Here is a 70,273-nt window from a genome sequence, read left to right as displayed (position 1 = left end):
TCACTCACTCAGCCACTCACTCACTCACTCATACACTCACTCACACACGCACTCACTCACACACTCACATACTCACTCATACACTCACTCACTCATACACTCACTCACACACTCACACACACACTCACTCATACACTCACTCACTCATACATACACACACTCACACACACACTCACTCATACACTCACTCACTCATACACACACACTCACTCATACACTCACTCACTCATACACTCACTCAGACACTCACACACACACTCACTCATACAGTCACTCACTCATACACACACACTCACTCATACACACACTCACACACACACTCACTCATACACACACACTCACTCATACACTCACTCACTCATACACTCACTCACACACTCACACACACACTCACTCATACACACACACTCACTCATACACTCACTCACTCATACACTCACTCATACACTCACTCACACACTCACTCATACACTCACTCATACACTCACTCACCAGATCACCTGCCTGGAACTCTGATGATGATGGCCCTGATGATGATGATGATAATGATGATGGTGCTGATGATGATGGCCCTGATGATGATGATGATGGTGCTGATGATGATGATGGTGCTGATGATGATGATGGCCCTGATGATGATGATGATGATGGTGCTGATGATGATGATGGTGCTGATGCTGTCCTTGCTAGGTGAGCGTGGTCTATGATGTCCATGGGTGCTGCATTACCTACAAGTGCAACGATGGTAAATTCACACTCACACCGCACTGACTCACCCTCACCGCGTGTCTGCGTGTGGGTGTGTGTGTGTGTCTGTGTGTGTGTGTCTGTGTGTGTCTGTGTGTGTGTTTGTGTCTGTGTGTGTGTCTGTGTGTGTGTGTCTGCGTGTGTGTGTGTGTGTCTGTGTGTGTGTGTCTGCGTGTGTGTCTGCGTGTGTGTCTGTGTGTGTGTGTGTGTCTGTGTGTGTGTGTCTGCGTGTGTGTCTGCGTGTGTGTCTGTGTGTGTGTGTGTCTGCGTGTGTGTGTCTGTGTGTGTGTGTCTGCGTGTGTGTCTGCGTGTGTGTCTGCGTGTGTGTCTGTGTGTGTGTCTGTGTGTGTGTGTCTGTGTGTGTGTCTGCGTGTGTGTCTATCTGTGTGTTTGTGTCTGTGTGTGTGTGTCTGTGTGTGTTTGTGTGTGTGTGTGTCTGTGTGTGTGTCTGCGTGTGTGTCTGCGTGTGTGTCTGTGTGTCTGTGTGTGTGTCTGTGTGTGCGCGTGTGTCTGTGTGTGTGTGCGTGTGTGTGCGTGTGTGTGTGTGTGTGTGCGTGTGTGTGTGTGTGCGTGTGTGTCTGTGTGTGTGTGCGTGTGTGTCTGTGTGTGTCTGCGTGTGTGTCTGTGTGTGTGTCTATGTGTGTCTGTGTGTGTGTATGGGGAGCGGTGGTGTAGTGGTTAGCGCTACGCTGCGCTACGAACTCAGCGACCCGAGTTCGATTCCCGCTCACGGCCAACACCAGTGGTGATGATTTTCTGAACCGGTCCTGGGCCTCCCCTAGGTCGACTCGGCCTCAAATGAGTACCTGTTGCAGTGTGTAGTGAACATCGCCACTGGGGGAGACAAAGGCGGCCGGGCGTGGTGCTTGCCACCCACCCCCTCGTGTGCCACAGTGCCGGTAGCCTTCATAGGCGCTGCTACTCGCTACTAACAGCACTTGCCCCTACATCCCTGTTAGAGGCTACCTGGGATTACTTTATCTCTGTCTACCCCCCCACCCCCACTACACCCCACCCCCAGCAGCCCCCCAGGAAAGCTGCCAGCCCCAGAGCGTGTGGACGGTGGTCAGCGTGGGCGGCTGCAGCAGCGACGGGCCGGTGGAGGTCACCAAGTGTGTGGGGGCCTGCAGCTCTAGCAGCCTGTGAGCGCAACGGAGACGTCACACCGTCACCATGGTTACACCGTCACCGTGGTTACACCGTCACCGTGGTTACACCGTCACCATGATTACACCATCGTTACACCATCGTGTCATCATCATCATCATTGTGTCATCACCATTATGAACACCAACCACCCCCACATCCACTCACTACCGGCAGCACTTGCCCCCGACAGCCCTGCCGCTAGAGGCTACCTGGGGGCCGACCTTTACCTTCTGACCTCCGTTGCAGGCCGGAGGCGTGGTCCTCCTCCTCCTCCTTGGTCTCCACGGCGACCGCCGCTCCGCCTCAGCTGTGGCGCAGCAGCTGCTCGTGTTGCCGGGAGACGAGCGGCTCCGGCTACGTCACCGGCACCGTCACTGCCACCACCGCCACCGGCACCGCCACCGCCACCTTCGTGTCGGTGCCGCTGCTGTGCCCCAACGGCACGGCGCTGAGCGCCAGCGTGGCCGTCGCTCAGCGCTGCCGCTGCGTCGTTGCCGACTGCCCCGCCCCGTGACCCCGCGACCCCACGACGACGTGACCCCGCGACATGACCCCGCCCCCGCCCACCGTGATCTAAGCACGACCACGCCCCCCTCGTGACCTCTGAGCGACACACACTCACACCAGCCCCGTGACCTCTGAGCGACCCACAAACACACTAGCCACGTGACCTCTGAGTGACCCACACACACTCACACTAGCCACGTGACCTCTGAGTGACCCACACACACTCACACCAGCGCCGTCACCTCTGAGTGACCCACACTCACACCAGCACCGTGACCTCTGAGTGACCCCCACACACACCAGCCACGTGACCTCTAAGTGACCCCCACACACTCACACCAGCCACGTGACCTCTGAGTGACCCACACACACACACACTCTCCCCGTGACCCACACCACCACCACCACCGATCTGACATGTGTGCGTCTCTGTGTGTGCGTCTGTGTGTGCGTGGGTGTGCCGACGAGGTGATCTTGGCGATTACGATGAGTGCGCGTGCGTGTGTGCGTCTGTGTGTGTGCGTCTGTGTGTGTGCGTCTGTGTGTGTGTGTCTGTGTATGTGCGTCTGTGTGTGTGCGTCTGTGTGTGCGTCTGTGTGTGCGTCTGTGTGTGCGTCTGTGTGTGTGTCTGTGCGTGTGTGCGACGACGAGGTGATCTTGGCGATCACGATGAGCGTGTGTGTTCCAGACTGTGGCTCTTTTCATTCAGTCACTTGTCCACTTATTCGTCCATTCAGTCACTCGTCCACTCACTCGTCCATTCAGTCACTCGTCCACTCGTTCATTCATTTACTTGTCCACTCACTCGTTCATTCAGTCACTTGTCCACTCACTCGTTCATTCAGTCACTTGTCCACTCACTCGTTCATTCAGTCACTTGTCCACTCACTCGTACATTCAGTCACTTGTCCACTCACTCGTACATTCAGTCACTTGTCCACTCACTCGTCCATTCAGTCACTTGTCCACTCACTCGTACATTCAGTCACTTGTCCACTCACTCGTTCATTCAGTCACTTGTCCACTCACTCGTCCATTCAGTCACTTGTCCACTCACTTGTTCATTCAGTCACTTGTCCACTCATTCGTTCATTCAGTCACTCGTCCACTCACTCGTCCATTCAGTCACTCGTCCACTCGTTCATTCATTTACTTGTCCACTCACTCGTTCATTCAGTCACTTGTCCACTCACTCGTTCATTCAGTCACTTGTCCACTCACTCGTTCATTCAGTCACTTGTCCACTCACTCGTCCATTCAGTCACTTGTCCACTCACTCGTTCATTCAGTCACTTGTCCACTCACTCGTTCATTCAGTCACTTGTTCACTCACTCGTTCATTCAGTCACTTGTCCACTCACTCGTACATTCAGTCACTTGTCCACTCACTCGTACATTCAGTCACTTGTCCACTCACTCGTCCATTCAGTCACTTGTCCACTCACTCGTTCATTCAGTCACTTGTCCACTCACTCGTCCATTCAGTCACTTGTTCACTCACTCGTTCATTCAGTCACTTGTCCACTCATTCGTTCATTCAGTCACTCGTCCACTCACTCGTCCATTCAGTCACTCGTCCACTCGTTCATTCATTTACTTGTCCACTCACTCGTTCATTCAGTCACTTGTCCACTCACTCGTTCATTCAGTCACTTGTCCACTCACTCGTTCATTCAGTCACTTGTCCACTCACTCGTCCATTCATTTACTTGTCCACTCACTCGTTCATTCAGTCACTTGTCCACTCACTCGTTCATTCAGTCACTTGTCCACTCACTCGTTCATTCAGTCACTTGTCCACTCACTCGTACATTCAGTCACTTGTCCACTCACTCGTACATTCAGTCACTTGTCCACTCACTCGTCCATTCAGTCACTTGTCCACTCAGTCACTTGTCCACTCACTCGTCCATTCAGTCACTTGTCCACTCACTCGTACATTCAGTCACTTGTCCACTCACTCGTTCATTCAGTCACTTGTCCACTCACTCGTCCATTCAGTCACTTGTCCACTCACTCGTTCATTCAGTCACTTGTCCACTCATTCGTTCATTCAGTCACTCGTCCACTCACTCGTCCATTCAGTCACTCGTCCACTCGTTCATTCATTTACTTGTCCACTCACTTGTTCATTCAGTCACTTGTCCACTCACTCGTTCATTCAGTCACTTGTCCACTCACTCGTTCATTCAGTCACTTGTCCACTTACTCGTACATTCAGTCACTTGTCCACTCACTCGTCCATTCAGTCACTTGTCCACTCACTCGTTCATTCAGTCACTTGTCCACTCATTCGTTCATTCAGTCACTCGTCCACTCACTCGTCCATTCAGTCACTCGTCCACTCGTTCATTCATTTACTTGTCCACTCACTCGTTCATTCAGTCACTTGTCCACTCACTCGTTCATTCAGTCACTTGTCCACTCACTCGTTCATTCAGTCACTTGTCCACTCACTCGTACATTCAGTCACTTGTCCACTCACTCATACATTCAGTCACTTGTCCACTCACTCGTCCATTCAGTCACTTGTCCACTCACTCGTCCATTCAGTCACTTGTCCACTCACTCGTCCATTCAGTCACTTGTCCACTCACTCGTTCATTCAGTCACTTGTCCACTCACTCGTCCATTCAGTCACTTGTCCACTCACTCGTTCATTCAGTCACTTGTCCACTCATTCGTTCATTCAGTCACTCGTCCACTCACTCGTCCATTCAGTCACTCGTCCACTCGTTCATTCATTTACTTGTCCACTCACTCGTTCATTCAGTCACTTGTCCACTCACTCGTTCATTCAGTCACTTGTCCACTCACTCGTTCATTCAGTCACTTGTCCACTCACTCGTACATTCAGTCACTTGTCCACTCACTCGTCCATTCAGTCACTTGTCCACTCACTCGTCCATTCAGTCACTTGTCCACTCACTCGTTCATTCAGTCACTTGTCCACTCACTCGTCCATTCAGTCACTTGTCCACTCACTCGTTCATTCAGTCACTTGTCCACTCACTCGTTCATTCAGTCACTTCTCCACTCGTTCATTCAGTCACTTGTCCACTCACTCGTACATTCAGTCACTTGTCCACTCACTCGTACATTCAGTCACTTGTCCACTCACTCGTCCATTCAGTCACTTGTCCACTCACTCGTCCATTCAGTCACTCGTCCACTCACTCGTACATTCAGTCACTCGTCCACTCACTCGTCCATTCAGTCACTTGTCCACTCACTCGTCCATTCAGTCACTTGTCCACTCACTCGTTCATTCAGTCACTTGTCCACTCACTCGTCCATTCAGTCACTTGTCCACTCACTCGTTCATTCAGTCACTTGTCCACTCATTCGTTCATTCAGTCACTTGTCCACTCATTCGTTCATTCAGTCACTTATCCACTCACTCGTTCATTCAGTCACTTGTCCACTCACTCGTTCATTCAGTCACTTGTCCGCTCACTCGTTCATTCAGTCACTTGTCCGCTCACTCGTTCATTCAGTCACTTGTCCACTCACTCGTCCATTCAGTCACTTGTCCACTCACTCGTTCATTCAGTCACTTGTCCACTCACTCGTTCATTCAATCACTTGTCCACTCACTCGTTCATTCAGTCACTTGTCCACTCACTCGTTCATTCAGTCACTTGTCCACTCACTCGTTCATTCAGTCACTTGTCCACTCACTCGTCCATTCAGTCACTTGTCCACTCACTCGTTCATTCAGTCACCCATGAACCCGCGATGCCCCGCCGTGAAGCCACGTGTTGGAGAGTTACACTCACCACAACCACAACCACCACCACCACCACCGCACCACAACCACCACCACCGCACCACAACCACCACCACCGTACCACAACCCCAACCACCACCGCAGCACAACCACCATCACCACCGCAGCACAACCACCACCACCGCACCACAACCACCACCACCGCACCACAACCCCAACCACCACCGCAGCACAACCACCACCACCATCGCAGCACAACCACCATCACTGCACAACCACCGCACCACAAACACCACCGCACCACAACCACCACCACCGCTGCCACCAACATCAATGCCACCTCCACCACCAAGCCGCTTTCATCACTTTCGCAGTGCCAATACCGACACCACCACCGCCACCCCCGTGTGTGTCTCTGTGTGTCTCTCCGAGTGTCTCTGTGTGTCACTGTGTGTCACTGTGTCTCTGTGTGTCTCTCCGAGTGTCTCTGTGTGTCTCTGTGTGTCACTGTGTGTCTTTGTGTGTCTCAGAGTCACAATAAACGTCGCTTCCATTGCATCTCACCGACTCGGCTGTGAATTCATTACCACATGCACCGTGCGTCTCGCGATGCCTGTGTCTCTGTGTGTCCCTGTGTGTCTCTGTGTGTCCCTGTGTGTCTCTGTGTGTGTCTCTGTGTGTCTCTGTGTGTCTATGTGTGTCTGTGTGTGTGTCTCTGTGTGTCTCTGTGTGTCTCTGTGCTTGTGTAGTGGGTTCGGATTAGGTGCACACACACACAGCTTGGAGGCAACACTATATTTATTAGAACGGTAATTAATATAACACTGCACATGAGGTGGTGTCCACCTTCCTCAACTCACTAACACTCGGGAACCTACAGTGTGACCCAGGCAGGCAACGGGCTGCCTGGTCACGGACGACGACCCGGGACTTGAGGCCTGATGGTGTCGTCTTCACTTCGGGCCAGAGGTCGTAGCCGGGTACCCGAGACCCGTACCCTACCCGTACCCAGCCGGGTACGGGTAGGGTACGGGTATCGGGTACCTGATTGCGACCTCTGGGATGAAGCCATGTTGCAGGCGCGGGTGGGTTGATTCTAGAAACTTGAATTGTGAGAAGAGACAAGACGTTGGGAAATGAGTGACAGTTACTCACCAGTGACTCACGGTTTACCCGTACCCGGCCGGGTGCGGCCGGGTACGGGTAGCCGGGTATCGGGTAGGGTACGGGTACGGCCGGGTACGGGTACCCATTTGCGATCCTGGTGCGGCCGGGTACGGGTACGGGTAAGGAATCAAAACCCATTTGCGACCTCTGCTTCGGGCTTGAACAGCCCCGCTCTGCATCCACAACCCGCTTATATCCCCTTCCCAGGCCACGCCTCCCTCCCCCCACCTCTGGGCAGGTCCGGGTCCTCCACCACGTGACCCCCCAGGCTGCCCTCCCTTGGGGCTCCCAGCGCTCGTACGCGCCGACACAGTAGTGACGTCTTATGTCACTACATCACCCCCCCCCCCCCGTATAAACACACAGCCGTCCCGGCTGCAACATCAATAAATAACCGGCGACCGATAATCAATACATGACCTAATATACACAGAATCGACGAGGATAAAAGAAGGGGAAACGCATGGAAAAAGGGGAATGAACAACAACAAATATCCATGAAAACTGGCTAACCTGCTTACTCCCCAGCCACAGCCGCCCCGTGTGAGAATCACGCATGCACCGACATGTGAGTGTGGCCGTTGGAACAATGGCGTAGGCAACGAGCAAGGCGTGTGGGAGCCACGTAGAGCAGCCAGTCTTCCACGAGTCCACGTGGCCGGGCCCCCCAGGGGAGGTGCACACACCCCCCCTGGAGGCCCTGGGGAGCCAGAAGCGGCCCAAAGGGCACGGCCCCTCCCCAGGAGTCAAGAACAGGAGGAGCAGGAGTAGCTGACGTACGCTCCACTCCCTCCCCCCCCAGTCCACAGCCGGTCGGCACAACCGGCGACTGCAAGGTGCCAGGTAGATACTGCCTCCCGTGACGAGAAACACAAACCCTCCTGAGGCATCACTCCATGAACACTCGACTCGGCTCGTCGGACACGACAGTCGCCCGGCCCCTGAGTAGTGGGGAAGATGAGGGGATTCCGGCCGGCGCGAGAGAAGAAAGAAAAATAACAACAAACAAATTCAGACGCGTTGGATGCACAACCAGCACGGCGATGAAACCAAATACAGTGGTACCTCTGTATACGTCGTTAATTTGTTCCAGAAGGTAGGACTTATACCGAAAATGACGTAGACACCAAACGAATTTTTCCCGTAAGAAATAAATGGAAAGGAAATAAATCCGTTCCAGAGGAAAATAAATGAAATTTTATACGGCGTATTATACATTAATGGGGTTGTATAAAAAAAATGTAGACACTAATTATTACTAAAATGCATACAGAAGCCACGTGACCGCGCTGCTGCCAGCTGCGCTGGTCACGTGGAGTGCCTCAACCTCGCACGTCACGCGCGCCTCGACCCGGGGCTCCACCCTCCATGGGGGCAGCCCCCCACGCCCCCCGCCCCTCTCCCCCCCGCCCCCCTCCCCCCGCCCCTCTCCCCCACGTCCCCCGTGTGCAGTTATGTATAAATTATGATAATCACGGAGATAATCGTAGTAATTTATGCGGATGCTTGCGATTATGTTAATGTGTGCAGTTGTGATAATTAAGCTTAGTTTCGTTTATCCAGAGTTGTATCAATCAGGGTAACACGATTATCATTGATTAGACATTACTGATTATCCTAGTGTGTGTTATGATATTTTAGGTCTCCAGTTTCATATCTCATCACAGGCTACAGTTCTCAAGAATAAGACAGTTTTGCATGGACTTGGAAGGAACACTCGATATGCCTCTGTGATAACAATTTTATTCTAACAAGCATGTGACATTTTATCATGCAGGTCAAACATGCGTCAATAATTCATGAGCAAGATTATGCAATGAACTAATATGAATGACAAAAACTTATGCATTTGCGAGATTGTGCAATTACGAAATTGAATGACTAAAAACACTTCTAACCTCTATCTTTCACCAGGCATCTCATTAGTTCCCCCATGTATCGATCACAATCGGCGACTGGCCGAGTTTGAAAACCAGCATGACACACTTCATTTTGCGGTAATAAAAGCACTTATTGTACCCCGAAAGCGAAGCATATTTCAATCGATTCGTTGGAAAGATTAAATCTGGTAACGGAATGTTTGAGTCAATGGTGGGTGAGGGCGTGTGTGGTGGTGTGAGAGCGAATCTGGCTCTGTTTTAATTAATTCTTCGGCGAGACTCTGACAAAGAAACCGGTTTGACAAGATATTCTCTGTGCTTCCTTGAGCCTGTGGGTGTGGAAACGATACAACCCTGTTAGGAGATTTCCTCAGCCCGTGTGGATTGCAGACGCGACTTTCTCCGCTGCGAGGTGAGCGGCGGCGCTTGGCGGTCCTCGGTAGCTGACGGCGCGGTGGCACGCTCTCTCTGCAGCTCTGACGGCGACGCTCGTTCGGAAGACTTTGACTCTCTTTCTCCACTGCGGGATGATGAGTCGGTTTTGGTTGATGCTGGTTGGTCGGTGTGTGCCTCAAACACACGGCGCATGCAATGGCGCTGTCCTCTTCCTCACAGCCGTTCAATCAGGCTTTCTCCACTGCTTCGCGCTCTCTGCTTTGCTCGCTTGGCGATCTCCGCCTTTCCTGCGGGTTGATCGCTGGTCGTCACTCTGACGAGGAGCGATGTTTCGTTCGTGGCAACGTGGACGTTGGTGTCTTTGTTGGCTCGGGAGTGGTAGTTGGAGTCTCCGTCAGCTTCACTCGCAGCTCGGCGACTCAGGGTAGCGATTCTTCTCAGTTGGTGCAGACCTCGGCTTGTTGCTGCATGTTGCTACCCCGCGAACCTCGTCATTCTGGATGACGAAAAACTTCTTCGTTGGCGGTGACGAGAGGAGGTGGAACAGACGCCCTGTGACGATCTGTTTTGAATGGATTTTTCCTCGGCTTATATCGGGAAATTCCACTCAGTTTCCCGAGTTGTTCAAAGGCTGTCATAAAACCTTCCTGTGGGGGTGAAGTTGTGCGTCCGTGTGTGTCGTGTCCGTCCGTGTGTGTTTGTCCGTGTGTGTTAGTCCGTATGTTTATTAGCTTTGAAGACACAGCTGTGTAATTATTCTGGAAGGAGGGGTGGGGGCCTCGCGACGGCGCCACCTAAGTTATCCATTAACCAGACCGACGATTGCGTTCGCATCGAGTTATATAAAAAAAATATATTCTAATCCATGTTTTTGTTTCTGAATAATATTTGTCGCGAAAACCTACGCGTTAAGCGAGCTTAATTATTCCCTCCCTTGCTCGGGGATCATATCTTTTGTCTCACACAGCTTAAGTTGTTTTGGTTTGGAATTTGACATGCCCTTAGTTCCATTATGCCCAAGTTATGCCGAAACCGTGTTCACGATGTTTCATCGTGACCGGATCTCCCATGGATATGTTATTTGCTCGCGTGTGCAATTTTTGCTGTCCGTGTTGCAGGGAGACAAAGACGGTTGTTTCCACGGTGGAAGCACCTGGCGCATGCGCTTATTTATTTATCTTCGGAGGCATGTGTTCCAACCTTTATTGGGGCAATCTCCTGGCCCCTGGTGTGTGGGTGTGGAGATCCTCTTCGGGAAAACAAAGACGGCCGTGTTGCGTTCGGTTAATTATGAGAGACTTCTCCGCCCTTAGCTCCTCTAGGAGATCCACTTTAATTCCGTACTTATTATTTGACTTCTTGTGATTATTTAATCTGATATCCCGGCTAGGAATTTTTGTTTTGGAGCGACCCAAGCCATAATTATTCCTTGATGCTTCGGCCCGGCCGCGTAGAAATTATTTAAGGTAAATAATGTCCGTATTTAATTAACAATTGATGAATCGCGACTCTGGTGCAGACTGTAGTCTGGTTCCCAATTGGAGTGAGGATAGATAATGTTTGCTTAATCTTCATGGCTAAGTTGGTAACTTGTTTATCTAACATGGTTCAAAACCCGTCTGTGCTTTTTGTCGTCAATGTTGTTTCCTTTGTTAAGAATATAATTATATATTTCGTCCGTGGTGCCTGGTTTTGTAAGGCTTTTTAACGAAAGGATGTCATTCTAACCCCCCGCCTGCAATTCTCCCCTCCCTTGTTCCTCTTGTGTGAAATTCGGGGAGTTTTTATTACCTTTATTGCCCTCTTTCATGCCCTCTAGCCCTTTGAGGTGAGGTATGCGCGCATCTGTGGGAGTGTGTGAGTGTGTTTGTTCCCCCATGTTGCCCCGTGTCTATTAAAAAAAAATATTATATATGTTGGCAGATAATCCTTAAAAAAAATATTTAAAAAAAATAAAAAGGGGGTATATACACAACAGTGGGTACTGTACGCGGTGACTCATCCCGACCCATACAAGTTCTAGCAAGTGCATTGTATCCCAAGACATTTTTTCTCTCGAAAAAACACGACGTGTACCAAATTCGACGTTTTCCAAAGCGGTCGTATACCGAGGTTCCACTGTATGTCCCCCTTCACCCACACAACACGGATGGCAGGTTCCCCGACCCACAGCTGCCGTTCCATCCACTAGGAGGTGATAGAGCGAGGACAGACGAACTGCCGAGCGCTCACGCACTCACACACCCAAATGCGGACGTCTTCCCGACACCCCCGGTCGAGACGTCATGCGTCAGAGCCATCCCACGTCCTGGGGCGAAGAAGTCGCGCTTCAGGGACGCCCCCCAGGATCTGCATTTTAGTTAAAGAAAATAGTTCGGCGTGATAATTGGTCTCAATGGCGGCCGCACGCGCGATCTGCATCCCAGCGGCCTCACGCGCTCGCACAAAATGGCGGCCGCACGCGTGAACCGCATCTCCGCGGCCTCACGCGTTAGTAGAAAATGGCGGCCGCAGGCGCGAATCGCATCCCCGCGCTTGCATAAAATGGCGGCCGCATGCGCAAACCGCATCTCCGCGGTTTCCCGCACTTGCATAGAATGGCGGCCGCAGGCGCGAACCACATCCCCGCGGTTTCCCGCGCTCGCATAAAATGGCGGCCGCAGGCGCGAACCGCGTCTCCGCGGTTTCCCGCGCTCGCATAAAATGGCGGCCGCAGGCGCGAACCGCATCTCCGCGGTTTCCCGTGCTCGCACAAAATGGCGGCCGCATGCACAACTTGGCAGCCCTCCCTGGACGGCCAACCCGGACATCTCATGCCACTCGGTATCACCCCTCGCCTTTCCGATGCGCACACGTCGGCCGTATCGGGGGAATTTTAACCGAGTCTCTCTCCAAGACTCGCAGCACACAGCTGTACCGACCGAGCTGAGAAGACCCATCGCTCACTCACTGCACAACTTGCACCCTAACAACTGAGGGATACAGCCCCAACGTAACGGGACAACTTCACCTGAACGCTACGAATCTCCAGCCCACTGTTTCAACGCGCCTCGTGTTAGACTCTTATGTTAGACACGCAACACTCACTGGGCCATCCTGGTCAGGATCTGCGCCCCAAAGATATTCGACAGCCAGCACCACAATTCCAAATCCCTGGCAGCATGTCACCATCTCAATTTAAAAGCTCCATACCAATGATGGCAGAGCCACAAACCAAGGCAGTCATGCCCCACACAATCGCAATTTCACAGCATCACAACACACACAATTTGAAACACATTCCTGCGAGGGAGCTGGTAGTAACCTTGGGTTGCTCGGTCTAATGGCCAGAGTCAACGGCGGCGTGGTGTATTCCGCAAATATGCCCGACTGTGAGGGCGGGCACAAGCCGGCGTGAGTAGGTTAAACGTTGAGTTCTATAAGGGCACCACGGGGTGACCAGCCCCTCCCCACCCAGCCCCACCCCTCCCACCCCCCACCCTCCCCACCCAGCCCCTCTCCACCCTCCCCACCCAGCCCCTCCCACCCCCCACCCAGCCCCACCCTCCTGACCCAGCCCCTCCCCACCCTCCCCACCCAGCCCCACCCTCCCTTCTCCACCCAGCCCCACCCCTCCAATTTTTGGATGCACGACGGAAGGACACAATAATCCCCTGTGGGCTGGTGTAACCAGGTTACTACCAGTATTAGGATCCCAACTCAATTGATCCAATGCCGAACAGGTGCGCACAATTTGTGACGATCCCGAACACCCAAAGGTCACAACAATACACCTCACATCCCGTATCCGTACACATCATTTCCGAGACTCGCATTGCAGCATGCAGCTGTACCAACCGAGTTGAGACGAGCAACGCAATTAAGAGAAACGCACCCCCCATCCATGTAGAACACGAGGGGCTTGCGTTGTGGCCGGAACGTCGTGAGAATTATCTTATGTTTATTTTTATTATTGTATTATTTCCATTCTACGTGACTTCACCGAAATAACCAAGAATATGAATTCCTGCAGCCACGAAAGCTTTAAGTCAATAAAGAATAAAACAGCCGTGTTAAGACGTTCAAACACCAAATATAAATCTTTTGCAAGGAATGATGTCGGCGTTGACCACGCGTACTTGTGGTGAACATGCAAACAAAAGCGTGCTGATAATTAATAAATGCATCGTCTGTTGAAACTGATTGGTCTACGCCAAGAGACGACATTCTTTATGGGCGAGTCTCACCAACTATCAGGGCATTGCGAGCTCGGGGGTGAGCAGCTTCAGTCACGCGGAGAGACCTCCAGAGGCCAAGCTTCACACCGCTGGTACACCAGTCATCGGCAAGTCCACTCTCAGCTCCACGTCCTCCTGTTACCACATCAGCTCCATCTCTTCTCCAGCCCGTGTCGTGCCCGTTTAGCCCCCTCCATCCGGCCAAACAGACGCTGCTGGGCATGCGCGGCTGCTACGTGACCCAGCCAACGCAAACTCCTTGCCCACCAGCAGAGGTCGCAACCGGGTACCCGATACCCGTACCCTACCCGATACACAACCACCATGCCCTACACACAACACCACCACGCCCTACACACAACACCACCACGCCCTACACACAACCACCACCACGCCCTATACACAACCACCACCACGCCCTACACACAACCACCACCACGCCCTACACACAACCACCATGCCTTCTCCACTGCTGGATGTAAGCAAGAGGTATCGAAGTCGCGGACAAAAACCAGCGGCAATGTTTATTTTGTATCACTTCACCGGTGACGAGCACACAACGGACCCACGCCCTCCGTGTGTGCTTGAGTGTGAATGTGTGCATGTCGCCATGTGTGTAGCCATGTGTACCGTGCCAGCCTTCATAGGCGCTCACCAACAGCACTTGCCCCAACAGTCTGTGTCAAGGCTATGGGGGGAGGGGGGTCTTTATCTTTCTAGCCAAGTGTGTGTGTACACGTGTGTGTGAAGCTATGTGTGTGTGTGTGTACCCACATGTGTGTGTAGCTACGTGTGTGTGTGTACACACGTGTGTGTGTACACACGTGTGTGTGTGTACCTGTGTGCGTGTGTAGCTACGTGTGTGTGTAGCTACGTGTGTGTGTACCTGTGTGTGTGTACCTGTGTGTGTGTGTAGCTATGTGTGTGTGTGTACCTGTGTGTGTGTAGCTACGTGTGTGTGTGTGTACCTGTGTGTGTGTGTAGCTATGTGTGTGTGTGTACCTGTGTGTGTGTATACCTGTGTGTGTGTGTACCCACCTGTGTGTGTACCCACGTGTGTGTACCCACGTGTGTGTGTGTGTACCCACGTGTGTGTGTGTAGCTATGTGTGTGTGTGTGCCCACGCACCCACCCACGCACACACCCACTAGTCACGTCTGAGTGTGTGCGTCTCCTCCCGCACGCCTTCGCGAGTCACCACGCACACGCGCAGCGCGTCCCCCGTGTGGATGTCGCGCTCCGCCGCCGACACGAAGACGTCGCGCACCAGCTGCACGGCGCGCTCCAGCGGCATGGCCAGTCGCTCCTCGCCAGTGCCCAGCTGGTTCTTGCCGCCAATCTGGGGGGCGGGGCGGTGGTGGTGGTGGTGGCAAGCAGACGTGGTAGTTGTAGTGGCGGTAGTTGTAGTGGCGGTAGTCGTAGTGGTGGTAGCAGGAGCAAAGGTAGTAGCAGAGGTGGTAGTTGTAGTGGTGGTAGTAGTAGCAGAGGTAGTAGTAGCAAAGGTAGTAGTAGCAGAGGTAGTAGTAGCAAAGGTAGTAGTAGCAGAGGTAGTAGTAGCAGAGGTGGTAGTTGTAGTGGTGGTAGCAGGAGCAAAGGTAGTAGCAGAGGTGGTAGTAGTAGTAGCAGAGGTGGTAGTTGTAGTGGCGGTAGTCGCATGAATGGTAGTAGCAGCAGAGGTAGTAGTAGTAGCAGAGGTAGCAGTAGCAGAGGTAGTAGTAGCAGAGGTGGTAGTTGTAGTGGTGGTAGTAGCAGAGTTAGTAGTAGCAGAGGTGGCAGTAGCAGAGGTAGTAGCAGAGGTAGTAGTAGCAGTAGCAGAGGTGGTAGCAGTAGTAGCAGAGGTAGTAGTAGCAGAGGTAGTAGTAGCAGAGGTAGTAGTAGCAGTAGCAGAGGTGGTAGTAGCAGAGGTGGTAGTTGTAGTGGCGGTAGTAGCAGAGGTGGTAGTAGCAGAAGTGGTAGTAGTAGCAGAGTTAGTAGTAGCAGCGGAGGTAGTAGTAACAGCAGAGGTGGTAGCAGGAGCAGAGGTGGTAGTAGTAACAGGTAGTAGTAGTAGCAGAGGTAGCAGCAGCAGCAGTAGTAGTAGCAGAAGCAGAGGGAGACAGTTGCTATGGTTACTGAAAGGCAGTATGTTTGTTGTTTCAAAAGTTGCTTAATAAACACTTACATTGTTTAATACAGTCGTGTGTGTGTGAATCTGTGTGTACCTATGCGTATATGCGTGTATCTATGCGTGTGTGTACCCTTGTGTGTGTGTACCCGTGTGTGTGTACCCCTGACCCTCTGCTCACGATCATTAAGGACCTTCATGATGGTGAGCGGGCCCGGAAAAAACTACGTGGCCGTGAGTCGAAGCCATTCCCTGTACACCTTGGGGTGCGACAGGGATGTCCTCTGGCTCCCACATTATTTAACATCTATTTTGACCACGTAGTTCGTGAAGCCTTCAATAGCTGTACCGGAGGAATTTCCATCTGGTACAGATATAAATGGATCGATGCCCGGGTGCGGTCAAGGGATGGCTCCCTATTGCCCAACCATGTTAGGTATGTCAATGATCTGGTAATTGCTGCTCATTCAGAGGAGTTGGAGGCGATGCTGCTGAACCTGGAGCTTGCCACTAAGAGGTGGGGCCTTACCATCAGCCCCACCAAAACTAAGCACCTGCCTGGGCATTTTGTACCATCGGACACTCCACCCCCACAACTCCCAATTGGTGATAGGGCAGTTGTGGAGAGAGTGGAGAGTTTCCCATACCTGGGCAGTGTGCTCATGACTGGCTCCGGTTTAACAGCAGAGGTCTCACTCCGAATCAGTCGAGCGGCATCATCTTTTCATAGGTTGCGGAACGCTGTGTGGAAACTACCTGGTCTGTCGCTCCGCACGAAGCTTCAGGTCTTCTCGGCCACGGTCATTCCCTCCCTTCTCTACGCTTGCGAAACGTGGACCCCCCCCTAATGGAACACCTTTGCCGGTTAGAAACATTTAGGCTGGCCTGCCGACGATCCATCCTGGGTTTAACCAGGCTGGATTGTGTGAGGAGCTCACAAATCCTTGAAAGATCTGGGCAAAGTCCCATCGGTGAGCTCCTCCGGCAGGCAAGGCTGCGTTGGCTGGGTCATGTAGCACGCATGCCCAGCCACCGCATGCCTAAACAGCTTTTGTTCGGCCGGATCGAGGGGGCTAAACGGGCGCGGCACGGGCTAGAGAAGAGATGGAGTGATGTGGTACAGGAGGACGTGGAGCTGAGTGGACTTGCCGATGACTGGTACCAGCGGTGTCAAGATCGGCCTCTGTGGAGGAGGCTCGTGAAGGACGCTACTGGGCAGTTGGAGACAGTCGCCCTCCAACAACAACGGAGGGCGGAGGAGCGACGCTCACAACAACGAGCGGAGCGCCGGGTGGCTAAAGCACAGCAAGTTGGTACAGTAGGGGGCACAGGTGGTGCATCAGCCAGTCATCTCGGTCATCTCGGTCAGTCGACCCGTGGCACCTGGGTCTGCCCCATGACCTCCTGCCAGCGGACGTTCGACACTTCACGTGGCCTCAAGGTGCACTTGGCCTGGCACAAGCGTCGTGGTGACGTCACCGCCACTTAGTGGCGAATGGCGGTTGTTGTTGTGTGTACCTGTGTGTGTGTGTACCTGTCTGTGTGTGTGTACCTGTGTGTGTACCTGTGTGTGTGTACCTGTGTGTGTGTACCTGTGTGTGTGTGTGTACCCTGTGTGTGTACCTGTGTGTGTGTGTACCTGTGTGTGTACCTGTATGTGTGTGTACCTGTGTGTGTGTGCACCTGTGTGTGTGTGTACCTGTGTGTGTGTGTGTACCTGTGTGTGTGTGTGTACCTGTGTGTGTGTGTGTACCTGTGTGTGTGTGTACCGGCAAAACAACCTCCTACCTCCTCGCGGTGCCGGACGGGCAACACTGTCGTGGGCAGTGCTGTGGGGGGAGGGCCAATGCCCATTGGCCTCTCCCCTCATGGCGTCTGTGACCACCACAGTGGCTAAACGGGGGCTCTGGACGGGTGCGAGGGGCTGGTAACCCCTCTACCTTCAATTAACCACCACTAAACTACGAATTAAACATAAACCTGTAACTAATAAGCTTGTGCCGGAGGCCCCGGGTGGTCAGGCTTTTATGACGTCTCCTGGCCAAACCCCATTTGGCGGAGCCAGGAGATTGAATTTTCACCCTCGGGGCTCCTCCAGAAACAACGAAAAACCATTGCGGATGGCCACGTGGAATGTTCGAATGCTCACTGCGGAGGAGAGGCTGCCACTCCTCTGTCGGGAGCTGGACCGGTACCGCCTGGATCTCTGTGGCATTCAGGAGGTCCGGTGGACCGGTTCTGGCTCCTGCCACCATGAGGGGTGGACAGTCCTCTACTCGGGGCAGGAGACTGCCAAACAACAGGGTGTGGCTCTTCTTCTGAACAAAAGAATGAAGGGGGCGTGGGAGCGTGGCGGTGAGGTGTGGGAAGCTGTAAGCCCCAGGATACTTTGGGCTCGCCTTCCCATCAACCAGAGGCGAGGAGTGGTGGTCGTGGTTACTTATGCCCCCACCGAAGACGAACATCCGTGGAGGGATGCAGGCAAAGCCGATGAGTCAGACGCTTTCTATGACCTCCTGTCACAGGTGCTGGCTAAAGTGGCCACTCGGGACAGAGTCATCTTGTTGGGTGACTTCAATGCCCGAGTTGGTCATGATGCTGGCACCTGGTCTGGAGTGATTGTAAGGCATGGGCCAGATCAGCTCAATAATAACGGTAGGAGGCTGCTAGATTTTTGTGCAGCCCATGGGCTTGTAATTACCAACACGCTCTTCCGGCATCGGCGCATCCACACAACATCATGGATACATGCCGGGTCCAAGCAAGAACATCTGCTGGACTACATAGTGACGGACCAGCGGATGCGAGCCCATGTCCTTGACACCAGGACCTACCGTGGAGCTGATCTGACCTCTGACCATCGACTAGTCATCTGTAAGATGCGCCTGCCATTCTTCCACTCCGGTGGTGGGTGTACACCCAGGATCCCATTCCAACCAAAAGTGGCCTGGTCTCAGTTAGCTGATGAAAGTTGCAAGCGAGAATTTCATCATTGCTTGCAGCTGGGGTTGGCAGCGTCCCCCACTCCACCTGATGTCGAGGGTAAATGGGCGAGGTTTAAGACTGTGACTCATGCAGCTGCTTTGGGTACGCGGTCCAGACCTCCCCAGAAACCCTGGCTGACGGAGGAGGTGTTCAGGTTAATTGAGAAAAAGCGACAGGCCCACTCTCATCGCCTACAGCATCCCACGTCAGAGAATGAGGAGGTTTACCGCAGCCTTCGCTCGGAGGTTCGGAGAGCCGTAAGGCGCTGTATGGATGGGTGGTGGTCGCGGGTTGCTGAGGAGATGGAGTCTGCCTCAGTGGCCCGCGATCACAAATCACTATTTAACTCCATCAAAAAAGTAACCTGCAGCGCCACACCTATTACCATCATTAGAGGAAAAAACGGTGATCCAATCTCCGACCCCCAGGAACAGGTTTGCAGATTTGCTGAGCATTTCTGTGAGGTCCTGGGGGAGGGAAAATCTCTCAGCCAGGAAAACATTATGGCACAAAGTGGAGAAAACCCTGCTGAGGCTGCGGTGCCTCAAATATTGGAAGAGGTCACCCCCTGTGAGTGGCTGGCTGAGGTGCCAGCTGTTGAGGAAGTTCTGAGGGCGATCCGGAGTCTGAGACCAGGGAAGGCACCGGGCAGAGATGATCTCCCAAGCGAAATGCTGAGGGAGGGTGGCGTTTGTGCACAGACTGCCCTACATGACATCATAACAACAGTCTGGACCACTGGACGGGTTCCGCAGGACTGGAAGGATGCCCTGGTGGTCCCCCTCTTTAAGAAGGGGGACCGTACCGACTGTAACAACTACAGGGGCATCTCACTCCTCAGTGTGCCGGGTAAGGTCCTGGCAAGGATTATTCAACATCGCCTTGCTAGGCACGCTGAGGAGAGGCTTGCGGAGCCCCAATGCGGTTTCAGGAAAGGGCGGTCCTGCACAGATGCCATATTTTCTGTCCGTCTGCTACAGCAGAGGTGTAGGGAATTCCAAAAAGACCTACATCTCTGCTTTATTGACCTGGTCAAGGCCTATGATACCATCAGTAGGACTGGGCTCTGGGTTGTTCTTCGTGTTTTCGGAGTCCCTGACCCTCTGCTCACGATCATTAAGGACCTTCATGATGGTGAGCGGGCCCGGGTAAAACTACGTGGCCGGGAGTCGGAGCCTTTCCCTGTACACCTTGGGGTGCGACAGGGATGTCCTCTGGCTCCCACATTATTTAACATCTATTTCGACTGCGTAGTTCGTGAAGCCTTCAATAGCTGTACCGGGGGAATTTCCATTTGGTACAGATATAATGGGAGGCTGATCGACGCCCGGGTGCGATCAAGGGATGGCTCCCTATTGGTCAACCACGTTATGTATGCCGATGATTTGGTAATAGCTGCTCATTCAGAAGAGGAGTTGGAGACGCTGCTGCTGAGACTGGAGCGTGCCACTAAGAGGTGGGGCCTTACCATCAGCCCCACCAAAACTAAGCACCTGCCTGGGTATTTTGTACCATCGGACACTCCACCCCCACAACTCCCAATTGGTGATGGGGCAGTTGTGGAGAGAGTGGAGAGTTTCCCATACCTGGGCAGTGTGCTTATGACCGGCTCCAGTTTATCAGCAGAGGTCTCACTCCGAATCAGTCGAGCGGCAATATCTTTTCATCGGTTGCGTAACGCTGTGTGGAAGCTACCTGGTCTGTCGCTCCGCACGAAGCTTCAGGTCTTTTCGGCCACGGTCATTCCCTCCCTTCTCTACGCTTGCGAAACGTGGACCCCCCTAGTGGAGCATCTTCGCCGGTTGGAAACATTTAGGCTGGCCTGCCTACGATCCATCCTGGGTTTAACCAGGCTGGATTGTGTGAGGAGCTCACAAGTCCTTGAAAGATCTGGGCAAAGTCCCATCAGTGAGCTCCTCCGGCAGGCAAGGCTGCGTTGGCTGGGTCATGTAGCCCGCATGCCCAGCCACCGCATGCCTAAGCAGCTTTTGTTCGGCCGGATCGAGGGGGCTAAACGGGCACGGCACGGGCTAGAGAAGAGATGGAGTGATGTGGTACAGGAGGACGTGGAGCTGAGTGGACTTGCCGATGACTGGTACCAGCGGTGTCAAGATCGGCCTCAGTGGAGGAGGCTCGTGAAGGACGCTACTGGGCAGTTGGAGGCAGTCGCCCTCCAACAACAAAGGAGGGCGGAGGAGCGACGTTCACAACAACGAGCGGAGCGCCGGGTGGCTAAAGCACAGCAAGTTGGTACAGTAGGGGGCACAGGTGGTGCATCAGCCAGTCATCTCGGTCATCTCAGTCAGTCGACCCGTGGCACCTGGGTCTGCCCCGTGACCTCCTGCCAGCGGGCGTTCGACACTTCACGTGGCCTCAAGGTGCACATGGCCTAGCACAAGCGTCGTGGTGACGTCACCGCCACTTAGTGGCGAATGGCGGTTGTTGTTGTTGTGTGTGTACCTGTGTGTGTGTGTACCTGTGTGTGTATGTACCTGTGTGTGTGTGTACCTGTGTGTGTGTGTACCTGTGTGTGTGTGTGTGTACCTGTGTGTGTGTGTGTGTACCTGTGTGTGTGTACCTGTGTATGTGTGTGTGTACCTGTGTATGTGTGTGTGTACCTGTGTATGTGTGTGTGCCTGTGTGTGTGTGTACCTGTGTGTGTGTGTGTACCTGTGTGTGTGTACCTGTGTGTGTGTGTGTACCTGTGTGTGTGTGTACCTGTGTGTGTACCTGTGTGTGTGTGTACCTGTGTGTGTGTACCTGTGTGTGTGTGTACCTGTGTGTGTGTGTACCTGTGTGTGTACCTGTGTGTGTGTGTACCTGTGTGTGTGTACCTGTGTGTGTGTGTGTGTACACTGTATGTGTGTACCTGTGTGTGTGTACCGTGTGTGTGTGTGTACCTGTATGTGTGTGTGTACCTGTGTGTGTGTGTGTACCTGTGTGTGTACCTGTAACTGTGTGTGTACCTGTAACTGTGTGTGTACCTGTGTGTGTGTACCTGTGTGTGTATGTGTACCTGTGTGTGTGTGTAACCTCTGACCTGGTTATCCAGCAGCGGCTGAAGCATGGCGTTGGCAGAGCCCCCGGCGATGTAGGCGTTGCTCTCGTAGGAGCCCACGGGGTCGAAGCCATAGACCACCCCCTTGCCTACACACATAAAACATCCCCCAGGTAGCCTTCAACAGACTGTTAGGGCAAGGGGGGGGCTGGGGGGGGACGGGCTGGGGGGGGGGGCTGGGGGGGGTGCTGGGGGGGGGGCAGCACCATTCCCGGCCGCCTTTGTCTCCCCCAGTGCTAGCGATGTTTACCGCACTACACCGCTACACCAGGTACTCATTTGAGGCCGAGTCGACCTAGGGGAGCCCCAGGACCGGTTCAATTAATCGTCACTCGGCGTTGGCCTTGACCGGGAATCGAACTCAGGTCGCCGGGTGTGCAGCGCTAACCGTTGCGCCACCACTCCCCCCCCACACACACACACAAAGTTCCCCCGGGTAGCCTTGGACAGACTGTAGGGGCAAGTGCTGTTAGTGAGCGGCACCTAAGGCTACCGGCACCGTGGCACACGAGGGGGTGGGTGGCCAGCACCACGCCCGGCCGCCTTTGTCTCCCTAGTGGCGATGTTTACACACCGCACCAGGTACTCATTTGAGGCCGAGTCGACCTAGGAGAGGCCCAGGACCGGTTCAGATAATAATCGTCGCCGTGAGCGGGAATCGAACTCGGATCTCTGCTGGGTTCATAGCGCAGGGTGCCAACCGTTGCACCACCGCTCCCCACACACACAAAGACCCCCCCCCTCCCCCTGTGTAGCCTTAACAGACTAACCCATTGGCAGGGTGGTGGTGGTGGTGGTGGGTTAAACGACACGTTGACATTGACGCGATCTAACCCAGAGAGACCTTTCATTGTGGATACCATTGGTGGTGAAAGGCGACGAGTTAAACGGAGGTGGAGTTAACGGAGCGTCGTGATTTATTTCGTTTTATTTCTAGCCACGTGGTGACTTTACCGAAAGAACCACACAGAGCGTGGCTACCTGCAGTCACGACAGCTTCCAATCAAGGTTTTATTTTAATAGTTTTGTGTCGTAGTTTTAATAGTGTAATATAGTTTATATAGTTTAAATAGTGGAGTATAGTTTAATAGTTTAAATAGTGTAGTGTATTTTAACAGTTTAAATAGTGTAGTGTATTTTAACAGTTTATATAGTGGTGTATTTTAACAGTTTATATAGTGTAGTGTAGTATAACAGTATAAATAGTGTAGTGTAGTTTACCGTTTAAATAGTGTAGTGTATTTTAACGGTTTAAATAGTGTAGTGTAGTTTAACAGTTTATAGATATTGTAGTCTAATGGTTTATATGGTTTAGTGTGGTGTAGTTTAATAGTTAGGATGGTGTAGTGTAGTTTAATAGTTTATAGTGTAGTGTATTTAACAGTTTATATAGTTTAGTGTGGTGTAGTCTCATATTCTTGGTTCTTTCGGTAAAGTCACGTAGAATGGAAATAATAAAATAATTATAATAAAACATAATACAATATAATAATAAAATAATATTGTATAATATAATAAAATAATTCTCGCATAGTGTAGTCTCATAGTTAGGATGGTATTGCCGTGGCGAGTTACCGTTGTCATCGAGACCGCCCACGATGTTGTAGACGTAGTAGGGGAAGAAGCGCCGCTGGTACAGGATGGTGGAGAGCATCGCGGCCAGCGCTCCTGTGCCCATGGGCTTGTTGTACGTGTGCTGGTACATCTGGGTAGGGCACACACACGCACACACGCACACACACACACACGAACACACACACGCGCAAACACGCACACACACACACACGCACACACACACACGCACACACACACACACACGCGCACACACACACACACACGCACACACACACACACGCACGCACACGCGCACACACGCACACACACACACGCACGCACACGCACGGACACGCGCACACACACGCACACACACACACGCACGCACACACACGCAAACACACACACGCACACACACGCACACGCACACGGAGATGTGAGTGGCCGGATTGTGCGAGGAACTCACAAATCCTTGAAAGATCTGGACAAAGTCCCATCGGTGAGCTCCTCCGGCAGTTTGTGTGAGGAGCTCACAAATCCTTGAAAGATCTGGACAAAGTCCCATCGGTGAGCACCTCCGGCAGGCAAGGCTGCGTTGGCTGGGTCATGTAGCCCGCATGCCCAGCCACCGCATGCCTAAACAGCTTTTGTTCGGCCGGATCGAAGGGGCTAAACGGGCGCGGCACGGGCTAGAGAAGAGATGGAGTGATGTGGTACAGGAGGACGTGGAGCTGAGTGGACTTGCCGATGACTGGTACCAGCGGTGTCAAGATCGGCCTCAGTGGAGGAGGCTCGTGAAGGACGCTACTGGGCAGTTGGAGGCAGTCACCCTCCAACAACAACGGAGGGCGGAGGAGCGACGCTCACAACAACGAGCGGAGCGCCGGGTGTCTTAAGCACAGCAAGTTGGTACAGTAGGGGGCACAGGTGGTGCATCAGCCGGTCATCTCGGTCAGTCAACCCGTGGCACCTGCTGGGTCTTCCCCGTGACCTCCTGCCAGTGGGCGTTTGACACTTCACGTGGTCTCAAGGTGCACATGGCCTGGCACAAGCGTCGTGGTGACATCACCGCCACTTAGTGGCGAATGGCGGTTGTTGTTGTGTGACTGTGAGTCAGAGTGGGTGGGTGAGTGTGAGTGAGTGTGAGAGTGAGTGGGTGAGTGGGTGTGAGTGATTGTGTGAGTGTGAGAGTGAGTGGGTGAGTGTGAGTGGGTGAGTGTGTACATGTGAGGGAGTGTGAGAGTGAGTGGGTGAGTGAGTGGGTGAGTGTGTACACGTGAGTGTGAGAGTGGGTGAGTGGGTGAGTGTGAGTGAGTGTGAGTGGGTGAGTGAGTGTGAGTGGGTGAGTGTGTGAGTGAGTGTGAGAGTGTGAGTGGGTGGGTGAGTGGGTGAGTGTGTACACGTGAGTGTGAGAGTGGGTGAGTGGGTGAGTGTGTGAGTGGGTGAGTGTGTGAGTGGGTGAGTGTGTGAGTGGGTGAGTGTGAGTGAGTGTGAGTGGGTGAGTGTGTGAGTGAGTGTGAGTGGGTGGGTGGGTGAGTGGGTGAGTGTGAGAGTGGGTGAGTGGGTGAGTGTGTAAGTGGGTGAGTGTGAGTGAGTGTGAGTGGGTGAGTGTGTGAGTGAGTGTGAGAGTGTGAATGTGAGTGGGTGAGTGAGTGTGAGTGAGTGAGTGTAAGTGGCTGAGTGTGAGTGGGTGAGTGTGAGAGCAAGTGAGTGAGTGTGAGAGCAAGTGAGTGAGTGTGAGAGTGAGAGTGGGTGAGTGTGTACACGTGAGTGAGTGGGTGAGTGAGTGGGTGAGTGTGAGTGGGTGAGTGTGTACACGTGAGTGAGTGAGTGTCACCTTGCGCCTCGCTTCGATGATCTTGGTGAGGGTGAGGCAGTCGCCATGGAAACCGCAGCACCCTAGCACCGTGCGGTCAGAGCTGCACACACGTACACACACACACGTACACACACACACGTACACACACACACCACACACACATACACACACACCACACACACACACGTACACACACACACGTACACACACACACACATACACACATACATACATACACGCACACACACACAAACACGTACACACACGTACACATACACACACACACACACGTACACACACGTACACACACACACACGTACACACACACGCGTACACACACACACGCACAAAGGTCTCCCATGAAGCCCACACAGACTGATGTGGCCAAGGGCAGTTCGCGAGCGCCTATTAATGCCGGCACGGCACCCGCAAAGGATGTGTGTCTCTGTGGGTGTCTCTGTGTGTGTCTCTGTGTGTGTCTCTGTGTGTCTGTGTGTGTCTGTGTGTGTCTATGTGTGTCTGTGTGTGTCTCTGTGTGTCTCTGTGTGTCTGTGTGGTGACGTCACCACCACTTAGTGGCGAATGGCGGTTGTTGTTGTTGTCTCTGTGTGTCTCTGTGTGTGTCTGTGTGTGTGTCTGTGTGTGTATCTGTGCGTGTGTATATCTGTCTGTGTATCTGTGTGTGTATATCTCTCTATGTATCTGTGTGTGTGTGTGGTGTGTAGCAGTTAGCGCTACGCTGCGCTACGAACCTGGCGACCTGACTTCCATTCCCGCTCACGGCCAACACCAGCGGTAACAATTATCAAAACCGGGCCTAAGCCTCCCCTAGGTCGACTCAGCCTCAAATCAGTACCTGGTGCCGTGTGTAATAATCGGGAGACAAAGGCGGTCGGGCGTGGTGCTGGCCACCCACCCCCTCGTGTACCGTTGCGGCCTTCATAGGTGCTCGCTAAAAGCACTTGCCCCTACAGTCTGTTGAGGCTACACGGGGGATCTTTGTCTTTGTGTGGTGTGCAGGCCACTCACAGCGCGTGGACCTTGGGGCTGTCTCGAGTGTGGATGGAGAAATGTTCGCTCAGCCGCGTGTCGGAAGCCAGCAGCGCGTAATCCTCGCCAGCGATCGCCAGGATGGTCCTGTGCACATACACACACACAGATACACACACACACAGATACACACATACAGACACACACATACAGACACATATACACACACACAGACAAATCTTTAGATATATACACACACACAGATACATACAACAACAACAACCGCCATTCGCCACTAAGTGGCGGTGACGTCACCACGACGCTTGTGCCAGGCCATGTGCACGTTGAGGCCACGTGAAGTGTCGAACGCCCGCTGGCAGGAGGTCACGTGGCAGACCCAGCATGTGCCACGGGTCGACTGACCGAGATGACCGAGATGACTGGCTGATTCACCACCTGTGCCCTCTACTGTGCCAACTTGCTGTGCTTTAGCACCCGGCGCTCCGCTCGTTGTTGTGAGCGTCGCTCCTCCGAGTGAGTCTGTGAGGCTGTGAATGACTGTGTGAATGAGTAGATCTGTGAGTGAGTCGGTGAGTGACTGAGTGAATGAATGAGTCTGTGAGTGAGGCTGTGAGTGACTTGATAAATGATTGACTGAGTGAGACTGTGAATGACTGAGTGAGTGACTGAGTGAGTGACTGAGTCTGTGAGTGACTGAGTGAGTGACTAACTGAGTAACTGACTAACTGAGTGAGTGACTGAGTGAGTAACTGAGTGACTGAGTGAGTGACTGAGTGAGTGACTGTGTGGATGGCTGAGTGACTGAGTAACTGAGTGGCTGAGTGAATGAGTGACTGATTGACTGAGTGTCTGAATGACTGAGTGAGTGACTGACTGAGTAACTGAGTAACTGAGTGGCTGAGTAACTGACTAATTGAGTAACTGAGCGAGTAGCTGAGTGACTGAGTGAATGACTGAGTGAGTGACTGAGTGAATGACTGAGTGAGTGACTGAGTGAGTAACTGAGTAACTGAGTGAGTGGCTGAATGACTACCTGAGTAACTGAATAATTGCGTAACTGAGTGAGTAGCTGAGTGACTGAGTGAATGACTGAGTGAGTGACTGAGTAACTGAGTGAGTAACTGACTGACTGAATGAGTGACTGAGTGACTGAGTAACTGAGTGAGTAACTGACTGAGTGAGTGACTGACTGAGTGACTGAGTGACTGAGGCCTGGTCGCTCAGGCAAGGCGCCCTCACCCTCCGTTGAAGGCGTAGGGAGAGAATCGAGCCTGCACTGGCTGAGTGAATGACTGAGTGACTGAGTGAGTGACTGAGTGACTGAGTGACTGAGTAACTGAGTGAGTGACTGAGTGAGTGACTGAGTAACTGAGTGAGTGACTAATTGAGCAACTGACTGAGTGACTGAGTGAGTAACTGAGTAATTGAGTAACTGAGTGACTGAGTGAGTGACTGAGTAACTGAGTGAGTGACTGAGTGAGTGACTGAGTAACTGAGTGAGTGACTGAGTGAGTAACTGAGTGACTGAGTAATTGAGTAACTGAGTGACTGAGTGAGTGACTGAGTGAGTGACTGAGTGAGTGAGTAACTGAGTGACTGAGTAACTGAGTGAGTGAGTGACTGAGTGAGTGACTGAGTGACTAAGTGAGTAAGTGACTGAGTAGCTGAGTGACTGAGTAATTGAGTGACTGAGTAAGTAACTGAGTGACTGAGGCCTTGTCGCTCAGGCAAGGCGCCCTCACCCTCCGTTGAAGGCATAGGGAGAGAAGCGAGCCTGCACTGGCTGAGTGACTGAGTGACTGAGTGAGTGACTGAGTGAGTGACTGAGTGGGTGACTGAGTGAGTGACTGAGTGACTGAGTAACTGAGTGAGTGACTGAGTGAGTGACTGAGTGACTGAGTAACTGAGTGAGTGACTGAGTGAGTGAGTAACTGAGTAATTGAGTGACTGAGTGACTGACTGAGTGACTGAGTGTCTGAGGCCTGGTCGCTCAGGCAAGGCGCCCTCACCCTCCGTTGAAGGCGTAGGGAGAGAAGCGAGCCTGCACTGGCTGAGTGAATGACTGAGTGAGTGACTGAGTGAGTGACTGAGTAACTGAGTGAGTGACTGAGTGAGTGACTGAGTAACTGAGTGAGTGACTAATTGAGCAACTGACTGAGTGAGTAACTGAGTAATTGAGTAACTGAGTGAGTGACTGAGTGAGTAACTGAGTAATTGAGTGACTGAGTGACTGACTGAGTGACTGAGTGTCTGAGGCCTGGTCGCTCAGGCAAGGCGCCCTCACCCTCCGTTGAAGGCGTAGGGAGAGAAGCGAGCCTGCACTGGCTGAGTGAATGACTGAGTGACTGAGTGAGTGACTGAGTGAGTGACTGAGTAACTGAGTGAGTGACTGAGTGAGTGACTGAGTAACTGAGTGAGTGACTAATTGAGCAACTGACTGAGTGACTGAGTGAGTAACTGAGTAATTGAGTAACTGAGTGACTGAGTGAGTGACTGAGTAACTGAGTGAGTGACTGAGTGAGTGACTGAGTGAGTGACTGAGTAACTGAGTGAGTGACTGAGTGAGTGACTGAGTGAGTGAGTAACTGAGTGACTGAGTAATTGAGTAACTGAGTGACTGAGTGAGTGACTGAGTGAGTGACTGAGTGAGTGAGTAACTGAGTGACTGAGTAACTGAGTGAGTGACTAATTGAGCAACTGACTGAGTGACTGAGTGAGTAACTGAGTAATTGAGTAACTGAGTGAGTGACTGAGTGAGTGAGTAATTGAGTGACTGAGTGACTGACTGAGTGACTGAGTGTCTGAGGCCTGGTCGCTCAGGCAAGGCGCCCTCACCCTCCGTTGAAGGCGTAGGGAGAGAAGCGAGCCTGCACTGGCTGAGTGAATGACTGAGTGACTGAGTGAGTGACTGAGTGACTGAGTGAGTGACTGAGTAATTGAGTGAGTGACTGAGTGAGTGACTGAGTGAGTGAGTAACTGAGTGATTGAGTAACTGAGTGACTGAGTGAGTGACTGAGTGAGTGACTGAGTGAGTGAGTAACTGAGTGACTGAGTAACTGAGTGAGTGAGTGAGTGACTGGGTGAGTGACTGAGTGTATAAGTGAGTAAGTGACTGAGTAGCTGAGTGACTGAGTAATTGAGTGACTGAGTAAGTAACTGAGTGACTGAGTGACTGAGGCCTGGTCGCTCAGGCAAGGCGCCCTCACCCTCCGTTGAAGGCGTAGGGAGAGAAGCGAGCCTGCACTGGCTGCGTGACTGAGTGAGTGACTGAGTGAGTGACTGAGTGAGTGACTGAGTAACTGAGTGAGTGACTGAGTGAGTAACTGAGTAATTGAGTAACTGAGTGACTGAGTGAGTGACTGAGTGAGTGTCTGAGGCCTGGTCGCTCAGGCAAGGCGCCCTCACCCTCCGTTGAAGGCGTAGGGAGAGAAGCGAGTCTGCACGGGGCCCGAACTCAGACCCCACTCGCCGACGAGCCCCGACTCCTGCTGCTGCATCATCATCATCTTCTCCTCCTCGCTAATTAATCAAATTTAATCAACCGAAAGATCAAATTAAGCGCCGAGATTTGCACTCAGCAGACGGTCCGCCGTGAATTTGCAAATCAAGCAAGGAGCTCGTTCGATTCCAGAATCGGTGGCAATCGATTCGGCAAACGGAGTAAATCGAATATCTCGCGTTGGGATTGAACGGAGGAGGAATCGAATGTTGAACAACCGTTAATCGATTCCCAACGCGTTCACGCGGTATGGAAAAATCGAGGGTTAGTGAAATCGAGCGCAATCGATTCGCCAGCGTGAAGATTGAATGGAGGATAATCGATTTGAATGGAGTTGGATGAATAGCAGGAATCGCTATGAATAGATTTCTCCCGTTCAGTTTGAACGTAAGAGAATCGATTTGATAATGATGCAAACCGATTCCTCTTCAGTCTTAAGGAAGAGGAGAATCGATTGTGAGATTCGATGTAACACGATTCATCACATTCAGTTACAAATAAAGGGATTCTATTGTGAGAATCGATGTATTTTAGATTCCTCACGTTCAGTTACTTGGGGAGACAATCGACTGGGAGAATCGGTGATAATCAATGAACGAAGGTTTAGATTAATAAAGCGGAGATCGATTTGAAATCTATCTCGATATGTCTTCCAATTTGGAATGTAATAATATAAAAATCGATTTGGTGGTCGATTTGCAAACATATTTTTCGAGGTTCGAACGTGCTAGTGAATCGAAATCGATAATTATCTCACCATTGACAGTCTATTGACTCCTTCGGGAAAACGAGGCGGCAGATGACGTCATCTTGACCGTTCGACGTCACGCGGCGGTCTCAACCGCAAAAGCGATGACGTCATCTTGACCGCTGACGTCACGCGGCGGTCACAACCGCGGGAGAGTGGATGACGTCACTGAAAACGTTCCCTCGTCCCCATATGCGTATAACGTCACGCAACGGTCGCTAGGAACTGTACCGGTGACGTCACGCGCCGATGACGACGTGACGTCACCGGCTTGAGCGCCTCAGCGGGGTGAGGGTACAGTGCGGGTGCTGAGTTTTATCCCGAGTTTAGCTGCGCGGGTCGCGATGATGGGTCCGGTGGAGACGGCTGCACGGCTGTGGTGAGTCTGTGTGGTGAGTCTGTGTGGTGAGTCTGTGTGGTGAGTCTGTGGTGAGTCTGTGTGGTGAGTCTGTGTGGTGAGTCTGTGGGTCTCTGTGTGGTGAGTCTGTGTGGTGAGACTGTGGGTCTCTGTGTGGTGAGTCTGTGTGGTGAGTTGTGTGGTGAGTCTGTGTGGTGAGTCTGTGTGGTGAGTCTGTGGGTCTCTGTGTGGTGAGTCTGTGGGTCTCTGTGTGGTGAGTCTGTGTGGTGAGTTGTGTGGTGAGTCTGTGTGGTGAGTCTGTGTGGTGAGTCTGTGGGTCTCTGTGTGGTGAGTTTGTGGGTCTCTGTGTGGTGAGTCTGTGTGGTGAGTCTGTGGGTCTCTGTGTGGTGAGTCTGTGGGTCTCTGTGGGTCTCTGTGTGATGAGTCTGTGGGTCTCTGTGTGGTGAGTCTGTGTGGTGAGTTGTGTGGTGAGTGTCTGTGTGGTGAGTTGTGTGGTGAGTGTCTGTGTGGTGAGTCTGTGTGGTGAGTCTGTGTGGTGAGTCTGTGGTGAGTCTGTGTGGTGAGTCTGTGTGGTGAGTCTGCGTGGTGAGTCTGCGTGGGGAGTCTGCGTGGTGAGTCTGCGTGGTGAGTCTGTGTGGTGAGTCTGTGTGTCTCTGTGTGGTGAGTCTGTGTGGTGAGACTGTGGGTCTCTGTGTGGTGAGTCTGTGTGGTGAGTTGTGTGGTGAGTCTGTGTGGTGAGTCTGTGTGGTGAGACTGTGGGTCTCTGTGTGGTGAGTCTGTGTGGTGAGTCTGTGTGGTGAGTCTGCGTGGTGAGTCTGTGGGTCTCTGTGTGGTGAGTCTGTGGGTCTCTGTCTGGTGAGTCTGTGTGGTGAGTCTGTGGGTCTCTGTGTGGTGAGTCTGTGGGTCTCTGTGTGGTGAGTCTGTGTGGTGAGTCTGTGTGGTGAGTCTGTGTGGTGAGTCTGTGTGGTGAGTCTGTGTGGTGAGTCTGTGTGGTGAGTCTGTGTGTCTCTGTGTGGTGAGTCTGTGTGGTGAGTCTGTGTGGGTGTCTGTGTGGTGAGTCTGTGTGGTGAGTCTGTGTGGTGAGTCTGTGTGGTGAGTCTGTGTGGTGAGTCTGTGTAGTGAGTCTGTGTGGTGAGTTTGTGTGGTGAGTTGTGTGGTGAGTCTGTGTGATGAGTCTGTAGGTCTCTGTGTGGTGAGTCTCTAGGTCTCTGTGTGGTGAGTCTGTGTGGTGAGTCTGTGTGGTGAGTCTGTGTGGTGAGTCTGTGTGGTGAGTCTGTGTGGTGAGCCTGTGTGGTGAGTCTGTGGGCCTCTGTGTGGTGAGTCTGTGGGTCTCTGTGTGGTGAGTCTCTAGGTCTCTGTGTGGTGAGTCTGTGTGGAGAGTCTGGTGATTCTGTGTGGTGAGTCTGTGTGTCTCTGTGTGTCTCTGTGTGGTGAGTCTATGGGTCTCTGTGTGGTGAGTCTATGGGTTTCTGTGTGGTGAGTCTGGGTCTCTGTGTGGTGCTGAGTCAATGGGTCTCTGTGTGGTGAGTCTATGGGTCTGTGTGGTGAGTCTGTGGGTCTCTGTGTGGTGAGTCTGTGGGTCTCTGTGTGGTGAGTCTATGGGTCTCTGTGTGATGAGTCTGTGTGTCTCTGTGTGGTGAGTCTGTGTGGTGAGTCTGTAGGTCTATGTGTGGTGAGTCTGTAGGTCTCTGTGTGGTGAGTCTGTGTGGTGAGTCTGTGTGGTGAGTCTGTGTGGTGAGTCTGTGTGGTGAGCCTGTGTGGTGAGTCTGTGGGCCTCTGTGTGGTGAGTCTGTGGGTCTCTGTGTGGTGAGTCTGTGGGTCTCTGTGTGGTGAGTCTGTGTGGTGAGTCTGTGTGTCTCTGCCTGAGTCTATGAGTACCAGAATGAGTCTGTGGGTCTCTGTGTGATGGTGTCTCTGTGTCATGAGTCTGTGGGTCTCTGCGTGAGTTTATGGGTACCAGAATGAGTCTGTGGGTCTCTGTGTGGTGAGTCTGTGGGTCTCTGTGTAGTGAGTCTGTGGGTCTCTGTGTGATGGTGAGTCTGTGTGGTGAGTCTGTGTGTCTCTGTGTGGTGAGTCTGTGAGTCTCTATGGTGAGTCTGTGTGTCTCTGTGTGGTGAGTCTGTGTGTTTATATGGTGAGTCTGTGGGTCTCTGTGTGGTGAGTCTGTGTGTCTCTGTGTGGTGAGTCTGTGTGTCTCTGTGTGGTGAGGTGAGTCTGTGTGTCTCTATGGTGAGTCTGTGTGTCTCTATGATGAGTCTGTGTGTCTCTGTGTGGTGAGTCTGTGTGTCTCTATGATGAGTCTGTGGGTCTCTATGATGAGTCTGTGTGTTTCTATGATGAGTCTGTGGGTCTCTGCCTGAGTCTATGGCTACCAGAATGCGTCTGTGGGTGTCTCCCTGCGTGACAAATCCCCGTTCATTCTCTTTTTCCGGGACGTCTCAGATCTGAGCGGCAGTCCGTCGCGGCCGCTCATGAAGCGCTCCGGAGGCCCCCCTCCCCCCCCCTCCCCCCCCCTCCCCCTGCGGAGGCCCTTGCGGCCCGTGAGGCCCTTGAGGCCCCAGCGACGCGTCCCTTGGGCCGCTGGAGGCGAGCGGCTCCCGGTGTGGCCTTGCCCAGCAAGATCAAGGGGCACGGTGGGGGCGGCTGGGACATGCTGTCGCTGGGGGAGAGGCAGGGGGGAGACGGCGGTGGCGGAGGCGGCGTCGCCATGGAGACCGGGAGAGAGGAGGGACCCCTTGTCGCCATGGAGACGGAGGAGGAGGAGGAGGGAGACGGGGGGATGCCGCGCGGCGGGAAGGGAGACGCCACGGGGACCAGAGGCGTCGCCGGGGGGACGGGGGTCGCCGTGGGGACGGGGGTCGCCAGGGGGACGGGGGTCGCGAGGCCTAGGAGTAGGTGGGTCAGACAGGCTGGACCGGAGGAGGAGCGTGAGGGGGCAGCTTCATCCAGCGGCTCCGTTGCTGATGGTCTCCGTCACTCTGCAAAGGCCAAGTGAGTGGAGTTGGTTGATGAGGTGGAGGAGGAGGAGGAGGAGGAGGAGGTGGAGGAGGAGGAGGTGGAGGAGGAGGAGGTGGAGGAGGAGGAGGTGGAGGAGGAGGAGGTGGAGGAGGAGGAGGTGGAGGAGGAGGAGGAGGAGGTGGGGGGAGGAGGTGGAGGAGGTGGTGGAGGAGGTGGTGGAGGAGGAGGTAGAGGAGGAGGTGGAGGAGGAGGAGGAGGTGGAGGAGGTAGAGGAGGAGGAGGTGGAGGAGGTGGAGGAGGTGGAGGAAGAGGAGGTGGAGGAGGTGGAGGAGGTGGAGGAGGAGGTGGAGGAGGTAGAGGAGGAGGAGGTGGAGGAGGTGGAGGAAGAGGAGGTGGAGGAGGTGGAGGAGGAGGTGGAGGAGGTGGAGGAGGAGGAGGTGGAGGTGGTGGAGGAGGAGGTGGAGGAGGAGGTGGAGGAGGTGGAGGAGGAGGAGGTGGAGGAGGTGGAGGAAGAGGAGGTGGAGGAGGTGGAGGAGGAGGTGGAGGAGGTGGAGGAGGAGGAGGTGGAGGAGGTGGAGGAGGTGGAGGAGGTGGAGGAGGAGGTGGAGGAGGTGGAGGAGGTGGAGGAGGAGGTGGAGGAGGAGGAGGTGGAGGAGGAGGAGGAGGTGGTGGAGCGTGGTGCAGCGTGGTGGAGCGTGGTGGAGTGAGTGTGGTGGAGCGTGAAGCAGCGTGGTGGAGCGTGGTGGAGCGTGGTGGAGTGTGGAGCTCACCCACCCTCCTCTCTCCGCAGGCCTCGTGTGGATGGCCTCGCGCTCGACAAACCCACGGAGACCCCCTCCTCGGCCCCCTCCCAAGGGGACCCCCCCCCCAGGGGACCCCCCCCCAGGGCCCCCCCCCCCCAGGGGCCCCCTCAGGGGACCCCCCCCCAGGGGACCCCCCCCCAGGGGACCCCCCAAGGGCGTCTGAGCTGCCGCAACGACTGCTGTGCGGCAGCTGCGGTGGGCTACTGTGCCAGCCCAAACTGCTGCCGTGTCTCCACGCGGTCTGCCAGGGCTGCCTCCACGTCACGGGGGAGGGGGAGGGGGGGGAGGAGGGGCAAACGGACGGTGGGTAGGGTGAGGGTGGGTGGGGTGGGTGAGTGGGTGAGTGGGTGGGTGAGTGAGTGGGTGGGTGAGTGGGTGAGTGGGTGGGTGGGTGATTGAGTGGGTGGGTGGGTGGGTGGGTGAGTGGGTGGGTGGGTGGGTGAGTGGGTGGGTGAGTGGGTGGGTGGGTGGGTGAGTGGGTGGGGTGTGATCATGGTCGTGATTGTAATCATGATCGTGATCTCCATCCCAATCCCGACCGCGATCACCGTCGCCCACTAGGCGCCGCCGTTGATCCCCCGTCGGTCAGCTCAGCGGCGGTGACGGGGGTCGTGCGGTGCGGCGTGTGCGGGGAGCGGAGCCGCGTCCCGCCGGGTGGGACGTCCGAGCTGCCCACCGACCACCTCCGAGCCACCGAGCTGTTGCGTCACCGCGTGGCCACCGCAGCAGCAGCAGCAGCAGGAGCAGCAGCAGCAGCAGCAGGAGCAGTAGCAGGAGCAGCAGCAGCAGTAGGAGTAGCAGGGCCGACCTGCGACCTGTGCTGTGTTCCGGGCAGTACGCAGCAGCAGGAGGCGGTGGTGGGCGACGATAAGGTGGGGTGAGTGGGTGGGTGGGTGAGTGAGTGGGTGGGTGGGTGGGTGAGTGAGTGGGTGGGTGGGTGAGTGGGTGGGTGAGTGAGTGAGTGAGTGGGTGGGTGGGTGAGTGGGTGGGTGGATGAGTGAGTGAGTGGGTGGGTGGGTGGGTGAGTGAGTGAGTGGGTGGGTGGGTGAGTGAGTGAGTGAGTGGGTGGGTGGGTGAGTGAGTGAGTGAGTGGGTGGGTGGGTGGGTGGGTGGGTGGGTGAGTGGGTGGGTGGGTGGGTGGGTGAGTGGGTGGGTGTGTGGGTGAGTGAGTGGGTGGGTGGGTGGGTGAGTGGGTGGGTGAGTGGGTAAGTGAGTGGGTGGGTGGGTGGGTGAGTGAGTGGGTGAGTGGGTGGGTGGGTGAGTGGGTGGGTGAGTGAGTGGGTGGGTGGGTGAGTGGGTGGGTGAGTGGGTGGGTGGGTGGGTGGGTGAGTGGGTGGGTGAGTGGGTGAGTGAGTGGGTGGGTGGGTGGGTGAGTGAGTGAGTGGGTGAGGGAGTGAGTGGGTGGGTGAGTGAGTGGGTGGGTGAGTGGGTGAGTGAGTGAGTGAGTGAGTGGGTGGGTGGGTGGGTGAGTGGGTGGGTGGGTGGGTGAGTGGGTGGGTGAGTGGGTGAGTGGGTGGGTGGGTGGGTGGGTGAGTGAGTGAGTGAGTGGGTGGGTGGGTGGGTGAGTGAGTGGGTGGGTGGGTGGGTGAGTGAGTGGGTGAGTGGGTGGGTGTGTGGGTGGGTGGGTGAGTGAGTGAGTGGGTGGGTGAGTGGGTGGGTGAGTGGGTGGGTGGGTGGGTGAGTGAGTGAGTGAGTGGGTGGGTGAGTGGGTGGGTGGGTGGGTGAGTGAGTGAGTGGGTGAGTGAGTGGGTGGGTGAGTGGGTGGGTGTGTGGGTGGGTGGGTGGGTGGGTGAGTGAGTGAGTGAGTGGGTGGGTGGGTGGGTGAGTGGGTGGGTGGGTGGGTGGGTGAGTGAGTGGGTGGGTGGGTGGGTGGGTGAGTGGGTGGGTGAGTGAGTGAGTGAGTGGGTGGGTGGGTGGGTGGGTGGGTGGGTGGGTGAGTGGGTGAGTGAGTGGGTGGGTGAGTAAGTGGGTGAGTGGGTGGGTGGGTGAGTGGGTGGGTGAGTGGGTCGGTGGGTGAGTGGGTGGGTGGGTGGGTGAGTGAGTGAGTGAGTGAGTGGGTGGGTGGGTGGGTGGGTGGGTGAGTGGGTGGGTGGGTGAGTGGGTGGGTGGGTGAGTGGGTGAGTGAGTGGGTGGGTGGGTGGGTGAGTGAGTGGGTGGGTGGGTGAGTGGGTGGGTGAGTGGGTGGGTGAGTGGGTGGGTGAGTGAGTGAGTGGGTGGGTGAGTGGGTGAGTCGGTGGGTGGGTGGGTGGGTGAGTGAGTGAGTGAGTGGGTGGGTGGGTGGGTGGGTGAGTGAGTGGGTGGGTGGGTGAGTGAGTGGGTGGGTGGGTGAGTGAGTGAGTGAGTGAGTGGGTGAGTGAGTGGGTGGGTGTGTGGGTGGGTGGGTGAGTGAGTGGGTGAGTGGGTGGGTGAGTGAGTGGGTGGGTGAGTGGGTGGGTGAGTGGGTGGGTGGGTGGGTGAGTGAGTGAGTGAGTGGGTGGGTGGGTGAGTGGGTGGGTGGGTGAGTGAGTGAGTGGGTGAGTGAGTGGGTGGGTGAGTGGGTGGGTGAGTGGGTGGGTGAGTGGGTGGGTGGGTGGGTGAGTGAGTGAGTGAGTGGGTGGGTGGGTGGGTGGGTGGGTGAGTGGGTGGGTGGGTGAGTGGGTGGGTGGGTGAGTGGGTGAGTGGGTGGGTGGGTGGGTGGGTGAGTGAGTGAGTGGGTGGGTGGGTGGGTGGGTGGGTGGGTGGGTGGGTGAGTGGGTGGGTGGGTGAGTGGGTGGGTGAGTGAGTGAGTGGGTGGGTGAGTGGGTGAGTCGGTGGGTGGGTGGGTGAGTGAGTGAGTGGGTGGGTGGGTGGGTGAGTGAGTGAGTGGGTGGGTGGGTGAGTGGGTGGGTGAGTGAGTGAGTGAGTGGGTGGGTGGGTGGGTGAGTGGGTGGGTGAGTGAGTGAGTGGGTGGGTGGGTGTGTGGGTGAGTGAGTGAGTGGGTGGGTGGGTGGGTGGGTGAGTGGGTGGGTGAGTGAGTGGGTGAGTGAGTGGGTGGGTGGGTGGGTGAGTGAGTGGGTGGGTGAGTGGGTGGGTGAGTGGGTGGGTGAGTGGGTGGGTGGGTGAGTGGGTGGGTGAGTGAGTGAGTGAGTGAGTGGGTGGGTGGGTGGGTGAGTGGGTGGGTGGGTGAGTGGGTGGGTGAGTGGGTGAGTGGGTGAGTGAGTGGGTGAGTGGGTGGGTGTGTGAGTGGGTGGGTGAGTGGGTGGGTGAGTGGGTGGGTGGGTGGGTGAGTGAGTGAGTGAGTGCGTGGGTGGGTGAGTGGGTGGGTGGGTGGGTGAGTGAGTGAGTGGGTGAGTGAGTGGGTGGGTGAGTGGGTGGGTGTGTGGGTGGGTGGGTGGGTGGGTGGGTGGGTGAGTGAGTGAGTGGGTGGGTGGGTGGGTGAGTGGGTGGGTGGGTGGGTGAGTGAGTGGGTGGGTGGGTGAGTGAGTGGGTGGGTGGGTGGGTGAGTGAGTGGGTGAGTGAGTGAGTGAGTGGGTGGGTGGGTGGGTGAGTGGGTGAGTGAGTGGGTGGGTGAGTAAGTGGGTGAGTGGGTGGGTGGGTGAGTGGGTGGGTGAGTGGGTGGGTGAGTGGGTGGGTGGGTGAGTGAGTGAGTGAGTGGGTGGGTGGGTGGGTGGGTGGGTGAGTGGGTGGGTGGGTGGGTGAGTGGGTGGGTGGGTGGGTGGGTGAGTGAGTGGGTGGGTGGGTGAGTGGGTGGGTGAGTGGGTGGGTGAGTGGGTGGGTGAGTGAGTGAGTGGGTGGGTGAGTGGGTGAGTCGGTGGGTGGGTGGGTGAGTGAGTGAGTGGGTGGGTGGGTGGGTGAGTGAGTGGGTGGGTGGGTGAGTGGGTGGGTGAGTGAGTGAGTGGGTGGGTGGGTGGGTGAGTGGGTGGGTGAGTGAGTGAGTGGGTGGGTGGGTGTGTGGGTGAGTGAGTGAGTGAGTGGGTGGGTGGGTGGGTGGGTGAGTGGGTGGGTGAGTGAGTGAGTGGGTGAGTGAGTGGGTGGGTGGGTGGGTGAGTGAGTGGGTGGGTGAGTGGGTGGGTGAGTGGGTGGGTGAGTGAGTGGGTGGGTGGGTGAGTGGGTGGGTGAGTGAGTGAGTGAGTGAGTGGGTGGGTGGGTGGGTGAGTGGGTGGGTGAGTGGGTGAGTGGGTGGGTGGGTGGGTGGGTGGGTGGGTGAGTGGGTGGGTGGGTGGGTGAGTGGGTGGGTGGGTGGGTGAGTGAGTGAGTGGGTGGGTGGGTGAGTGAGTGGGTGAGTGAGTGGGTGGGTGGGTGGGTGGGTGGGTGAGTGAGTGGGTGGGTGGGTGGGTGGGTGAGTGAGTGGGTGAGTGGGTGGGTGGGTGAGTGGGTGGGTGAGTGGGTGAGTGGGTGAGTGAGTGGGTGGGTGGGTGAGTGAGTGAGTAGGGGGGTGGGTGAGTGAGTGAGTGTGTGGGTGGGTGGGTGAGTGGGTGGGTGGGTGGGTGAGTGAGTGGGGGGGTGGGTGGGTGGGTGGGTGAGTGGGTGGGTGAGTGAGTGGGTGGGTGGGTTGGTGAGTGGGTGGGTGGGTGGGGTGGGTGGGTAGGTAAGTGAGTGGGTGGGTGAGTGAGTAGGTGAGTCGGTGAGTGAGTGTATGAGTGAGTGAGTGTGACTCTCTCTACAGGCTCTCAGCTACTGTGACGAGTGTGAGTGAGTGAGTAGGTGTGTATTGACAGGCACACAGCTACTGCGATGAGTGTATGAGTGTATGAGTGAGTGAGTGAGTGTATGAGTGAGTGAGTGTGTGAGTGAGTGTATGAGTGTATAAGTGAGTGAGTGAGTGTATGAGTGTATGAGTGATTGAGTGAGTGAGTGTATGAGTGAGTGTATGAGTGAGTGAGTGAGTGTATGAGTGTATGAGTGAGTGAGTGAGTGTATGAGTGTATGAGTGAGTGAGTGACTGTGTACTCACAGGCACACAGCTACTGTGATGAGTGTGAGTGTGTAGGTGAGTGGGTAGCTGAGTGAGTGAGTGTGTACTCTACAGGCACACAGCTACTGTGACGAGTGTGAGTGAGTGAGTGTATGAGTGACTAGGTGTGTACTCACAGGCACACAGCTACTGTGATGAGTGTGAGTGTGTGTGTGAGTGTGTGAGTGTGTAACTAGGTGTGTATTAACAGGCGCACAGCTACTGTGACGAGTGTGAGTGAGTGAGTGACTAGGTGAGTGAGTGACTGTGTACTCTACAGGCACACAGCTACTGTGACGAGTGTGAGTGACTAGGTGAGTGAGTGAGTGTATGAGTGTATGAGTGTGTAACTAGGTGAGTGTGTAACTAGGTGAGTGTGTACTCTACAGGCACACAGCTACTGTGATGAGTGTGCGGCGTTTCTCTGCGAGTTCTGCACGGAGGCTCACAGGCGGCAGAGGCCAACAGCCGCACACAGACTCACCCCTCTACAGCCACACGGCGGTGAGACCCGCACCACCACCACCACAACCAACACAACAACCATCACAACAACCACAACCACAACCACCACCACAACAACCACAACCACTACTACCACCACCACAACAACAACCACAACAATCACCACAACAACCACCACTACAGCCACCAGCATTACCACCACCACAACCACCACCACAACCACCACCACAACAACCACCACAACCACCACCACAACAACCACCACCAGCACAACAACCACCACCACAAAAATCATCACAACAACCACAACCACCACCACAACCACCACCACAACAACCACCACTACAGCCACGACCACCACTACCACCACCACCACCACAACAACCACCACAACCACCACCACAACCACCACCACAACAAACACCACAACCACCACCACTACAGCTACCACCACAGCCACCACCACCAGCACTACCACCACCACTACCACAACAACCACCACCACTACAGCCATATGAATCCGAGTGTGAGACTGAGTGACTGAGTGAGTGACTGAGTGAGTGACTCAGTGAGTGACTGAGTGGCTCTGAGTGTGTGAGTGAGTGAGTGACTGAGTGAGTGAGTGACTGAGTGAGTAACTGAGTGAGTGACTGACTGACTGAGTGACTGAGTGAGTGACTGAGTGACAGACTGAGTGAGTGACTGAGTAACTGAGTGAGTGACTGAGTAACTGAGTGAGTGACTGAGTGACTGACTGACTGACTGAATGACTGAGTGAGTAACTGAGTGACTGAGTGAGTGACTGAGTGAGTGACTGAGTGAGTAACTGAGTGAGTGACTGAGTGAGTAACTGAGTGACTGAGTGAGTGATTGAGTGAGTGACTGACTGAGTGACTGAGTGAGTGACTGAGTGAGTGACTGAGTGACTGATTGAGTGACTGAGTGAGTAACTGAGTGAGTAACTGAGTGAGTGACTGAGTGAGTAACTGAGTGAGTAACTGAGTGACTGAGTGAGTGACTGACTGAGTGACTGAGTGAGTGACTGAGTGAGTGAGTGACTGAGTGAGTGACTGAGTGAGTGACTGACTGAGTGACTGAGTGAGTGACTGAGTGAGTGAGTGACTGAGTGAGTGACTGAGTGAGTAACTGAGTGAGTGACTGAGTGACTGAGTGAGTAACTGAGTGACTGAGTGAGTGACTGAGTGAGTAACTGAGTGAGTGACTGAGTGACTGACTGAGTGACTGAGTGAGTAACTGAGTGAGTGAGTGACTGAGTGAGTGACTGACTGAGTGACTGAGTGAGTGAGTGAGTGACTGAGTGAGTGACTGACTGAGTAACTGAGTGACAGAGTGAGTGACTGAGTGAGTGACTGAGGGAGTGTGAGAGTGACTGACTGAGTGACTGACTGAGTGAGTGACTGAGTGAGTGACTGAGTGAGTGAGTGAGTAACTGAGTGAATGAGTGACTGACTGAGTGACTGAGTGAGTGAATGAGTGACTGAGTGAGTGACTGAGTAACTGAGTGACTGAGTGAGTGACTGAGTGAGTAACTGAGTAACTGAGTGACTGAGTGAGTGACTGAGTGAGTAACTGAGTGAGTGACTGAGTGAGTAACTGAGTGACTGAGTGAGTGACTGAGTGAGTAACTGAGTGACTGATTGAGTGAGTGAATGAGGGACTGAGTGAGTAACTGAGTAACTGAGTGACTGAGTGAGTGACTGAGTGAGTAACTGAGTGAGTGACTGAGTAACTGACTGAGTGACTGAGTGAGTGACTGAGTGACTGACTGAGTGACTGAGTGAGTGACTGAGTGACTGACTGAGTGACAGACTGAGTGAGTGACTGAGTGACTGAGTGAGTGACTGAGTGAGTGACTGAGTGACTGAGTGAGTGACTGAGTGTGAGACTGAGTGACTGAGTGAGTGACTGAGTGAGTGACTGAGTGACTGACTGAGTGAGTGACTGACTGACTGAGTGACTGACTGAGTGAGTGACTGACTGACTGAGTGACTGAGTAACTGACTGACTGAGTGAGTGAGTAACTGAGTGACTAAGTGACTGAGTGAGTGAATGAGTGACTGAGTGAGTAACTGAGTGACTGAGTGAGTGACTGTGTGAGTGACTGAGTGAGTGAGTGACTGAGTGAGTAACTGAGTGACTGAGTGAGTGACTGTGTGAGTGACTGAGTGAGTGAGTGACTGACTGACTGAGTGACAGACTGAGTAACTGAGTGACTGACTGACTGTGACTCCCCGGCCCTCCCCCCCAGCCTCCTCCTCCTCCCCGTCCCTCTCCCGTCTGTGTCGCGTCGTGCGCTGCCCGGTGCGGTGCCGTGAGCACGCTGTGCAGGAGGTTCGCTACCGATGTGCGCGCTGCTCCGTGCCGGCGTGCCGCGACTGCTGCGTGGCCGGGGGTCTCCACGGGGCCCACGGCTGTGAGGCAGCCGACGTCGTGGCCAGGAGGGTCACGGGGGAGGCACGCGGAGCGCTGGAGGGGGCACAAGCACGGGTGGGTGGGGGGGAGGGGGTGGGGGGGGATGGGGGGGGTGGGGGGGGTGGCGTGGGGGGGGTGGGGTGGGGGGGTGGTGTGGTGTGGTGTGGAGGGGTGGTGTGGTGTAGGTGGTGTGGGTGGTGTTGGGGGCTGTGTGTGATGTAGGGGGCTGTGTGTGGGGGTGGGTGTAGGGGGGTATGTGGTGTGGTGTGGAGGGGTGGGTGGGTGTGTGTGTGCTGTGTGGTGTGGAGGGGTATGGAGGGGTGGGTGGTGTGGTGTAGTGTGTGGTGTGGGGGGGTGGTGTGTGTGGTGTGTGTGGTATGTGGGGGTGGGTGCTGTGGTGTGTGTGTGGTGTGGGGGTGTGTGGAGTGGAGTGGGTGGGTGGGTCGTGTGGGGGGGTTATACACACATCAACAACAACAACAACAACCGCCATTCGCCACTAAGTGGCGGTGACGTCACCACGACGCTTGTGCCAGGCAATGTGCACCTTGAGGCCACGTGAAGTGTCGAACGCCCGCTGGCAGGTCACGGGGCAGACCCAGCAGGTGCCACGGGTCGACTGACTGAGACGACTGGCTGATGCACCACCTGTGCCCCCTACTGTGCCAACTTGCTGTGCTTTAGCCACCCGGCGCTCCGCTCGTTGTTGTGAGCATCGCTCCTCCGCCCTCCGTTGTGTCTCCCCCGTGTCCCCCGTGTCTCCCCCTTCTCACCCCCGCGTCTCCCCCGTGTTTCCCCCGTGTCCCCCGTGTCTCCCCCTTCTCACCCCCGTGTCTCCCCCGTGTCTCCCCCGTGTCTCCCCCGTGTCTCCCCGTGTCTCCCCCGTGTCTCCCTTCTCACCCCGTGTCTCCCCCGCTACCCCCCCGTGTCTCCCTTCTCACCCCCCGTGTCTCCCCCGCGTCCCACCCCAGGTGAGGGCTATGGAGGAGTCCATGCGGGAGCTGCAGGAGCTCTCCGAGTTGACGGAGGAGCGTGCCGAGCGAACGCGCGACGACATCGAGAGCTTCCGCCGGGCATACGAGTTGGCCGTGCACACGCACTACCACTCGCTCCTGCACTCACTCGACGAGGTGTACAGTCTATACCACCACTCTGCACTACCACTCTACACTGACACCACTCTACACAGACACCCTACACAGACACACACTCTACACTACCACTACTCTACACTACCACTCGCTCCTCTACTCACTCGACGAGGTGTCCACTCTACACTGACATCCTACACAGACATCCTACACTACTACCACTCTACACTACCACCACTCTACACCACCACTCTACACCACCACTACTACACCACCACCACTCTACACCACTACTACACCACCACCACTCTACACCACCACCACTCTACACCACCACCACTCTACACCACTACCACTCTACACCACCACCACTCAACACCACCACTCAACACACCACTCTACACCACTACTACACCACCACCACTCTACACCACCACCACTCTACACCACCACCACCACCACTCCACCACCACCACCACTCTACACCACCACCACTCCACCACCACCACTCCACCACCACTCTACACCACCACCACTACTCCACCACCACTTCTACACCACCACCACCAACACTACACCACCACCACTCCACCACCACCACTCCACCACCACCACACTACACCACCACCACTACACCACCACTCCACCCCCCACCACCACTACTCCACTCCACCACCACTCTAGACTCACCATCTCCCTCCCCTTCTCCCCCCCCCTTCTCTCTCCCCCACTCCCCACCACCACCACCACCACACCATCACCACCACCACTCCACACCACACTCTACACCACCACCACTCCACCACCACTCCACCCCACCACCAGCACTCCACCACCACCACACCACCACTCCACCACACCACCACTACTCCAAACCACCACCACCACTCTAGACTCACCATCTCCCCCCCCTTCTCTCCCTCCCCTTCTCTCTCCCCCCACTCTCCCCACCACCACCACCACCACCGTGGTTGTGGCCATGCCGGTGCCGGTGCCGGTGACTGTGGGTGCCGGTGGTGACGGTGTTAGAAGCTGCGTCTGTGCCGCACGTCCTTCAGCGCCGCTCAGCGTCTCTGCGCTGCGGCCTGGTGGCACTTCGCTCGGCGTCGGCCTTCACCGAGCACCTCCTGCGGGAAGGCCACGCCGTCGACATCATGCTCACCGCACCGCTCGCCACGCACAGACTCACCTGGCTCGCTCACCAGGTGAGGGCTGGCTCACCTGGTGAGGGCTGGCTCACCAGGTGAGGAGTGGCTCACCAGGTGAGGGGGTCGCTCACCAGGTGAGGAGTTGCTCACCAGGTAAGGGGGTCGCTCACCAGGTGAGGAGTGGCTCACCGCACCGCTCGCCACGCACAGACTCACCTGGCTCGCCTCACCAGGTGAGGAGTGGCTCACCAGGTGAGTCTAATGGTGATGATGATGATAGCGATGATGATGATGATAGTGATGATGATGATGATGATAGAGGTGATGATAATGATAGCGATGATGATGATGATAGTGACGATGATGACGATGATAGCGATGATGACGACGAAGATGATGACGATGATGATGATGATGATGACGATGATGATGATGATGATAGCGATGATGATGACGGTGATGATAGCGATAATGATAGCGATGATGATAGCGATGACGATAGTGATGACGATGATGATGATGACGATGATGACGACGATGATGATGACGACAACGTCGACGTTGGGATGTCGTTTTGTCACAGCCGGACGCCGCTGACGTTCCACCCCACCCCGGCGTGGTGACTTCCCCCACCTCCACCACCTCCTCCTCCACCACCTCCTCCTCCACCTCCTCCACCTCCTCCTCCTCCCCGCTCCTCCGCTCCTCTACGGCGGCGGGAGGAGGAGGTGGTGGTGGAGGTGGTGGAGGTGGAGGAGGAGGAGGTGGAGCGGTGGTGGACGTGGAGGCGATGGTGGCCTCCATGAGGCTGCTGCCCAGGCAGAGTGCGGGCAGCACGGCGGACGGCTTCCGCTGTGCGGCACGCTGGGACCCGCACTGGCACACGCACAGAGCTGCAGCGCAGTGGGAGACGGTGAGTGGGGGGGGGTGGGTGGGGTGGGGGGGTGGGTGGGTGGGTGAGTGAGTGGGTGGGTGGGTGGGTGAGTGGGTGGGTGAGTGGGTGGGTGAGTGGGTGGGTGGGTGAGTGGGTGGGTGACTGAGTGAGTGAGTGATTGATGTGAGTGAGTGGGTGGGTGAGTGACTGAGTGGGTGAGTGGGTGGGTGACTACGTGAGTGAGTGATTGGGTGAGTAACTGAGTGAGTGACTGAGTGAGTGGGTGAGTGAGTGACTGAGTGAGTGAGTGGGTGAGTGACTGAGTGAGTGACTGAGTGAGTGAGTGGGTGGGTGGGTGGGTGGATGAGTGAGTGACTGACTGAGTGGGTGAGTGAGTGAGTGAGTGACTGAGTGAGTGACTGAGTGTGTAACTAAGTGACTGAGTGAGTGACTGACTGAGTGAGTAACTGAGTAAGTGAGTGACTGAGGAGTGAGTGACGTGACTGACTGACTGGTGTGTGAGTGACTGACTGAGTGGGTGACTGAGTGACTGAGTAACTGACTGAGTGACTGAGTGAGTGAGTGACTGACTGACTGAGTGACTGACTGACTGACTGAGTGACTGACTGAGTGGGTGACTGACTGACTGACTGACTGAGTGGGTGTGTGGGTGACTGAGTGACTGAGTGACTGACTGAGTGACTGACTGAGTAGATAAGTGGGTGACTGAGTGACTGACTGACTGACTGAGTGGGTGAGTGAGTGGGTGAGTGACTTAGTGACTAACTGAGTGAGTGACTGACTGACTGAGTGACTGAGTGACTAACTGAGTGACTGACTGACTGAGTGAGTGACTGACTGCGTGACTGACTGACTGAGTGACTGACTAACTGAGTGAGTTACTGACTGACTGACTGAGTGACTGACTGACTGACTGAGTGGTTGTGTGAGTGGTGATGCTGGTGACTCACTGCGGCGTGCTCTAGGCCTGCACCACGCCCGGCCTGGCCGTCGTGCCGGCTTCTCGGTGCGTCTGGGCGACCGTGCCGGGGAAGAGATCCCTGGCACTCACGACACCCCCCAAGTGACCATTCTTCACCGGGAGAACACGCGCTGGTGAGGATCGCTCACCAACTCACTCACCACTTCACTCACTCGCTCACCAACTCACTCGCTCACCAACTCACTCGCTCACCAACTCACTCGATCGCTCACCCACCCGCTCAACCACTCGCTCACAACTACACTCGCTCACTCACTCACCATGTCACTCGCTCACCACCTCACTGACAGCTCCATTCACCCACTCACTCACCCACCCACTCACCCAACCACTCACCCACCCACTCACCCACTCACCCACCCACCCACTCACCCACCCACCCACCCACTCACCCACCCACTCACCCACCCACTCACCCACCCACTCACTCACCCACCCACTCACCCACCCACTCACCCACCCACCCACTCACCCACCCACCCACCCACTCACCCACCCTATCACCCACCCACTCACCCACCCACTCACCCACCCACCCACTCACTCACCCACCCACCCACCCACTCACCCACCCACCCACTCACCCACCCACCCACTCACCCACCCATCCACCCACTCACCCCCCCCACTCACCCACCCACCCACCCACTCACCCACCCACCCACTCACCCACCCACTCACCCACCCACTCAACCACCCACACACCCACTCACCCACCCACCCACCCCCCCACCCACCCGCTCACCCACCCACCCCCCCCACCCGCTCACCCACCCACCCACCCACTCACCCACTCACCCACCCCCCCACCCACTCACTCACTCACCCACTGACCCACCCACCCACCCACTCACCCACCCACCCACCCCCCACCCACCCACCCCCCCACTCACCCACCCACCCCCCCCACCCACCCACCCCCCCACCCCCCCACCCACCCACCCACCCACTCACCCACCCACCCACTCACCCACCCCCCCACCCACCCACCCACTCACCCACCCATTCACCCCCCCACTCACCCACCCACCCACTCACCCACCCACCCACTCACCCACCCACCCACTCACCCACCCACCCACCCACCCACCCACTCACTCACCCACCCACCCACCCACTCACTCACCCACCCACCCACTTCCCCACCCACCGACCCACCCACTCACCCACCCACTCACCCACCGACCCACCCACTCACCCACCCATCCACCCCCCACCCACTCACCCACCCCCCACCCACTCACCCACCCACCCCCCCCACCCACCCACCCCCCCCACCCACCCACCCCCCCCACCCACTCACCCACCCACTCACCCACCCACCCACTTCCCCACCCACCGACCCACCCACTCACCCACCCACTCACCCACCCACTCACCCACTCACCCACTCACTCACTCACCCACCTACCCACCCACTCACTCACTCACCCACCCACCCACCCACCCACTCACCAATTTACTCACTCCCCCACTCACCCACCCACTCACCCACCCACTCACCCACCCACTCACCCACTCACTCACTCACCCACCCACCCACCCACTCACTCACTCACTCACCCACCCACCCACTCACCCATTTACTCACTCCCCCACTCACCCACCCACTCACCCATTCACCCACCCACTCACCCACTCACCCCCCCACTCACCCACTCACCCACCCACTCACCCACCCACTCACCCACCCACCCACTCACCCACCCACCCACCCACTCACCCACCCACGAGGGGAGCGATCTCCGAGCTAGCTCCGTGATGTCCACTTCCGCAGTGCGCTGGCGGTGGAGGTCACTCACTCACCATGTGACTCGCTCACCCACTCACCCACCCACCCCCCCACCCACCCACCCCCCCACTCACCCACTCACACACCCACCCACTCACCCACTCACTCACCCACGAGGGGAGCGATCTCCGAGCTAGCTCCGTGATGTCCACTTCCGCAGTGCGCTGGCGGTGGAGGTGACGCGTGCCCAGGGGGCGACGTTCAGCGTCTCCTACACTGCCACGGAGAGCGGCCGCTACTTCATCACCGTCATGGTGCGCGGACGCCACATCCAGGTGACTCCTCATAACCACCACGGTCCCTGATAACCGCCACGCTCACTCCTCGTAACAGCGACGGTCCTCATGTTGATGATGACACTACTGCTACTGATGATGGTGCTGCTGCTGATGCTGACAATGCTGCTGCTACTGATAATGGTGCTGCTGCTGATCCTGCTGATGATGATGCTGCTGATGATGATGGTGCTGATGCTGCTGCTACTGATGATGGTGCTGCTGCTGATCCTGCTGATGATGATGCTGCTGCTGCTACTACTGACAATGCTACTGATACTGATGCTGCTGATGCTGCTACTACTGATGATGGTGCTGCTGCTGATCCTGCTGATGGTGATGCTGCTGCTGCTGCTGCTGCTACTGACAATGCTACTGATGCTGATGCTGTTACTACTACTACTGACAATGCTGCTGATGATGCTGCTGCTACTACTACTACTGACAATGCTGCTGATGATGCTGCTGCTACTACTTCTACTGACAATGCTACTGATGATGCTGCTGCTACTACTACTACTGATAATGCTACTGATGATGCTGCTGTTGCTACTACTACTGACACTGCTACTGATGATGCTGCTGCTACTACTACTACTGACAATGCTACTGATGATGCTGCTGCTGCTACTACTACTGACAATGCTACTGATGATGCTGCTGTTGCTACTACTACTGACAATGCTACTGATGATGCTGCTGCTACTACTACTACTGACAATGCTACTGATGATGCTGCTGCTGCTGCTACTACTACTGACAATGCTACTGATGATGCTGCTGTTGCTACTACTACTGACAATGCTACTGATGATGCTGCTGCTGCTACTACTACTGACAATGCTACTGATGATGCTGCTGTTGCTACTACTACTGACAATGCTACTGATGATGCTGCTGCTACTACTACTACTGACAATGCAGCTAATGATGCTGCTGCTACTACTACTACTGACAATGCTACTGATGATGCTGCTGCTGCTGCTACTACTGACAATGCTACTGATGATGCTGCTGCTGATGATTATGATGACGATGCAACCACTACAGCTACCGATAATGGCCCCTACTGATGCTGCTGCTGCTGCTGCTGATGATGATGATGATGCTGCTGATGATGATGATGATGCTGCTGCTGATGATGATGACGCTACTGATGCTGCTGCTACTGCTGCTGATGACGCTACTGCTGCTGATGACGCTACTACTGCTGCTGATGCCACCACTGCTACTGATGATACCACTGTTACTGATTACGCTGCTGATGATGCTGCTACTGTTACTGATGACACTACTGCTGATGATGATGATGCTGCTACTGCTGCTGATGATGCTACTGCTACTGATGATACTGCTACTGCTGCTACTGCTACTGACGATGCTGCTACTGCTACTGATGATGCTACTGCTGCTGATGCCACCACTGCTACTGCTGCTACTGCTACTGACGATGCTACTGCTGCTGCTACTGCTACTGATGATGCTACTGCTGCTGATACCACCACTGCTACTGATGATACTGCTGCTACTGCTGCTACTACTGATGATGATGCTACTGATGATGTTGATGCTGCTTTGTCTGCAGGGCTCCCCGTTCTCCCTGCGAGTGTCTAACACCACCTCCACCACCACCACCGCTGCTGCTGCTGCGTCGTCACCACCACCGCCGCGTGGACACCACCGCGGCCTGTACCACTGCTGCTCCTTCTGCTCCAGCGGGGGGCAGCGTGACGCACGCTGCCACTGTGGGGGCAGCATGCCGGGTGAGACACCGGGGGGGGGGGACACGGGGGGGGGGGGACACAGGGAGGGGGGGGACACGGGGGAGACACGGGGGAGTGAGACGCAGGGGGAGACACGGCGGGGGGGGGGTGAGACATTCCAAATCTGGCATCAGTTTTTGTCTATCACATCAGGTTTTTGAGATATTAAATATTGCATTTTCAATAAAAACTGCAGAAGAAAAATATTAAATGAATGTGGATATCTACATAAAATGATATTATAAACACACTCTCCTAAAAATACAGCACTGTATTTTAACACTAAAGCAATCACTGACTCGCAACAACTTGCAATCATAAGTGACAGAGTTCATTTCTGGTAAAATCAATGAAAATGGGGTATGCCGATAGTATAAAAATGAGATGTGATAGAGCAAATCTGAGATCAGATTTGGAATCAGCACCCTGAAATTAGTCTAGAACAGCTGCAAAAGTCCAGGCTAGAAAAAAGATGTTGTTTTTTTGTTGACCAGTGTGATTTTCAATTTACTATTTTCTTTTGTATTTTATTTTGATTATTTAAAAAACAAATTTTTATTATATTATTTTATTTTAATTACATTTCTTTTTTTACGTGACTTTACCGAAAGAACCAAGAATATGAGACACGGGAGGGGAGTGAGACACGGGGGGGAGTGAGACATGGGAGGGGAGTGAGACACGGGGGGGAGTGAGACACGGGGGGGGGGGGTGAGACATGGGGGAGACATTGGGGGGTGAGACACAGTAGAGACACGGGGAGGTGAGACACGGGGGGGGGGGTTGACACGTGGGAGACACCGGGTGGGGGGGGGGGTGAGACACGAGTGATCTTTCTCTCTCCCCCCCCTCCCGTGTCTCACCCCCCCCCCGTGTCTCACCCCCGCCAGGAGGGTTCCTGGGCTGTGGTCACGGCCACCCTGGTCACCCGGGCCGCCCCCACTGGTCGTGCTGCGGCCACCCGTCGCGCTCCGCTGCTGAGTGCCGCCCCTCCCCTCACCAGCCTCACCACCCTCACCAGCCTCACCACGCTCACCACCCTCACCACGCTCACCACCCTCAACGCGCTGGTGCACAACCACCACCGCCACCGCCGCAGCAGCAGCAGCAGCCACCCGCACTCACACAGAGAAGCCCCCAGCGGGGAGGGACAATGTCAGCCACCGTGTGACACACACACACAGTGACACACACAGTGACACACACACACACAGTGACACACACACACAGCGACACACACAGTGACACACACACACAGTGACACACACAGTGACACACACAGACACACACACACAGTGACACACACAGTGACACACACAGTGACACACACACACAGTGACACACAACAACAACAACAACAACCGCCATTCGCCACTAAGTGGCGGTGACGTCACCACGACGCTTGTGCCAGGCCATGTGCACCCTGAGGCCACGTGAAGTGTCGAACGCCCGCTGGCAGGAGGTCACGGGGCAGACCCAGGTGCCACGGGTCGACTGACCGAGATGACCGAGACGACTGGCTGATGCACCACCTGTGCCCCCTACTGTGCCAACTTGCTGTGCTTTAGCCACCCGGCGCTCCGCTCGTTGTTGTGAGCGTCGCTCCTCCGCCCTCCGTTGTTGTTGGAGGGCGACTGCCTCCAACTGCCCAGTAGCGTCCTTCACGAGCCTCCTCCACTGAGGCCGATCTTGACACACACACACAGTGTGACACACACAGTGACACACACACACAGTGACACACAGTGACACACACAGTGACACACACACAGTGACACACACACAGTGACACACAGTGACACACAGTGACACACACACATAGTGACACACACACACAGTGACACACACACACACAGCGACACACACACAGTGACAGTCACACACGGTGACGCACACATACACACAGTGACACAGTGACCACACTCACTCACCACCCACTCCCCCACCCACCCACTCACTCCCCCACTCACTCCCCCACCCACCCACTCCACCACCCACCCACTCACTGCCCCACCCACCCACTCCCCCACCCACCCACTCCCCCACCCACCCACACCCCCACCCACCCACTTCCCCACCCACCCACTTCCCCACCCACCCACTCCCCCACCCACCCACTCCCCCACTCACCCACTTACTGTGATGTGTGTGGTGTGTGTGGTGTGTATGTGGTGTGTGTGGTGTGGTGTGTGTGGTGTGTGTGTGGTGTGTGTGTGTGTACCTTATTCTATACCACCATATCTAGAGTTGTGCCTGTTGGCCTGGATGTTGTTGATGTTGTTCCACATTAGCCCCCCCATTCCCTCGCTCTGTATTTAGCGGTTTTCCTATACGATGCGTGCTCTCTCTGTTTTGCTAATAAAGTCACAAGCACGACCCCAAGTGTCGCCCTCTCTCGTCTCTCTCCTCTCATCTCACTCTACTCCCCTCCACGCACTCTCCTGCCTCTCCCCTCTCATCTCACTCCACTCCCCTCCACGCACTCTCCTGCCTCTCCCCTCTCATCTCACTCAACTTCCCTCCATGCACTCTCCTGCCTCTCCCCTATCATCTCACTCCCTTCTCATCTCACTCCACTCCCCTCCACGCTCTCTCCTGCCTCTCCCCTCTCATCTCACTCCACTCCCCTCCACGCACTCTCCTGCCTCTCCCCTCTCATCTCACTCCACTCCCCTCCACGCACTCTCCTGCCTCTCCCCTCTCATCTCACTCAACTTCCCTCCACGCACTCTCCTGCCTCTCCCCTATCATCTCGCTCCCTTCTCATCTCACTCCACTCCCCTCCACCCTCTTTCCTGCCTCTCCCTCTCATCTCACTCCACCCCCCTCCACGCTCTCTCCTACCTCTCCCCTCTCATCTCACTCCACTCCCCTCCACGCACTCTCCTACCTCTCCCCTCTCATCTCACTCCACTCCCCTCCACGCACTCTCCTGCCTCGCCCTCTCATCTCACTCCACTCCCCTCCACGCACTCTCCTACCTCTCCCCTCTCATATCACTCCACTCCCCTCCATGCACTCTCCTGCCTCTCCCCTCTCATCTCACTCCACTCCCCTCCACGCACTCTCCTGCCTCTCCCCCTCATCTCACTCCACTCCCCTCCACGCACTCTCCTACCTCTCCCCTCTCATCTCACTCCACTCCCCTCCACGCACTCTCCTGCCTCGCCCTCTCATCTCACTCCACTCCCCTCCACGCACTCTCCTACCTCTCCCCTCTCATATCACTCCACTCCCCTCCATGCACTCTCCTGCCTCTCCCCTCTCATCTCACTCCACTCCCCTCCACGCACTCTCCTGCCTCTCCCCCTCATCTCACTCTACTCCCCTCCACGCACTCTCCTGCCTCTCCCCTCTCATCTTACTCTACTCCCATCCACGCTCTCTCCTGCCTCTCCCTCTCATCTCACTCCACTCCCCTCCACGCACTCTCCTGCCTCTCCCCTCTCATCTCACTCTACTCCCCTCCACGCTCTCTCCTACCTCTCATCTCACTCTACTCCCCTCCACGCACTCTCCTGCCTATCCCCTCTCATCTCACTCTACTCCCCTTCACGCTCTCTCCTACCTCTCCCCTCTCATCTCACTCTACTCCCCTCCACGCACTCTCATACCTCTCCCCTCTCATCTCACTCCCCTCCACGCACTCTCCTGCCTCTCCCCTCTCATCTCACTCCCCTCCCCTCCACGCTCTCTCCTGCATCTCCTCTCTCATCTCACTCCACTCCCCTCCACGCACTCTCCTGCCTCTCCCCTCTCATCTCACTCCACTCCCCTCCATGCACTCTCCTGCCTTTCCTGCCTCTCATCTCACTCCACTCCCCTCCACGCACTCTCCTGCCTCTCCCCTCTCATCTCACTCCACTCCCCTCCACGCACTCTCCTGCCTCTCCCCTCTCATCTCACTCCACTCCCCTCCACGCACTCTCCTGCCTCTCCCCTCTCATCTCACTCCACTCCCCTCCACGCACTCTCCTGCCTCTCCCCTCTCATCTCACTCTACTCCCCTCCACGCACTCTCCTGCTTCTCCCCTCTCATCTCACTCCACTCCCCTCCACGCTCTCTCCTGCCTCTCCCTCTCATTTCACTCTACTCCCCTCCACGCACTCTCATACCTCTCCCTTCTCATCTCACTCCACTCCCCTCCACGCACTCTCTTGCCTCTCCCCTCTCATCTCACTCCACTCCCCTCCACGCACTCTCCTGCCTCTCCCCTCTCATCTCACTCCACTCCCCTCCACGCTCTCTCCTGCCTCTCCCCTCTCATCTCACTCCACTCCCCTCCACGCACTCTCCTGCCTCTCCCCTCTCATCTTAATCCACTCCCCTCCACGCACTCTCCTGCCTCTCCCCTCTCATCTCACTCAACTTCCCTCCACGCACTCTCCTGCCTCTCCCCTATCATCTCACTCCCTTCTCATCTCACTCCACTCCCCTCCACGCTCTCTCCTGCCTCTCCCCTCTCATCTCACTCCACTCCCCTCCACGCACTCTCCTGCCTCTCCCCTCTCATCTCACTCCACTCCCCTCCACACACTCTCCTGCCTCTCCCCTCTCATCTCACTCAACTTCCCTCCACGTACTCTCCTGCCTCTCTCCTCTCATCTCACTCCACTCCCCTCCACGCTCTCTCCTGCCTCTCCCTCTCATCTCACTCTACTCCCCTCCACGCACTCTCATACCTCTCCCCTCTCATCTCACTCCACTCCCCTCCACGCTCTCTACTACCTCTTCCCTCTCATCTCACTCCACTCCCCTCCACGCACTTTCCTGCCTCTCCCCTCTCATCTCACTCCACTCCCCTCCACGCACTCTCCTGCCTCTCCCCTCTCATCTCACTCCACCCCCCTCCACGCTCTCTCCTGCCTCTCCCCTCTCATCTCACTCCACTCCCCTCCACGCACTCTCCTGCCTCTCCCCTCTCATCTCACTCCACTCCCCTCCACGCACTCTCCTGCCTCTCCCCTCTCATCTCACTCAACTTCCCTCCACGCACTCTCCTGCCTCTCCCCTATCATCTCACTCCCTTCTCATCTCACTCCACTCCCCTCCACGCACTCTCCTGCCTCTCCCCTCTCATCTCACTCCACTCCCCTCCACGCACTCTCCTGCCTCTCCCCTCTCATCTCACTCAACTTCCCTCCACGCACTCTCCTGCCTCTCCCCTATCATCTCACTCCCTTCTCATCTCACTCCACTCCCCTCCACGCTCTCTCCTGCCTCTCCCTCTCATCTCACTCCACCCCCCTCCACGCACTCTCCTGCCTCGCCCTCTCATCTCACTCCACTCCCCTCCACGCACTCTCCTACCTCTCCCCTCTCATCTCACTCCACTCCCCTCCACGCACTCTCCTGCCTCGCCCTCTCATCTCACTCCACTCCCCTCCACGCACTCTCCTACCTCTCCCCTCTCATATCACTCCACTCCCCTCCATGCACTCTCCTACCTCTCCCCTCTCATCTCACTCCACTCCCCTCCACGCACTCTCCTGCCTCGCCCTCTCATCTCACTCCACTCCCCTCCACGCACTCTCCTACCTTTCCCCTCTCATATCACTCCACTCCCCTCCATGCACTCTCCTGCCTCTCCCCTCTCATCTCACTCCACTCCCCTCCACGCACTCTCCTGCCTCTCCCCCTCATCTCACTCTACTCCCCTCCACGCACTCTCCTGCCTCTCCCCTCTCATCTCACTCTACTCCACTCCACGCTCTCTCCTGCCTCTCCCTCTCATCTCACTCCACTCCCCTCCACGCACTCTCCTGCCTCTCCCCTCTCATCTCACTCTTCTCCCCTCCACGCTCTCTCCTACCTCTCCCCTCTCATCTCAGTCTACTCCCCTCCACGCACTCTCCTGCCTATCCCCTCTCATCTCACTCTACTCCCCTCCACGCTCTCTCCTACCTCTCCCCTCTCATCTCACTCTACTCCCCTCCACGCTCTCTCCTGCCTCTCCCCTCTCATCTCACTCCACTCCCCTCCACGCACTCTCCTGCCTCTCCCCTCTCATCTCACTCCACTCCCCTCCACACACTCTCCTGCCTCTCCCCTCTCATCTCACTCAACTTTCCTCCACGTACTCTCCTGCCTCTCCCCTATCATCTTACTCCCTTCTCATCTCACTCCACTCCCCTCCACGCACTCTCCTGCCTCTCATCTCACTCCACTCCCCTCCACGCACTCTCCTGCCTCTCCCCTCTCATCTCACTCAACTTCCCTCCACGCACTCTCCTGCCTCTCCCCTATCATCTCACTCCCTTCTCATCTCACTCCACTCCCCTCCACGCTCTCTCCTGCCTCTCCCTCTCATCTCACTCCACCCCCCTCCACGCACTCTCCTGCCTCTCCCCTATCATCTCACTCCCTTCTCATCTCACTCCACTCCCCTCCACGCTCTCTCCTACCTCTCCCCTCTCATCTCACTCCACTCCCCTCCACGCACTCTCCTGCCTCGCCCTCTCATCTCACTCCACTCCCCTCCACGCACTCTCCTATCTCTCCCCTCTCATATCACTCCACTCCCCTCCATGCACTCTCCTGCCTCTCCCCTCTCATCTCACTCCACTCCCCTCCACGCACTCTCCTGCCTCTCCCCTCTCATCTCACTCAACTTCCCTCCACGCACTCTCCTGCCTCTCCCCTATCATCTCACTCCCTTCTCATCTCACTCCACTCCCCTCCACGCTCTCTCCTGCCTCTCCCCTCTCATCTCACTCCACTCCCCTCCACGCACTCTCCTGCCTCTCCCCTCTCATCTCACTCCACTCCCCTCCACACACTCTCCTGCCTCTCCCCTCTCATCTCACTCAACTTCCCTCCACGTACTCTCCTGCCTCTCCCCTCTCATCTCACTCCACTCCCCTCCACGCTCTCTCCTGCCTCTCATCTCACTCTACTCCCCTCCACGCACTCTCATACCTCTCCCCTCTCATCTCACTCCACTCCCCTCCACGCTCTCTCCTACCTCTCCCCTCTCATCTCACTCCACTCCCCTCCACGCACTTTCCTGCATCTCCCCTCTCATCTCACTCCACTCCCCTCCACGCACTCTCCTGCCTCTCCCCTCTCATCTCACTCCACTCCCCTCCACGCTCTCTCCTGCCTCTCCCCTCTCATCTCACTCCACTCCCCTCCACGCACTCTCCTGCCTCTCCCCTCTCATCTCACTCCACTCCCCTCCACGCACTCTCCTGCCTCTCCCCTCTCATCTCACTCAACTTCCCTCCACGCACTCTCCTGCCTCTCCCCTATCATCTCACTCCCTTCTCATCTCACTCCACTCCCCTCCACGCACTCTCCTGCCTCTCCCCTCTCATCTCACTCCACTCCCCTCCACGCACTCTCCTGCCTCTCCCCTCTCATCTCACTCAACTTCCCTCCACGCACTCTCCTGCCTCTCCCCTATCATCTCACTCCCTTCTCATCTCACTCCACTCTCCTCCACGCTCTCTCCTGCCTCTCCCTCTCATCTCACTCCACCCCCCTCCACGCACTCTCCTGCCTCGCCCTCTCATCTCACTCCACTCCCCTCCACGCACTCTCCTACCTCTCCCCTCTCATATCACTCCACTCCCCTCCATGCACTCTCCTGCCTCTCCCCTCTCATCTCACTCCACTCCCCTCCACGCACTCTCCTGCCTCTCCCCCTCATCTCACTCTACTCCCCTCCACGCACTCTCCTGCCTCTCCCCTCTCATCTCACTCTACTCCACTCCACGCTCTCTCCTGCCTCTCCCTCTCATCTCACTCCACTCCCCTCCACGCACTCTCCTACCTCTCCCCTCTCATCTCAGTCTACTCCCCTCCACGCACTCTCCTGCCTATCCCCTCTCATCTCACTCTACTCCCCTCCACGCTCTCTCCTACCTCTCCCCTCTCATCTCACTCTACTCCCCTCCACGCTCTCTCCTGCCTCTCCCCTCTCATCTCACTCCACTCCCCTCCACGCACTCTCCTGCCTCTCCCCTCTCATCTCACTCCACTCCCCTCAACACACTCTCCTGCCTCTCCCCTCTCATCTCACTCAACTTTCCTCCACGTACTCTCCTGCCTCTCCCCTCTCATCTCACTCCACTCCCCTCCACGCTCTCTCCTGCCTCTCCCTCTCATCTCACTCTACTCCCCTCCACGCACTCTCATACCTCTCCCCTCTCATCTCACTCCACTCCCCTCCACGCTCTCTCCTACCTCTCCCCTCTCATCTCACTCCACTCCCCTCCACGCACTTTCCTGCCTCTCCCCTCTCATCTCACTCCACTCCCCTCCACGCACTCTCCTGCCTCTCCCCTCTCATCTCACTCCACTCCCCTCCACGCTCTCTCCTGCCTCTCCCCCTCATCTCACTCTACTCCCCTCCACGCACTCTCCTGCCTCTCCCCTCTCATCTCACTCCACTCCCCTCCACGCACTCTCCTGCCTCTCCCCTCTCATCTCACTCAACTTCCCTCCACGCACTCTCCCCTATCATCTCACTCCCTTCTCATCTCACTCCACTCCCCTCCACGCACTCTCCTGCCTCTCATCTCACTCCACTCCCCTCCACGCACTCTCCTGCCTCTCCCCTCTCATCTCACTCAACTTCCCTCCACGCACTCTCCTGCCTCTCCCCTATCATCTCACTCCCTTCTCATCTCACTCCACTCCCCTCCACGCTCTTTCCTGCCTCTCCCTCTCATCTCACTCCACTCCCCTCCACGCTCTTTCCAGCCTCTCCCTCTCATCTCACTCCACCCCCCTCCATGCTCTCTCCTGCCTCTCCCCTCTCATCTCACTCTACTCCCCTCCACGCACTCTCCTACCTCTCCCCTCTCATCTCACTCCACTCCCCTCCACGCACTCTCCTGCCTCTCCCCTCTCATCTCACTCCCCTCCCCTCCACGCACTCTCCTATCTCTCCCCCTCATCTCACTCTACTCCCCTCCACGCACTCTCCTGCCTCTCCCCTCTCATCTCACTCTACTCCCCTCCACGCACTCTCCTGCCTCTCCCCCTCATCTCACTCTACTCCCCTCCACGCACTCTCCTGCCTCTCCCCTCTCATCTCACTCCACTCCCCTCCACGCACTCTCCTGCCTCTCCCCCTCATCTCACTCTACTCCCCTCCACGCACTCTCCTGCCTCTCCCCTCTCATCTCACTCTACTCCACTCCACGCTCTCTCCTGCCTCTCCCTCTCATCTCACTCCACTCCCCTCCACGCACTCTCCTGCCTCTCCCCTCTCATCTCACTCTTCTCCCCTCCACGCTCTCTCCTACCTCTCCCCTCTCATCTCAGTCTACTCCCCTCCACGCACTCTCCTGCCTATCCTCTCTCATCTCACTCTACTCCCCTCCACGCTCTCTCCTACCTCTCCCCTCTCATCTCACTCTACTCCCCTCCACGCACTTTCCTGCCTCTCTCCTCTCATCTCACTCCCCTCCCCTCCACGCACTCTCCTGCCTCTCCCCTCTCATCTCACTCCCCTCCCCTCCACGCTCTCTCCTGCCTCTCCCCTCTCATTTCACTCCACTCCCCTCCATGCACTCTCCTGCCTCTCCCCTCTCATCTCACTCTACTCCACTCCACGCTCTCTCCTGCCTCTCCCTCTCATCTCACTCCACTCCCCTCCACGCACTCTCCTGCCTCTCCCCTCTCATCTCAGTCTACTCCCCTCCACGCACTCTCCTGCCTATCCCCTCTCATCTCACTCTACTCCCCTCCACGCTCTCTCCTACCTCTCCCCTCTCATCTCACTCTACTCCCATCCACGCTCTCTCCTGCCTCTCCCCTCTCATCTCACTCCACTCCCCTCCACGCACTCTCCTGCCTCTCCCCTCTCATCTCACTCCACTCCCCTCAACACACTCTCCTGCCTCTCCCCTCTCATCTCACTCAACTTTCCTCCACGTACTCTCCTGCCTCTCCCCTCTCATCTCACTCCACTCCCCTCCACGCTCTCTCCTGCCTCTCCCTCTCATCTCACTCTACTCCCCTCCACGCACTCTCATACCTCTCCCCTCTCATCTCACTCCACTCCCCTCCACGCTCTCTCCTACCTCTCCCCTCTCATCTCACTTCACTCCCCTCCACGCACTTTCCTGCCTCTCCCCTCTCATCTCACTCCACTCCCCTCCACGCACTCTCCTGCCTCTCCCCTCTCATCTCACTCCACTCCCCTCCACGCTCTCTCCTGCCTCTCCCCTCTCATCTCACTCCACTCCCCTCCACGCACTCTCCTGCCTCTCCCCTCTCATCTCACTCCACTCCCCTCCACGCACTCTCCTGCCTCTCCCCTCTCATCTCACTCAACTTCCCTCCACGCACTCTCCCCTATCATCTCACTCCCTTCTCATCTCACTCCACTCCCCTCCACGCACTCTCCTGCCTCTCATCTCACTCCACTCCCCTCCACGCACTCTCCTGCCTCTCCCCTCTCATCTCACTCAACTTCCCTCCACGCACTCTCCTGCCTCTCCCCTATCATCTCACTCCCTTCTCATCTCACTCCACTCCCCTCCACGCTCTTTCCTGCCTCTCCCTCTCATCTCACTCCACTCCCCTCCACGCTCTTTCCTGCCTCTCCCTCTCATCTCACTCCACCCCCCTCCATGCTCTCTCCTGCCTCTCCCCTCTCATCTCACTCTACTCCCCTCCACGCACTCTCCTACCTCTCCCCTCTCATCTCACTCCACTCCCCTCCACGCACTCTCCTGCCTCGCCCTCTCATCTCACTCCACTCCCCTCCACGCACTCTCCTATCTCTCCCCCTCATCTCACTCTACTCCCCTCCACGCACTCTCCTGCCTCTCCCCTCTCATTTCACTCTACTCCCCTCCACGCACTCTCCTGCCTCTCCCCCTCATCTCACTCTACTCCCCTCCACGCACTCTCCTGCCTCTCCCCTCTCATCTCACTCCACTCCCCTCCACGCACTCTCCTGCCTCTCCCCCTCATCTCACTCTACTCCCCTCCACGCACTCTCCTGCCTCTCCCCTCTCATCTCACTCTACTCCACTCCACGCTCTCTCCTGCCTCTCCCTCTCATCTCACTCCACTCCCCTCCACGCACTCTCCTGCCTCTCCCCTCTCATCTCACTCTTCTCCCCTCCACGCTCTCTCCTACCTCTCCCCTCTCATCTCAGTCTACTCCCCTCCACGCACTCTCCTGCCTATCCTCTCTCATCTCACTCTACTCCCCTCCACGCTCTCTCCTACCTCTCCCCTCTCATCTCACTCTACTCCCCTCCACGCACTTTCCTGCCTCTCCCCTCTCATCTCACTCCCCTCCCCTCCACGCACTCTCCTGCCTCTCCCCTCTCATCTCACTCCCCTCCCCTCCACGCTCTCTCCTGCCTCTCCCCTCTCATTTCACTCCACTCCCCTCCATGCACTCTCCTGCCTCTCCTGCCTCTCATCTCACTCCACTCCCCTCCACGCACTTTCCTGCCTCTCTCATCTCACTCTACTCCCCTCCACGCACTTTCCTGCCTCTCCCCTCTCATCTCACTCCCCTCCACGCACTCTCCTGCCTCTCCCCTCATCTCACTCCACTCCCCTCCACGCTCTCTCCTGCCTTTCCCCTCTCATCTCACTCCACTCCCCTCCACGCACTCTCCTGCCTCTCCCCTCTCATCTCACTCCCCTCCACACACTCTCCTGCCTCTCATCTCTCCACTTCCCTCCACGCTCTCTCCTGCCTCTCCCCTCTCATCTCACTCCACTCCCCTCCACGCACTCTCCTGCCTCTCCCCTCATCTCACTCCACTCCCCTCCACGCTCTCTCCTGCCTCTCCCCTCTCATCTCACTCCACTCCTGTTGTATTTATGCCCCTTTTTCCAAAAATTTATATTAAGAATAATTAGGCAAAAAATATATATTTTTTTAATTGAATAATGAAAACAACCCACTACTCGTCACATTCTACGCCGGGCATCTGGGAAGCGTGGAATGTCATCAAAAGCAGCAAACGTCAGGACCTCCCCGCCACCTTTGTCTTCCAACGGTTCGGCACAAACACACGCCTGCCATGAAATACGTATGGTGGGGTCTGGCCTCGGGATGACCCACTCAGGGGGAGAAGGGGTCAAAGGGTCGCGAGGGGGGGGGTCTCTGCCTGGCACTCCTAGCGTCTATTCATTCTAGATTTGAAGCTTTCGTGACTGCAAGGATTCATACTCTTAGTTCTGTCGGTAAAGTCACGTAGGTAAAAAATGAAATTAAAATTAATAAGTGATTTTATTATTTTTTTTTATTAATTTTAATTTCATTTTTTACCCTACGTGACTTTACCGAAAGAACTAAGAGTATGACTCCTAGCGTCTGTTTTTTTTTCTTCACGTTTTTGGGTTTTAAGCACAAACGCACATCACGCAGTGAGCAGTCTGGTTCGAGTCGCCCTCAGTCTTGTCACTCGGCTCGCGACATGGCGTTGCGAGGGAGGCTCGCAAGGGAGCTGGGGCAGAAGCTTGCCGAGGCATCCGACGCAAACCATGGGTCGTGCCTCGAGGAGAGATGGAACGAGGTGGCGAGGTGTGGTTAAGTGCGAGTGAAGCTTGCGAAATTCCAGCTATTGCTCTCGTGAAAGAGCCTCGGCAGAGCAGCCTGAAGTGAGGGCGGGAGAGGCATCAGCGGGTGTCCGTGCGAAGCTGGCAGCTGCACGATCAAGGGAGAGCACGGAGAAAATGAGAGAGAGAGAGAGTGACGAGCGACAACAAGCAATCAACCTGGAGAGAAGGGCGGAAAGCGCCAAGCATCGACCAAGCGAGCATCGCAGAGGCGAGAGCCATCGTGCATCGCCAGAGAGAACGGAGCAGTGGAAAGAGCCTGATTGGCCACCCGTGAGGAAGAGGAGAGCGCCATCGAATGCGCCGTGTGTTTAATACACACACACATCGACCAACACCCGCTGAGAACAGAGAAGACGATAATTGTTTTTTTACCCTTCTATCTGGCAACAAAACTGACACCTTTTTTACAAGGAGTCATGTTTGCATAGACCACAATACCTGCGGTCGGAATGCAAACAAAAAACATCACTTTGATAATGTGCACTGTCCTTGAAGTTGATTGGTCCACACCCGAGACAGCTTTCCTTAGAGCCTAGTCTCACATGGTGTTGGACCAGATGACGCCAAAAGGCCAAAAGGCGTCATCTGGTTCAACACCATGTGAGACTAGGCTATAAGGAAAGCTGTCTGGGGTGTGGACCAATCAACTTCAAGGACAGTGCATACATTATCAGAGTTGTGTTTTTTGTTTGCATTCCGACCGCAGGTATTGTGGTCTATGCAAACATGACTCCTTGTAAAAAAGGTGTCAGTTTTGTTGCCAGATAGAAGGGTAAAAAACCAATTATCATATTTTTACTGGCAAATGAGGTTCCAATGGAACAGACAAGACGTCCAGCGGTGAAGGAGCTGCACGCTATTCGACGATGGAATCATCGCGCACCACGACGGCGAGCGTCGTGCCGACGCCACTCATCTAGCAGTGGAGAGAGAGAGAGAGAGAGCGCACGAGCAGCACCAAGCCCCGGGCGCCATCAAGCACCAAGCAAGCAAGTTTCTTCGAGGAACATCGTGCCGACGCCGCTCAATCTAGCAGCGGAGAGAGAAAGCCGGGAGACGGGCTCGCTGCGGCCACGCCCAAGCGAGAGGGAACCTCTTCTTGGTTCTTTTGGTAAAGTCACGTAGACTGGAAATAATAAAATAATAAAAATAAAACATTAAAATAATTCTGACGACGTTTCGGCCACAACGCAAGCAGCCGTCCTCAGGTGAAGAACAGAAAGACAGACCTGTTCTTCACCTGAGGACGGCTGCTTACGTTGTGGCCGAAACGTCGTGAGAATTTTTTATAATGTTTTATTTTTATTATTTTATTATTTCAATTCTATGTGACTTTACCGAAATAACCAAGAAGATGAATCCCTGCAGTCACGAAAGCTTTAAATCGAGAGGGCACATCTCTGGCCGCTGGTTGTATACCCCTCCCCAATCCCACAAGCTCCGACACAGCGCCCTGCCTCTGCTTAAAACAATAATTATCAAGGGAACAATACAACGCACACGCAACACGCACACGAAGAAGACTAGTTCAAAAAGTTATCTTTGTGTTTCGAAAAGGGTTGCCATTTCAAGGTGGTGCGTTCAATATCAACTGGTTGTGCAAAGCAGTTGCTGCCGTCGAGTTACATGAATAAGAAGTGTTTTAGTCATTCATTTTCGTTAATTGCATAATCTTGCCGATGAATCTATTGACGTATGCTTTCGCCTTTGTATATTAGAATCCTGATAAAACACAAGATCCAGGTCCGATTCAACACAGTAGATAAAATCCGTGATCTGGTCCCGTCTGTAAAAGATGTGGTTCCAGACATACAGTACCCTGGCGTCTATGTTGGGGCTGTTGGGGCCGCTGGTCCCCGAAGTCCCTCCCTGCTCCGTGCCTATGGCAGGGGCTCCGCCGTGCGCCGACCCCTCGCTGCTCTGCGAGCAGCTGCTGCCGTCGCTGGGCTCATCGCCCGACGGCTCCCCTCCCTGGTCCGTCCCTCCGCGAGCTCGTGTGAGAGGCATAGCTCGCCGCACGCCCTCGTTCACCTGCAGACGCTGCGTTGTCTCTCCACGGAGCACGCGCTATTAAACGGGGGTCAGGGGTCGGAGGGCGAACGACGCTGCCCTCACACTGCGCAAGTCCCGGCGGCGACAGACGGAGCGGGGGCCTGCGGACGCACCGACCCCTTCCCCCACACTACGAGCGCACACACCTGCACACACGCGACACCCACTCGTGCGCCGCTCTACGCAGCGCTCACTCACGTGGCGAACCACGGTGTACACACGTGCACCCACACGTTCCCACTGCTCGACAAGATCACGCGAGGCCACGCTTCGCTATTAATGATTTATTATTCGCTACCTGGTAACTAATGTTGAATCAGTGAGTCGACGAGGCTGGCCTATTCCACTAAACCTGTACCTATTCCTTATCTATCTGCTATTATCCTACTTCATCTTCTTACTCCCTGTTAGATGCCCACGGCGGTTCGTTGATCCCGTACTCGCAGCGTGCCTCGATGCGTCTCACGGACGTTCGGGTCGCTGGACTGGAGAGCGTCCTGTCGCCTGGCGCTGGAGAGAAGAGAGCCCGATTTCCCCTTTGCGCACACTATTTATCCTCCCTACCTCAAAGGGATGCGGCTCTGAACAATGGGCTCGCGCCCCTCTGGCACGCGCACCGCGGTTCCGGGCACCTGTTATATGCTAATCAGTGTGCGGCGTTGCGCGGCGTAAATTCTAATTAATCCCTTTCCCTCCCTAACAATGGTGCCTGCGCGCTCAAGCGTAATTATCCCAACCATCCGTGACTATGTGCAAGAGCCCCTGCGGTCCCGCTACTCATGCTGTCCCGTCCCTCCCCTGCTTGCCCCGTCGACACGTGGGTGGTGTGTGTGGGGGATGCGCTTCAACAGCGGTGGCCGAATGCCCCTCGCCGCGGCCATGCCATCTTAAGGCAGGTCGCAGCGCCGCGGTGCAACGTAGCGTCGGGGGAGGCCGTCCAATTCCCTGATCGCCGGAAACCGTGAGAGTTAATCCCGATAAGGGTTTCTCGGATAAAAACCGGTCGATCAGGTGACCTTCCCTTCCAGCTCTATGGGAGGGGGGGAAATGCGTGCAGGTGTGTTCATGTGAGGTGAGGTGAGGGGGACGATGGGTTGGCTCCGTTGCTTGGTGGTGGCGAGGTCGGGGATGGGGCGCCTGCTGAACGGCTTCGTGGTGGCGGCATCACATAGCCCCCCGAGGTGCTAGTCCCCGTCCCGGGTTGACTGGAGCACCTTGCTTGGGCCGCGCCCACGAGGAAACGTTGTGGGGTCCGGGGGATCTGTCCGGACCTGGTGGCTGGTCTCGGGGCGGGTGGCTCCGTCCTCTGTAGCTCCTGCGGCGGCCTCCTCCTCCACTCCAGCGGCTCTCCCCGTCCTCCGGCACCTGTGGGCTGGGGCACAAACTCAGCAGCGGAAGGGTTTAGGGGCCGTCGTCCGCGTCGTCTCCTGACTGGATCGGGGCGTCTTGGGGGCCCGGCGAGGCCCATGTAGGGTGCGAGGCCCCCCAACACAAGGGGTGCGGGTACTCCGGGATTTCGGGGCCTTCGGGTGACGGGATTCTCTCTCGCCGGGGCCGCTTTCCACGGTTTTAAGCGGCGGACGTTGACCACCGTCTCTCGATCCCTCTCCCCGCCATAAATTAGTACCGTCCAGGGGAAGATCTGTCGCACCACGGTCCAGGGTCCCCGCCAGTAGGTCGTCAGTTTCCCCACCTGCCCGGCCCCGATGCGAGGGGTGTGTAGCCACACCTTAGCGCCTGTCAGGAATAAGGGGGGTTCCATGCGGGGTCGGGTGCCCTGTTCCTGCCGCCGATGCGCGGCTTCCCCTTGCGGGTATGCTCGGCCTCGGGCTTCTCGCAGGGTCTCCAACAGGTGTTCCACGGGGCGGCTTCCCTCCTCCGGCTGGGGGGAAGGCACGCCGAATAGCAGATCTGCGGGTATACGAGACTCGCGGCCGAACATCATTAAAAACGGGGTTTGTCCCGTCGACGTGTCTACGGTGGTGGCGTAGGCAAAAAGGGCGTAGGGGAGGTGTTCGTCCCAATCCAGTTGATTTGTGGCCGCCATACGTTTGAGTTTCCCCGCTAGGGTCTGATTCATGCGTTCTACCATACCGTTCGCTTGGGGGTGGTACGCTGTGGTTCGGTCCTTCTGGATTCCGAATTCTCGGCACAGTGCCTGGAACAGCTCGGCGTCGAACTCGCTACCCTGGTCGGTGAGGACTCGTTCTGGGATCCCGTGCTTCAGTACGTAATGTTCCACAAATGCCCGAGCCACCACCAAGGCCGTTTTATCAGGGATGGCCACTGCCACGGGGTAGCGGGTGAAATACTCTATTGCGACCAGGATATACCGGTTGCCTCGATGGGATCGCGGGAATGGCCCCTGTAGGTCGATCCCGACCAGCTGATTCGTGCGGCTGACGCGGAACGGCCTTAGGGGTACCTGGTATCGTGCCGGTTTCGGCCCGCACTGCTGACAGGCGCGGCAGCCCTGTACCCAGGCCGCCACGTCTTGTGCCAATTTGGGCCAGAGATACTGGCGACGCAGGGTCTCTCGCGTGCGTCATTCCCCATCGTGGCCCCCGAGTGGGTGGTCATGCACCAGCCGTAGCAGCTGGGGTCGCACCTGGGCAGGAACACAGATGCACCCCGGCTGGCCGGCCTCGGTTAACTCCCGTACCACTCCGTTCTGCACACACAACCGGGCATACAAACCGCTCCAGGGTCCTGGTAGGGCGCTCTTTTCCTCCCGCACTGCCGCCTCCACTGCCGCCAGATCGGGATCTCGCTGCTGGGTCTGTCTCAGCTGCTCGTCGTTTAGGCCCGGTAAGGCGCAGCCGACGTCCTCCTGGATCCGTCCGATCGGGTCCCGAGCCGCGGGTCCCGCGCTTGCCGGGCGGTCGACGGGATCCTCGGTGCCACCTGTGAGGGTCTCTGTGGCGCACACTGCACTCTCTCTCGCTGGGGGGGGGTCAGTGGCCGCGGCCTCTCGGGGGTCCGTGGCCTGCCGGCAGCGTCCCCCCGTGACACACGGGCAGGCCTCCTCCGCCCTTGTCTCGGCGTACACCGTGGGTCGCCTCAACAAGGCGTCCGCGTTTGCATGCGTCCGGCCAGCCCGATACTCGATTTGCAGGTTTTACTCCTGCAACTGCGCCAACCACCGGGCCATCTGCCCCCGCGGCTCCTTGAATGTAAGAAGGAACTGCAGAGCATAATGGTCAGTGCGTACGCGACATCTCCTGCCGTACAAATACGGCCGGAACTGTTTGCATGCGAAAATCACGGCGTACAACTCTTGGCGGGTCACGCAATAGTTCAGCTCGGCCCCACTCAAGGTCCGGCTGGCGTACGCGATGACTCGTTCCGTCCCATCCTGTACCTGTGACAACACCGCGCCCAGCCCGCTGCTGCAGGCGTCGGTGTCCAAAATAAAATCGGAGGTTAAAATCGGGGAAAGCGAGGGTGGGGGCGTGGGTGAGGTGATCTTTGAGAGTGGTGAAGGCCGTCTGGCAGGCCCCCGTCCACTGATAGGGGTGCTTAGGGGAGGTGAGTTGGGTGAGAGGGCGTGCAATCTCGCTGAATCCCTTTACAAATCGACGATAATAGGTGGCGAGCCCCAAAAATGATCTGATCTCCGTCAGATTCCTTGGCCGTGGCCACTCCACTACGGCGCGTACCTTCTCCGGATCGGTGTGCACGCCTGCCTCGCTGACGCGATGCCCAAGGTACCCCACCTCGCGTTGTGCGATGTAACACTTACGTGGCTTGAGCTTGAGATGAGCCGCTCGCAGTCGCTGGAACACCTCTCGAAGCCTGGACCAACACTATCACATCGTCCAAGTAAATCAGGCACTGTTCCCATTGCAAGCCCCGCATCACCAACTCCATCAGCCGCTGGAACGTTGCAGGCGCATTGTTGAGTCCGAACGGGAGTACTCGAAACTCGAATAGCCCCATCGGGGTGGTGAATGCGGTTTTCGGCCGATCCTCCTCCGCCATCTCCACCTGCCAGTACCCGGACGCGAGATCGAGGGTGGAAAAATATCGCGCTCCGGCGAGGCTGTCGAAGGTGTCGTCGATGCGGGGTATGGGGAAGGCATCGCCGAGCGTGACTGCATTTAGTTTACGGTAATCGACGCAGAACCGGGTTGACCCATCCTTTTTCGTTACTAGTACCACTGGGGCTGACCAGGGGCTCGCCGAGGGCTGAATTATGTTATCGCGAAGCATGTCCCCAACTGCCTCTTTGATTTGGGCGCGTTCGGGTGCGCCCACTCGGTACGCAGGGAGTTTGATGGGTCGGGCTGCACCGGTGTCAATTTGGTGCTTAACAAGATCGGTCCGACCCACGTCCGAGTCGTGTTCACTGAATACGTCGGCATACTCCCGCAGTAACTCGCGCAGCCGATCGGCCTCTCCCTTAGGTAAATCCGCCCATGGTACATGTAACGCGTCGAGCAGGGAAATGACCTCGGCTCGGGGAGTCGGGCCGACTCGCCAGGTCAGGTCCTGGTCACCCTCAGGACGACCGGGGTCCTCAGCCCAGAGTGCGAACACCGAGTCGTTAGAGTGGCGTGTGTGCAGGGGGTGTACGGTGGCTATCGGGGTGCGCCGCCGCAGTATCGCTGGGGTACTGTGGGGGTTAAACATCCGCATAAACAATCGGTCCCCATCTGCGTTTACCAACGTGGCGGATCCCACGACCCCATATCGTTTTGCCAACTCCGGGTGAGGAGTTAGCATTACCTCTCCTGATGGTCGGAGCGCGGGGTCGGTAGGGGATGTTGCCACCGGCACCAGCATCTCGGTGAGCAGCCCGATGGTGACTGCCGTCGCCAGGATAGCGGCCACAGGTGCGAAGCGGGGGCGCGTTGGTTCTCGTCCCAGGAACGGTATCCGCTCGCCGTTGCTCTCCATGGTGGCGCATCGCTGGCGGGGTTGCACGTTGAGTCCCAGCTGTTCTAAGAGGTCGGTACCTGCGATACACTCGTGACACAACGCACTCGACACGTAGAACTCCTGGGTGCACACCTGGCTGCCTATGCGGACCTCTAAGGTGGCTCTCCCCAGCAGCCCCATTCCGGCTCCGCTCGCCGTGTGCAGCGCGCGGTCCGGTGCCTGCAGGTGACGCACGTCGACCCCGATCGCGCTGCAGTGCGCTGCGCTCACGAGCGAGGCCACCGCCCCCGTGTCCAGCAGGATTCGGGTACGCACTCCGTTTACCTCCCCTTCCACCAGCGACGTGG

General features: G+C 56.1%; 3 protein-coding genes and 1 long non-coding RNA gene across 4 annotated transcripts in view; 3 read left to right on the top strand and 1 right to left on the bottom strand.

Moving 5' to 3' along the window:
• LOC144948282 (uncharacterized) overlaps positions 1-1,803 on the top strand; it is a 4,773-nt gene extending 2,970 nt beyond the window's left edge. The window contains exons 3-4 of the long non-coding RNA XR_013640130.1: positions 691-745; positions 1,769-1,803. This is a non-coding gene — a long non-coding RNA (uncharacterized LOC144948282). The remainder of the gene's footprint in view (positions 1-690; positions 746-1,768) is intronic.
• A 12,495-nt stretch (positions 1,804-14,298) lies between these two features.
• On the bottom strand, positions 14,299-29,962 carry PSMB1 (proteasome 20S subunit beta 1). The gene is made up of 6 exons (XM_078877712.1): positions 29,730-29,962; positions 26,343-26,450; positions 25,332-25,413; positions 23,516-23,645; positions 21,923-22,029; positions 14,299-15,132 (listed from the first exon to the last, which is right to left on the bottom strand). Exons 1-6 carry the CDS (start codon positions 29,828-29,830, stop codon positions 14,941-14,943), a joined length of 720 nt encoding a protein of 239 aa, XP_078733838.1. The 5' UTR covers positions 29,831-29,962; the 3' UTR covers positions 14,299-14,940.
• A 3,674-nt stretch (positions 29,963-33,636) lies between these two features.
• LOC144947971 (E3 ubiquitin-protein ligase TRIM45-like) lies at positions 33,637-45,450 on the top strand. The gene is made up of 8 exons (XM_078877401.1): positions 33,637-33,804; positions 34,678-34,993; positions 35,252-35,562; positions 39,992-40,106; positions 42,337-42,575; positions 43,472-43,630; positions 44,621-44,796; positions 45,323-45,450. Exons 1-8 carry the CDS (start codon positions 33,637-33,639, stop codon positions 45,360-45,362), a joined length of 1,524 nt encoding a protein of 507 aa, XP_078733527.1. The 3' UTR covers positions 45,363-45,450.
• On the top strand, positions 45,445-52,930 carry LOC144948281 (uncharacterized). Its single transcript, XM_078877713.1, has 5 exons — positions 45,445-45,652; positions 46,600-46,729; positions 48,569-48,683; positions 50,269-50,446; positions 51,337-52,930. The coding sequence occupies exons 3-5, from the start codon at positions 48,660-48,662 to the stop codon at positions 51,615-51,617; spliced, it is 483 nt and encodes a 160-aa protein (XP_078733839.1). The 5' UTR covers positions 45,445-45,652; positions 46,600-46,729; positions 48,569-48,659; the 3' UTR covers positions 51,618-52,930.
• The last annotated feature ends 17,343 nt before the right edge of the window (positions 52,931-70,273 follow it).

The sequence above is a fragment of the Lampetra fluviatilis genome, chromosome 48 (genome assembly GCF_964198595.1).
Source record: "Lampetra fluviatilis chromosome 48, kcLamFluv1.1, whole genome shotgun sequence".
Lineage (NCBI taxonomy): Eukaryota > Metazoa > Chordata > Hyperoartia > Petromyzontiformes > Petromyzontidae > Lampetra > Lampetra fluviatilis.
Note: the sequence above shows the minus strand (reverse complement) of the source record. Positions and strands in the feature narration are given on the sequence as shown.

Coding starts and splice junctions, on each gene's coding strand:
- PSMB1 (XM_078877712.1), bottom strand. CDS start 29,830: ATGATGATGATGCAGCAGCAGGAGTCGGGGCTCGTCGGCGAGTGGGGT. Junction 26,451..29,729: donor CCCTACGCCTTCAACGGAGG/GTGAGGGCGCCT, acceptor GTATGTGCACAG/GACCATCCTGGCGATCGCTG. Junction 15,133..21,922: donor AGCCGCTGCTGGATAACCAG/GTCAGAGGTTAC, acceptor CCCGCCCCCCAG/ATTGGCGGCAAGAACCAGCT.
- LOC144948281 (XM_078877713.1), top strand. CDS start 48,660: ATGGTGCGCGGACGCCACATCCAG. Junction 48,684..50,268: donor TGCGCGGACGCCACATCCAG/GTGACTCCTCAT, acceptor CTTTGTCTGCAG/GGCTCCCCGTTCTCCCTGCG. Junction 50,447..51,336: donor CTGTGGGGGCAGCATGCCGG/GTGAGACACCGG, acceptor CACCCCCGCCAG/GAGGGTTCCTGGGCTGTGGT.
- LOC144947971 (XM_078877401.1), top strand. CDS start 33,637: ATGGAGACCGGGAGAGAGGAGGGACCCCTTGTCGCCATGGAGACGGAG. Junction 33,805..34,677: donor GGGTCGCCAGGGGGACGGGG/GTCGCGAGGCCT, acceptor CTCTCTCCGCAG/GCCTCGTGTGGATGGCCTCG. Junction 43,631..44,620: donor TCCTGCACTCACTCGACGAG/GTGTACAGTCTA, acceptor TGACGGTGTTAG/AAGCTGCGTCTGTGCCGCAC.